This window comes from Camarhynchus parvulus, chromosome 3, assembly GCF_901933205.1.
Source record: "Camarhynchus parvulus chromosome 3, STF_HiC, whole genome shotgun sequence".
Classification (NCBI taxonomy): Eukaryota; Metazoa; Chordata; class Aves; order Passeriformes; family Thraupidae; genus Camarhynchus; species Camarhynchus parvulus.
This window is the reverse complement of record NC_044573.1, coordinates 92,690,818-92,751,765: the sequence shown is the minus strand read 5'-3', so window position 1 is coordinate 92,751,765 and position 60,948 is coordinate 92,690,818. Positions and strand designations below refer to the sequence as shown.

Genomic DNA, 60,948 nt, shown 5'->3' with positions numbered 1-60,948 from the left:
TATTACTTAATAAAATATTTAATTCTTTTCTATGTAGAAATTTTAAGTAGTTTAGCTATTATGAAAGTTTATTGGTCTACAATTGCCTGCAGGCACATTTCTTTTAAGGTGGATGTAAAATACTAATTGCAAACATCTGTGCTTGTGCTTTTATGACCAGTGAATTGAGTTCATTCTTGAGCTTTTCCAAACTTCTGCTCCCTGCTGCTTTGTCCATCTCCACCTTTGTCCATCTCTATCTTTGCATTCCAGTTCCCCCATTTTCAGCTCAGTCTATAACTGTATGTGAAGAGACCAGACCTGGGTATGGTGAAGATCAGTGACAATAAATCTTTTCTTTATGGTATCTTTGCTTGTTCCTCTATTTACATAACAACAAATATTAGGAGCCCAAGATTCATGTAGTTGATATCCTGTCTTCCAAAATGTCCAGCTAGTGCCAAGGGCACTCCTGTACTGATATTTCCCGCAATAACAAAGGGTACTAACAGCTATAGCAAAACCTTTTTATTCCTAATTGGGCTGTAATTCAGAAAATGGCAAAGTAAAAACCTTTTTTTTAACCTATCAAGAGGACATACTCAGATACATCAGAAACAGTCTGCCAGTTTTAGAGGAAGTTTTGACTCAGCTTTTCTCCTTTCTGTCTTTTTTCTCCCCACAAAGATACAAGGCATTTCAAGTTGCAAAACTTGAAAAAATACTTGAGATACGAGCTATATTCTGCTCAAATTAGAATTCCTACTTGTCAAACCCTGCGTAGCTTAACCAGACTGAGTGATCTGATATTTTTTTTAGTACTTCTATTTAAACCTCTCCTTTGGATTGCACTTTGTGTTACTTTGTCATTTCAGGTATTTCTTCTTCCTTCACATGTTCCAGTGACTGCCACATTACCATGTGGTTATACAAAATAGAACTTTGTTGCATAAAAACATTTAAGAAGAAAATGTAGTTGTCATATCAAGCATCAAAAAAACCTGAGCTTTTCTTTGTATGGAATTACTACAGAGGCTCCCTGATAACATTGACAATGGGACACAACAGATTTTTAAGGTTCTTGAAAATAGTCACAAACCTTGATTTTGTCTGGCTGATGCTGGAAACGGAGAATTCCAGAGACTAACTTGTCAGTCTTGGTTTTGTAAACTCATCTGGTGACCTACAAGAGTAAAAAAACCAAACCACTAATTATTTCTCTAAATGACTAAAAGCACTCAGCTGGGATAGACTGGCAGAGCCATGCAAGACAGCTGTAAGAAAAGCAGTTCTACAGTCCTGTTATGAAAACTACACTGCAGTAAATGTGGAAAGCAATGAATGCATTAGTATTTTCAGTTCTGGAATTGCCAAGCAAGAGAGTAGCTTCAAGTTTGATTTAGTTATGGAGTTAATACATGAAGGTGGACCTGTTATTTCAGGGGGGGCTGTTGGTTGAGGGATGAGAAAGGGATTTCCATGCAGTTTACCTCCAGGCTGAATTGTGTTTTCAAGTTCATGTAATGCTTCGTGATCAAGGATCTCTGAGGAACTGAGACAAGCACTTACACTGCAAGCCGTGTGACAAAAGCTAGATAGGGATTCATCGTGTTCAAAAGCAGGATTAATCCTTACAGCATTTTCTGGATTGCAGCTGCTGAGAGTAGGACTTCTACAATGCAGAACATTTTTGTTTAGGTAAGATTTTAAATTGCAAAAGAAACAAAAGGAATATTTTGAAATGTGAAGGAAAAGATTGTGAGCAGCTTACTGCAAATTAGAGTTTCTTTTGCATTTTCTTCTTATCTTAATAATTAAAATGATGAATATAAAACCAAGGCTTCCTAAGCCAAGAATGAGAGGTTTAAAAATGAAGGGTTGTGTGGGTTCTGGACCAAATTTTGCACAGCGCTGTCCTTGGTAAAGTTGGTGTCTACGTACAGGGCATCTAAAATAAGGAAAGGAAGAGAAAAAATGTACAGAACTTCAAGGCAAAAAATACTGAGTATCTTAAACAAAAAGAAAGAAAAATCTGCAATGTAATACGAACTCATTATTTCCACTACAAATAATTATGTTTCTGCATGAAAATTATGTAATTGATCATAGGGAAAGATGATATTTTTACATTCAAGAGTGAGTTTTAAATAAAAAGACACTGACACATTCCTTGCCGACCTACAAATTTTAAGGAAACAATGCATTTTAAATATCTCTGACAAATTTCTAACCCCACAGATAACATTTGTGGTTTAGAACTTCAGAAGTTCAGGTGTGTTTTAAGGTAATGTCTGAACACAACTTTGAAGCTTATATTCTGTTTAGTGGTGATTTCACTCTGGGGAGTAAGGTTTGGAATAGGAGTTCTACTACAAGTAGCAGAACTCTACTCCTCTTTTAAGACAAGGGGGAAGCGAATTTGCAAGGAGCACAAGGGCAAATAGTAGGCCATAATTTTCTCTCTGACAGTACAAGTTTGCACAAGATGTCAGTCTGACACTGGTGGGAATTTGTGACTTGCTATAATTCACAAAAAAATTCATTTATTATTTTAGTACTTTTATAATTCCTCATGATGGTTTGGTTATACTTGTACATTAAGGGTTTTTCTGGATGGGGAAAGGATTATTTTCATTAGTGCATCAGTCTTGGAGGAGCAGGTCAGACCCCTTGCTACCTCCGCAAAGTTTTGAAGAGGACCTTTCTAGGTCACAGGCTGATTTCCAGTATAAATGCTGCAGCTCCTCTACTGTGACTCTGAAAGTCAGGAATTTGGCAGTAACTGTGGTGAATTCAATATAATTCCTGTGATACCCACCATTGAAGAAAATTAATTTTGGTAATTGGGTTGTTACAGTGAATAATTTGACTAATTTGTCCAATGGTCTTGATTTTTGATATTAATCTTAAGTAAGGTAAAAGATGTATTGTTAATCTAGTCAAAGTATTGAGAGAAAATAAACAAATGCAAGAATTGTAACTTGATCCTTGCTTATGTACATGGCTGGTCAGCTATTTTGTGCCAGTCTAGTATACAGTTTCACATAATGCTGTGAATTGTCTAGTCTTACAATGAGAAGAAACTTTGGAAAAGAGAGTGAATATGTTCAAGTACTGTGTAGCTCTCAATATTGACTTAAGATAATTCCATTTAAAAATCCTTAAGAAATATATTTGCAGTAAGGAAGAGCTGCTAATCTTCAAGCCTTTTCCAGAAATCCCTGAAAGCAGCTTCAGCCTTCATGTGCTTTATTGGGTGGTCTGGAATCACAGTCTGTATGAATAAAGATTTTCTTTTTAATATATCTTACAAAATGTAACTTCTTAAAATGCTACAATGTAATTGGTAGCAAAACTGTGAATGTATTATTCCATTTTTCCAAAATGTGTTTGGAAATTTGAAATGAATTCATGCCTTTGTGTGTGTCATCACTGCCAATGATGCTGAATTTCTAATAAATTTCTGAAGCATCTTTAAAAATAACTAGATCACAATGTTCTGTGTATATTAACAGGCAGAAATGGATTTATCCATGGTGAGGCTATTTATACTTCAGAAGGGTATTTGCAGTGTGACTTACAACATCTGAATGTCGAGCTGTTGGCTTATCAGCATGGTTTATGGGCTGTTAACAGAACTCATCAATCTCTTTACCTGCAGACAGCTCCTCTTCCTGGCACCAGCTCACACTTGCCGCCGTTGACACAGAGGTGGGGCTGCAGCTCGCACAGGCTGCGGCAGGGCAGCCCGTCCTGGCTGGCATAGCCCGGCTTGCACAGGCAGTCGGCCTCTTTCGTCCACTCGTTCAGCACGCACTCGGAAAACTTGTCACAAGCCAGGAACTTGCAGGGGTCTGCCTGATCAGCTGTAAAGGAGGGGTAAATCATTAACAGAAGCATCACCCCAAAGGGCCTTGGCAGGGCTTGTGGCAGCCAGAGAAAACAGCTCCTGTTTGCTGGCCTGCCCCTTGGTGGGCTGATAGGAGGATGTCGTCCAGCTTGGAAGGACACACAGCCTCTTCCTGTACAGGACACAGCCAGGTCATGTTGACATCTGCGCTGATTTACCCCATCTCTGTTAAGCAGTGAGTTTATTTTCATCTCATTGACAAGGATTTTCACATTTGGATGATTTTACCCTGTTTTTGCTGTTAGTGCTATCATCATACTCATGGATCCTGTGCCACAGCCTTATGAAATAATTTCATCTCTGATTATGTGTTCTTAAACACATAATTTAGGGCATGACAGAGGAATGGAATTAGATTATTGAATAGTGCACAATCCTAAAACCTGCAATGTAGAAATACTGTCATATTCCAAAGAATATGCTTACAGGCTTCGTAGTGTGGGGTTTTTGTGTGTGGGTGGGGTTTTTTTTTGTTTGTTGGGGTTTTTTTGTGTTGTGGTATGCCAACATTGGGAAGGCCTGCTTGTTTTTTTGTTTTGTCTTTTAAGTATTAGTAAGGGATTCCTCTATGAGATTAAGGGAAAAGGACCCTGCTGATGTTCAAGGGAAGGCCCAAATCAGAGACAGCTGTTACATAATTTTGCTTCTCCTTTCCCATTCTCTGCCAACCCAAGTTGTACTGATGGGGTGATGAGGTGGAGGGCTGCATCCACCTGTCCTGTCTAATGGAGTCTGTTTCCTGGGTACCACAGGGCAAAAACCTTAGAAGGCAAACGGTGAGAAGCAGATCAGGGGACACAAATCCTGTTCTTGCCATCAAACAACCCAGTAAGATGTATAAAACCAGAAAGGAAAAAAAAAAAGGTGAACAAAACCAGGAAAAGAGAGAGAGAAGGAAATGAGAGCAGATTTTCAGGTATGAGCTGGGCTTTGTGGCCCTTTATAATGATGTAGTATAAAGGGAAGGTTTGTACTGGATATTGCAGCTTGTAACTGGGATGAGAGTTTGCTTCTGCAGCCATTCATGCTCTATACACCAGATACACAGTAATACTAATTTAAATAAAAAATGAGGATTGCATTTGTTATAGGAGTACTGGAAATCTCAGACACACACTGGAATATGCTTCAGTGGTAGAAATGAATCCATCAGAGCTGTCAACTTATAATCCCTCGATAATTTTATGGCTAATTCCTGTTTTTAATTTTTAACTAGTGGGTTTTAGTGTGCACCATTTCCCTTTGCTATATGCAGTGTGCATGTTGGCTTGGTATGTCCTTTGCTCCTGCACTGGGAGTGTGAGACCAGGTAAACAACAACAACAACAAGTAGAGCTTGGCTTGAGCATTTGGCTGGGCTGAGTTCTTGTGATAATATTTCATCTTCCTTAACACATATGTGCATACTTTGTTATATTTTCTGTTTCCACAGATATTATTAATGAAAAAATTAAAAATCAATTATAAAAATTAATTATTAATTATTAAGTACTAATGAAATATGTCGTGCAGGTATTTTGAAAAGCCCTTCTTTATGGTATTATTTATGACCAGTGCAGTCAGCCCTTTGCAGCTGCTGACTCTTGATGTAGATTTTGGACTGTCAGTTCCCATCCAAGTTTCACTTTGGTAGAACATCATTACCACTAGATGGCTCTCAGTTTCACAATAAAGAGGAATTTGCTTATATTACCTTAACTTGATAGATAGGTTGGGTTTAATTTTTTTGGTTTGTTTTCTGAAATTAAAACGCATCTGGCTTTGACACACCTGTACTGGAATATAATGGCTTTGTGAACACAATTTCTTCTGTTTTGACTCTATAAGCTACTTTATAAGCTATATATACTACTATAAATTACTTAATAAGCTTATAAGCCTCGAAAAAACAGCTCTCTACAAAAACTCTCTGTAATGAATTCTCTGTTTTCTTGAATTAATGTTGAAATACCGTATCAATAAAGCATATCAAATGAAGATGAAAGATTTAAATTTTTTTATGAATTTGCATTTTAGGATCTTTCTTATTTTAATTTTTATTTAATGAAAATTTATTACTAAAGCAGGAAAGATATAGCAGTCCAAAGTTCACTCTTTATAATTAACTAATTTGATACTTTATTCATCAAACATCAGTTTATTTTTATTATGGTTCATTTGGAGGGTAGAATACTGTGATTTTGTTAGCTTTCTTTACCACAAGCTACCTATGCTTTTAGTGGTCATAAAGACTTATGTAAAATGAAAACTGGTTAGAAACTGAATTTTAAATGGATTTTTGTTCCAGAATTGTCATAGATCTGTACATAAAAAGACAGCTTAACCAAAACTGCTTGAGGCATCTGCATAGCTTTGCTATTGTTCTTCTCCATGACAATGAAATTAAATTCAACCCTGAAATAACTACCAGAGCCTGAATATAGATTTAGGCTTCAATTTTATAAAATAGTGTAGTTTTTGAAAACACTAAGTTTTTGACATAAGAATAGTGTCCAGATGTGTAGTTACTGGCTTTCCACTGTTTAATAAAGACTACAAACTTATTTGAAAGATATAAATCCAGAGGGATTCTAGAATTACAAATCTATGGAGTACTACATAAAGTCATGCCCAATTAGTGAGTATCTGTAGAATCCAATTATTCCTACGCAGTCTTCTTTTGTTTTGAATGCTGTATCCCTTTAAAAAAAGATCAAATAATGCTCTAAACCATGGTTTGCTTACAACATTAATCAGCAGAAATTATGTTTCCATTCTCCAGTGCAAGACCTGCAAAGTGCACATGAGCATTTCTTATACCTGTCTCCACCCAGTACTTATTCCAGAGATCACTCTATTTGTCTCTGAAAAGCAGCTGGTGAACATGCACAGCCCAACAGCTCCACCCAGCTTTTCATTACAGTAAGAAAATACATCTGCAGAGAATTTGCAACATTTTTTTTCATCTTATTACCCCCTATCACTGGGAGGATATTTCTAATGCGGTTGTTTCCAGCACAGTCATACTTCTGAAGCTGTAACAGTCTGAAAAAAGATTGTCTGCTTAGTTTTGATTTAGCACATACACTTCTAATGCAGTCTTACCTGGCTCAATATCCAGGGAATAGCTGTCAATCTCCAAATTGAGGTGCTGGGCTGCAGCATCACAGAAATCTTCCAAAACACAGTGTACTGCTTCTGTGATATTGTATGGCACTGTCTTGGCAAATTTCATTTTGCTGTTCACAATCACACTTCCGTTCCTGAAGTTGAGAATTTCCAAGTGCTTAAAACCTGTAAGGTTGGACTGAAGGTATGGAAGTAACTGCAAAACAGAAATTTGCCTTTATTTTAACTTACTGTCAGTGTCTACCTGCTATTAATTTCTCTTACAGTCAATTTTCATTATCAAGTACACACATCACAGATTTATTTCCCTGAATTTAATACAATTGTTAAGCTCCATGAACAAATTAACTCTTCTGTTTAGCAGTATCTTCTTCTGGATTTCTGCTCTTTTCTCAATAATGTATTGAGATGGATGGGCAGCAATTTCCCCTGTAATGAAATGCATAGCAGCTGGGAAGTTTATTCATCTGGAAGAGAAAAAAATTACCTCACTCAAAAGCCAACTTTAATTATTTTCAAACATTCAATCCAGGCAGGTTACGGCACAGTATAATAGGCATGTTATAGCTGAGCTGACCTGTGCCCTATTGTACCAACAGAGAAAATCCATATCTAATCACAGTCTATGCTATGATATATTTTTAAAAGCCTATTTTTAAATGCAGCAAGCAGACACAAGTCTCAGATATAATCAGCACTGCTATACTGTTGACGTGGATCTAAGAAAAAGCCAAATAAATTACATGCTAGGCATATATCTGGGTTCTCTTGATCAAGTAAAATCTTTCATCACTGACTTCATAAACCCTGTCTTCAGATTCTAAGAGCATCCCAGGCTTATGGATCCTTTAAAATATAGCTTATCAGACTGAACTGTAGTAGGGTTTAGTATTGTTAAAATACTGTGCACTTCAGTGTATTCCTTTAAACTGCACCCAGCAACCACTCATGCTGTTCAGGTTGATTTTCACCCACCAATTGCATGAACTGTTGTTCCAGTGCTTTGTATTCTGTCGAGCTCCTGTTGAAGAGGTCATCAGAGAAGTGCATGTTGGTTACCCTCAGGCTGAAGAAAACCACGAGCTCTTTGCCTTTGGCTGCAGTGGTCATGGAGCTGGTGGTGACGTACTTGAGCACGGGTGCTGGGGTGGTTTCTGCAGGCTCCGTGGTCAGCACTGGGACGTAGCCACTGCCCTCGTCCAGCGCAGCCGTGCTCACGGCGCCCATCTGATCCAGCTCGGCAGCGATGTCCTGCACGCCCATCCCGGTGCCATCCACAGGAACGCCCTCAGGGGCTGGCACTGAGGGACCTGGTAACTCAAGGGACTGCTCAATGATCTCAGAGGGGCTGTAGGACGGGCTGGTGGCTGCAGGCAGCGGTGCTACTGGCGGCAGCACATCGGTGATGACAGCTCCAGGCTGCACGGTAGAGACATCACTTGGAGCAGTAAAGAAAGGCAACCCTTCTTCATAAGTGCTGGCTGTAACAAAAATGTCATCACCTGATGATTCTGGTTCTTCCATGATCTTAACTGCTGCAAGAAAACATGATAAAACCAAATTAGCTATGCTGAAAAGCAAGCATAAAAAGCATCAAGCATGGGAAAAAGACATGTATATGGTATTTCCACTGAAACATTTTTAACAATAAGTTTAACTTTATGTAAATATGAAAATGTTAATGCCATCACCAAGAAGGTATATTGGAACAAAATACCTCATACACATGTTTGAGTGATGGGATTTCTGCAGGTTCTATGTTTAATAGTTATGCTTGGCAAGTCTTTACTGAACCTCTAAAGCACATTCTTGTTCTGAAGGGACATAATCACACTGTCAGTTTATATTGTCTGCAAGGGGAGATTGGAGCTTTGAGCTCTCTGCTTGGAACACTTGTATGCCAGAGTCATTCTGCTTCCCTCTGTGAAAAGCTAAAGCTATTATTTGCCAGTAATCATAAAATGTGATTACAAAAACAATACAGCCCCTCCAGATGCAAACTGTGTCAATTTACCCAAAAGACAACAGCAGCAATGAAAAAATATTCAAACCTTAAGAAGCCATCTACTGCACCTGAAGCAGAATTTTTATGATATTCCCATTGGGGCTTGGCATGGATCTAGGATATGGGATAACTGTAGCTGAAATCCAAATCTAAAGTGTCAGGAATGTGACTCTCTGAATTCAGCTTGCAGCTATCTGGCCACAATGACTTCACAATAAATTATGTCCTCCACCAAGCCACCTGCCCAAACTGGTGCCTTTGTCCTTTTCCAGTGCTATACCATTCTTCACGTGGAACTTTCAGCAGCCCCCTTCAGGCGAAAGCACTTATTGGCAGTAAGGAAATTTTTCTCCCACTGATCAACTCTTCCTTTCCCTACATCCTAATTTCCTCCCAGTGGCCAGTGAAAACATGAAAGGAGAGCAAAGTTTTGCATTGGGAATATCCTTGCCTGAATGAGGTGGCAATTGTCCTGCCACCTCATTTCAATAAAAGCTTCAGACGCTCTTCTCTTGCCATGTCCTCCTGTTTCTTGTATGATTAAGGATACGGACAGATTAGAAAAGCAAAGCCTAGTGATGTTCTCTGTTTACAAAGCTCTTGCTATTACTTGTTATGCTGCTAAGGAGTGAGAGTCACTTATCAGTTAAGAGAACTCAGAACAGCTTTGCTAGCATTAGTGCCTGAGGCATTAATGCAGGATGATCTCCTGATGGGATGAGCCTGCAGCCCCACAGACATCTCTCTCAGCACGAGAGCACACACTCCAGCACACACCATTGTGATGGCATTTGTTAGGCAGATTATATTTTAGAAAGACAACTACAGGAGAAAGATGTACTGAAGTGGCTTTGAAACTGCAGCAAATTTGAAGCAGAAATACACAGCCATATATATATATATATATTGCATGCCTGGCATATAGCTGTGTGTATATATATATATATATATATACATATGGTCTATACATAGACTATAAAGGTCTTCTGGCATCCTCTTATTACAAGCAAAGTAACTTAAAAGGCCTTGAGGGCATACCAAGATGATCTCTGAGCATCTATCACCTGTTTTTATAAGCTGCCAGTTCTTAGCAATCACTGTGTCTCCAGCTGGAAGAGACAGACAGCCAGTGACCCAACCGTTTGCGTTGGTTCCTGTTAGTAAATGGGCTCACATCAAGGGCTGCTGGGCACCTACTCTGGCACAGCACCAGTCCCAAACCCAGGGATCACTGACCTGTTCTTTGTCTAACAGATGTCATGTTACTGCTGCAAGACTTGTCTACATAAGTGACATGTTGAAATCAGCACTGCAATGATTTACAGCTCATTTTACCAAGGTTTTCCTCTGTCTACACAAGGCTTCAGTAAAATTAAATCTTAAGAAGTTAAGAACTATGGATGAAACAGAGAAGACCTAGACATTTCATAGAATCAAAGAATGGTTTGGGTTGGAAAGGACCCTAAACATTATCTAGTCCAACACCCCTGCCATGGGGAGGTTCACTACACCAGCTTGCTCAAGGCTACATCCCATCTGGTGTTGAACTTCCAGGGACTGAGCATTCACAACTTTCCTGGGTAACCTGTTCCAGTGCCTCACCACCCTCACAGTAAAGAATTTCTTCCTAATATCTAACCTAAATTTACACTCTTTCTGTTTAACGCCATTCTCCCTTGTCCTGTCTCTACATGACTTTGTAAAAGATCCCTGTCCACTTTTCTTGTACATCTCCTTTAGGTCCTGGAATGCACAGTAAGGTTCTCCCCAGAGCTTTCTCTTCTCCAGGCTCAACAAGCCCAGCTCTCTCAGCCTGTCTCCATAGGAGAGGGGCTCCTGCCCTCTGACCATCTTCATGGCCCTCCTCTGGACTCCATGGTCTTTTTTGTGTTGGGGGGGCCAGAGCTAACCAGAGTACTCCAGGTGGGTTGTGACAAGAGTGGAGTTCAGAACTGAATTACCTTCCTTGACCTGCTGGTCAGTGAAATGAAAAACAAACCCTTCCCAACCCTTTGCATTTAAAATATTGGGTTTATATATCACATCAATATATATTGATTTTCAGAACTAGATGTAAAGAAAATTCTTTTTTTATTATAAGATTGGTGAAACACTGGAACATGGTGCCCAGAGAGGTGGTGGATGCTGCATCCCTGGAAATATTGAAGGTCAGATTGAATGGGACTCTGAGCAACCTAATCTAGTTGAAGATATTCCTGTTTATTGTAAAGGGGTTGAACTAGATGGCCTTTTAAGGTCCCTCCCAATCAAACTTATTCTATGAATCTGTGAATCCATATGCACATAAAAATATGTATAAAATTTTGCACCAGAACACAAAATACACTTACATCATTCATCACAAAGGAATTATTTGTAAAAACTTCACCAGTTTGCTTTCTAGATGAGATTTTCACATCAGAAGACAATTATGTTATCAAACCTCTACAAGTACAAACTTGGAAGATTTAGACACTCAGTCTCAGCATATTTCATTTCAGCAAAAAGTTTAGTTTCTAGAACTAACATTCAGGTGTAGGGATCCACACAGGGCACAAAATAAGTCAATGAAATTAAATATACTCCCAGAGTAACCACATTGAAGGTTAAACAATACAATGGAATTAAAAGCTGATGTCTGCAATAAAAACTGCAACTCAAATTTCAGCCACCTCTTATCCTCTCACAAAGTTGTTTGCTGAACTCCCCAGATGTTTTTTTTGTACTGCATAGCTAAGGCAGGACAGTATTGTACCAAGAGCGTTGTAACAAAAATTAGACACCCATTGGCAAAGACATGAAAACACTAAATTAAGAGGCATTTTCCTGTGCCCATGCTATATTACATCTTTGTAAAAGGAGTTGTCCGTGTAGGCATTTATTCCATGCTGAGGGAATGAAATACATAGATTTGACTTATCAAAAAATAAAACCCTGCCATTTCCACAACTTTTTTTAAGGTATCTTATTAGTTGGCCCTCATATTTTTTTAAATGAGAGAAAACCTTCTAATTGACCACGAATAAGGAGTAATTGTTAGGGAAAGGTCAAATTGTCATGAGACATTTTCCTAGTGGGTTTGCATTAATGAGCAAGCCCAGAATGTTATACTTTAAGAGGTCCTGGCATTTCCTTTCATTCATGAGCATAATAAGCACTGACATATTTCCCAAGTCCACTGGTGGGTATTCTGTACATGTTCTGTATATGAAAGTTACAGTGCTACAATGTCTATGCATATATTTGCATACTTGCTGGCTGAAAGAAATAACCAAAGAATGGAAAAGTGTGCAGTTAAGAGATTGGTTCATAATACAGAGTAAGAATCACCTTGTGTGCAGCTCTGCTGATGCCAATACCAGATGGATACAGAAGGTAGATGCATTCAAATTTACATATTTTGTTGGTGCCTGAAATGTCATTAAATCCCTGGACACAGGACAGCTGTGTACAGACAAAGTGCTGAATTTATGTTTGAGGCCTTTAATTTTTAACTAGGACACAAGTAATATGAGGATTAAGATAATTAAGAGAAGAGGATCGTTAACATAATGTGTCACAAGTGTCTCCCAACACATGATTACTACACTGATTACTGATTACATTCATCTTTCTCACTGCAAAGCCAAGACAAAAGAGCCACAGTGATCTAAGACTGTCATTCTGTCTGTCTGTATGGAACCTCCAGAAACAAGGTTCAGTGTCCATTAAATCCATAGAACTCTTTCTCCACTAACTCCAGGGAACCTGAGTTCACTGGGAATGCACACCATCTCTCCTCCATCCTCCAGTCCTAAAAACTCTTTTCTCTATCAACCTTTTTCCTTAGCATCCACACTGGAGCTCTTGACTAGTCTAACTTTTCATAGGACAGCCTGAGAGCACAGCTCTAGCTCTGCTGCTCACTCCACTACTGTGATGTTCTGTGTAACTTATAGAAGCCTTCATCTTATTTTAAAAATTTCCATACCTTGCAGCTGTGCTTCATTATCAATGTTCTCAACCTCAAACATAAATGTCGTTCTCACATGATGTCACAAGAAGAGTATTTTTTATCTTAATAAAATACTGCTTAGTAATGGTAATCTTCTCTCATTATTCTCAGGACTATTTACTTCTACCTGACATTGAAAACTTAAAGAGTGAGAAAAAATTTGTGAAATCAAGACCTGAAAATTTAAACCACTAGAGAATTCAGGGCATTGAGCAACCAAAGCTTACTAATCCTGTCTATATGTTATGAATGAAGGATGATTCTTTAGCTATCTCCACATGCGTATCAAAACCAACCTTCTGTTCAGCACCAGACAACCCTGTCTTACAGACTTTCCTGCTTAGCTAAGTAATTTGTGAAGGGCCACAGACTGTGTGTTTGATTTAGGATGTGTTATGACATTGACCTCATCTCACTGGGATCTTTACCATGAATTCTTTTTGGGAAGTCAGTAGTATTATTTACTTCTGCAATGACTGAAGAAATAAAATGCAAAGAACTCTTCACTTGTTCCATTGCATAAAGATTAAGAGCAGACCATTAAGAAAAAAGCCAAGCCATGACTGCTTTCATTGCTCTACAATTTTTCCCTCACAGTAGCCAAGTCTGCCTGAGAGCAGCAGAGTGATGCAGCTCACTAAAGTCTGACTGTCCATAAACATTTCATTGGTGCAAGTCAGCCAGTCTTACTCAACTCACATAGAATTTTCAGTATAGGTGAAGAATTCTCTTCACATAATGCCTGTCAGTATTTTGATTGATGCAACTGTCCTTGGGAAATGGAAGCTCCCCTAGACTTTATGGAAGTCAGTCTGTTGCAGAAAGGAGTCACATCCGCCTTGAACAATTTCATATTTGGTCACTGTACCAGTACAAGCCCTCTGAAATATCAGTTTCTTGTGGGATTAAAAATTAATTATTTCTTTGATTATAATTATCATATGCATTGGCCATAGCATGGCTGAAAATAGTAATTCAGCTTGCTGTTTTATAAATATGCTTATATAAATAATTTGCTGCTTTATAAAGGACTTCTGTTACTTCAATTAAAAATTTTCTGAAGAGGAGTCTTTCTGTCAAGTTTTGAAACAATGAAATCAATACATTTAATATTTAAAAAAAATTTGACTTCAAGTTAATAATTTAAGTACAACAGTTGGACATAGAGCAGATAACTATTAACTGAACAATTTTACTTTTAGACCTGCATCAAATTCATATGCTGAGAAACCTGATGTTGAACCTTCACTACTGTCTTTGGCATTTTCATTTTTCAGCAGTTTTAGAAGATGAAGCATTTCAGAAACACAGATATAATTTAAACAATACAGGAGTAGCTGATGTTTAAAGCATACCCAAAATTCTGAGTAGAAGATAAGAATATTATACAGAAAGGTGAGGTGTATAATCAGATACCTGGTATGGACAGTAGGTCAGTGGTAGGTTATTTCCATAACATGACAAGTCATTTTCACCATTTACAGAACCTTTTACCTCTTCTGCTTCTGAGATTGCCAGATAAAATTACATACTATTGCTCAAGCATTCTGAAAGTCAGTTTTCTGAGTAAAGTCCTTGCTAAAAATTATGCAATCAAGAATAAAATGCTCTTGTGAAGTAAGTGGACTTGTAAGTACATTTACATAAAAACATGTAAAAAATACCAAGGACACCATGGCTGTTTTGTATTGTAAGATATTTTGTATGGAAGTTCTGCATAATTTTCTACCATAGATATATCATATTAAAATACATATTAAACAAGAAAGATACCATGCTAATCTTGGAAGCAAACCCCAGCAGCAGTGAATTTGCAAAGAGAAATGCACTTCTACAAAGCAATAGAATCAAAACCAAATATGAAAACTCTTGGTTAAAACAATAGCTTCAGGAGGATTTAACATCTCTTATTCCCATTGTTGAATGCTCTCAATTAAATTAAAAAAAATTTCTTTCATGAATTTAAAATAATGAAATCTATGTGAAAACAGCCTGGGCCTTTACAAACACCTAGAAAAATGGAGACATCCATCTAAATGTTGCAAACACTGCTATATGACACTGTGACAGTTTTAGAGCGCCCCAAATGGAGAACCTGGAATACTCTTTTTGATGCATTTTATTTTGGAATGTTTGGAAACAAAATCTGACAAGGTACAAGAACTTAAAGTGCTTTCAAACTTTCTGCCCATTTTCTCTATTTTTCTCAACTATGCAACAGGAAAAAAATGAGAGCAAATTTTTGTAGAGAATGGGAACATCAGACAGTTTTGCGGTATCAAAGTTTATTAGTTTACAAAATGGTAAAAACAAAAAACAAAATAGAAGTTGCATGATACAATTCAAGTAATGTGTTGACCAAGGACCTAAAACAGAAAAGAAAAACATGAAATTAGAAAGTTAAAACCAGTGATTGTCTTACAATTTCATAATCAGACGAGCACTTTAAGGCTTGCCAAGAAAAATCAAAACACTGAACATACTTTTTTTCTACCCTTTTACTATGCAGTCACTTGTATGAGAATGTTCATGGAATGAAAGTTACAGAATGAGGAGTGTTTTGGTCTTCTAAATTGTGCCTTGGATGTATGTAGTCTGATTTTTCTCAATGTTTTGAATTGGATAATGTAACTCTGTGAGACAGTGATAGAAGGAGATATTTGAGAGGGAAGATCCTTCTGGCTTTATGTTTCATTGTAGGAATACATTTCAATCTTACTGATATTAAAAAGGACTTTGGGCCAGATGCCTTAGTGCAGACTTGGCTTGTTAAATGTGCCCATTGTGCTTGGATTGTGGACCTGAGCAGTCCAGAGCAGCCAGAGCACTCTTGTCCGGGGGCAGGCAGGATGCTCAATGATAAACCCACAGTGCATGAAAATTGTCCTTACAGCCACCGGCCCCAGGTTTGTGTGCCATCCCCCAAGAGACCTTCACGTAACACTGGGGTGCAGAAGTCTTATGCCATGAGCTGGTTTTTCAAAAAATGACAGTTAAATTAATATTTGGGATTGTTCTCACATAAAATGACTGGATTAAGGTACACAAGTTTCCTTTAACTTTTCCAATTGTTTTTGAGTAGCAGTGACAATACAAAGATGAAACATTGTTACTCTGACTGCTCATAGAACTTACAGGTACATTGGGAAGCTAAAAATAGGAAAAAAATAACTAGTGAGCTGTCCATAAAATACTCTCTTCACTCCCCCTGAAAGAACTACTAAGTATTACTAACAATAACCTTATTGCCATAGTTTTTAAGGGAATTGTTTATAAGAGGGCAAAACCTCCTTTTAATCAGCAGGGTAAAAAAAAAGCAGAAATCATTATTTTTTGTAACTGCAGCTGATGGTGACTCTATTCTCTTCTACCCTGCCACGTAATACCATTAAAATAATCTGTCTTTATGTTTTCAGGCATGCATTCTCCTCAAGCCACTCATTATTATTATTATTATTATTATTATTATTATTATTATTATTATTATTATTATTATTATTATTCAAGGTTTGCAGTATCATGTAGGCATATTGTGAAGTTCTTCAAGATTTATTCAGCATAATTTTTATTTTTATTGTTTCACTTTGAAGTGTCAGCGTCTGATTCTGAAATGGTGAAGAAGATACAGGGATAGCTAGGTGTAGATATAGAGGGTATAGAATAGGGATGAGAATGGAACTTTGAGCTTATTTTATTTAAGACAAGTTTAACCAGGGCTTCAGCAACTGCTCTAGGCTACATATACATTTAGGAGAAAGGACTGAAATGTGTTAAAATAGTTTCCGAACTTAATTTCTTTCCATCTCTAGAATGATAAATTAAAATTATGGCAATTGTTATGGGAAGATGGACCTTAGGAACTGAACTCCTCAGCTATGAAGATGCCATTCATGAATAATACTTTTTGTTTTTTCAGTCAGCCCCAGCAGGCTTTTCTGTGCCAGCAATTCCCTGCTCCAGCTCTGCTTGAAAGCCCATTATTCCAAACTGCATGGCAATAAAGATGATTGTTAAGGAATGTTTGACTCTGTATAAAATTTTGACTATAAAACTCTGTTATTGGCACCACTATTCTACAAATATTGTATACTACAATAATTTAATTTTTTAAAGTCTACCAGCTGGGGAAGAATGAAAGACAAGGCCAAATATGTAAATTCAGTAAAATGAAGAAGAAATAAAATATTTTGCATCCAGGCTTGGTTTAATCATGTTCTTACTGATGCATGTAATGATCTTACTGTTCTACAGAATGAAAGTGAAATTTCTGTGTCCTTCTAATTTACACCTGGATGTCATTGCTTGAAATTGAGTTTAGTTTTTTCCTCTACAGAACTTCATAGAAAGTTTGAGAAAGAAATGTTAAGGACTTATGGGAGAAAAATTGCATGTTATCTTCAACTTAAAGTCAGAAGTTACTTGCATTTGCAATTAAAACCAAAAAGTCTATAACACCCCTGACAGCAGTTTAAGTTGTAAATATTCATAAACGTGAATCACATTAAATTTAATGCCATTATTGCAAATATGCCTCCATTTAAGATTTTTATGTATTTTTGTTTGTTAGTTTAAAACACTGTAGCGTTTTTAAAACACTAGCTGCTTAAATTGATATTAGTATCAGTGCAATCTATGTAAGGCATCTTAAGATGGCTGGGAAGATCACAGCTGGAAGGCCAAGCCCTGTCTATAGACAGAGATACAAAATTCCATTGAGTTATGGAGCAGGTGATGGAGCAGAGGATATTCAGAGCACCCAAGTTACAACTTGTTTATAACAGTCCAATGCAGGTGGCATGAGTTATTCTCTAACAAGGAACAGACTAAAAAAAGTTCCAGTCTGAGGTCAAGTAGACTCTCCTATGCTGGAGAATATTGAATTCTCCAAAGAGAGGAGATTAATAACTTAGAAAGTCAAAGTTTTAGTACCATTTGATCATAATAAAATTTTTTTAAACCCAGCATTTCTAGCAAGACCATGGATTTTTAATAAGTGAGGGAAATGCATTATTTAGGGCATTTTAGTCTCAGCAGAGCCACTTTGCCTAATATTTGTTCCAGCTGGACTACATGACATGTAAAGTTCATTAGTTTCATTCATTTATGACATGACAAATGTTAACCTTACACTCCCAGCACAGAAGTCTGTATTATTTGTTTTAAAATATTTCTCTGATTATATTGCTGCAAAGACCAGGGGTTTTAAATTAATTTTATTCAGGACAATAATATATTTAAAGTACACATTTCAAATTATTTTTGATACTGGCCCTTCAATTTCTGAACTTATTTCTGCCTTTTATATTTGCCTTTATTAGACAATTATAATTATTGCAGTCGTGTAAAATCTGTAAACTGCCTCAAGTTTTTAGCCCTTTAGTTCCAAACAAGATTAATTTTCTGGAACAAAGTGGAATTAAACCACATGCAGCAACACATATATATCCCTCCTGGAGGGAGAGCTCCTTCATGCACTGTAACAAAGAGGAAGAATTACGGGTGGTTTGTAGGCTTGACTACAAAGTGTGACTGAAAAAGTGGTGGAGCACTGAGGTTTCTCTTCCTGCTATTTTCATAGGTGCACAACGGGGTCTTACCTTTTTTCATTATTATACATTATTATACATTTTTTCATTATATGAGAAGATTTGCATCTGGATAAGCAAATTTTCTTAGCAGCAATATAAATTGTTTTCAGTACTTCACACAGTCATTTTAATGAGTCATTGGAATTACCAATTGAGTTTAAAGAAAGTTATCACTTGTTTTGGCTCATTTATGTTGTGTATTTGGGGGGTCATGAATAAGAAATAATATTTGAAGGAAGACAAGCTTAGCCTTAAAGTAAAACAGAAGTGGTTGGATAGCTTAATAATTTAAACAAGTCATGTGTTAAATTGGAAAAATAGATAGTGCTCACTTTCTCTCAAACTTTTTCGCTTGGATTAGTAATTTCATTTCAGCATTTCTAAGTATGTTTTGAAAATGTGATGTAGATTTTGTTCTATTCCAATTGCTCCTGCTGTTCCTGGCTCAGAGACAGCTGGGCAGAATGTTGTCGTTAAAATCCGACCAGATGCTAATAACTTATTTTAATGTGTTTACAATTCCTCAGGGATACTCTGAGTGGGCAGTTCTAACTGATCAAAATATTTCCTTCAATCTAACATATCCTAATATGGGCCAGCTGGAACTCTTCTATTCACCCTCATCTTCAATTTATAGACAACTTTCAGACTAGTGAATATTGTATGAGGTGCTTGAGAAAATGACATTGCTAGACCTACCTGTTCACTTCTCCAAACGTCAGGCAACCTTCATAAAAAACACTCTTTGCACATCTGAAGCAGCAAGAGACAAGTAGAATGGCACAGAGAGAAGCTGATGGGGAAAAATGTCAAGAAAATCCTGTCAGTTTATGATCCGAGAACACATAAGGAAAACATAAAAATATTCAAGGGAACAGAAGAGCTCTTACCCTCTATATCCATTGATGTGAAAAAAATGGTGAGCATTCCTGGCACAACGAATGAGTGAATTCCAATCCTGGGAACTTCCAGAGAGGTTCTTGCAAGAAACAACGGGGTTTTCTTTTCTGTGACAATGCTGGTTATGCCAAACAGAAAACTGTGCCAAGCAAAGACACTCCTAAGGCAGCTGAGGTTGAACCAGAGGCAGAGAAAATCCACGAATGTGCAAAACCCTGAGATTTTTTCCTAAAGATTACTTGGAAATAAGACTGAGTGATGAGTGTGCCACCTAATTAACTGTTGGGTAGCAGGATAATATTAATGGGGACAATGTGTGAACATGAGATTAATTATGGCAATAATTAATGAGGCTTTTATCAGTTACACATACAGAGATGTGACCATCATGTACTCCTTATCAATGGTTCCCTCCCACAGAAAAAAAATCCTTGCAATAAACCCTGCAGAGTATTTGTCTCTCAGAGTCCTTCTTGAAAGCCTGAGGATGACCCAGCCTCCTCAAACTGAGAGGCAGTAAATCTGAGCAGCTGAAGGATTTTACTGCAGCTTTGTTTTGTTTTGCAATAACCTCTCCAGAAATAATGCTGCCTCCATGATGGCCAGGATTTTGGGATAAACATTTACCTGGACTGTACAATTTGTTAGTGGCTACAATTAAAACAAATTCAAATTACATTTCTTACTGTTTAGGAAGCCAAATATTATTGTTTGTTTTACTGCTGAAATTTCTTGGTTTTTGAAATAACATCTGTCTAATACATTGCATAAATTGCTTCCCTTTTGAATTGTCATACTGTTTTACACAGTCACAGGAGGACTGCAAAGAGAAGAAATTTAACTGTACAGAAGAAATTTTAACTGCAGAAGGAGGAAAATATGAAGAAGAAAGAAGAATGCTGGAGAAATGTGATCAGGTATCATCTCAGACAGTAGGGGGAAAAAGGCCCTTTATTTTTTGCACTAGTTGTAAATGGAAAATAGAAATAGACAATATTTTAAAGGTGCTACAGCAAAGAAAAACCTTTCTGAGGTGTCAGATATTGAAATAGTGACATCTGATACAGGCATTTCAGAACTTTTCAATTAGAGATATGGAAAATTGTGCCACAGGCTTTCTTCTAATTCTGTAGTGAAATCTCAGAACACTAGGCTTACTTTAAGGACAGCTTGGCATCTTCCTGCTGTTTCTGGACTAGTGCAGGGGGTGGAGCAGCTGCCACCACCATGTGGCCAGCACGGAGCTCCAGTCTCCCCTGGCCTGCAGTTGGACACCCTCACTGTGCAGAGCTGCCCCTGCACAGCCCTGTCTGAAAGGGGCCCCACGCCTGCTCCGGGCTCATCCCTCCCCCTGGCTGCCCACGCCTGGCAATTCCCATTCTTCCACGGCTTCAAAGGACACCTCTCATGGACTCTTCATCCCTCACCTGTTTTTGCCCACCTTTCTCTAAGTGTCTTATGCAGAACTTTGCCTGTATTTATGTGTGTGAGGCTGAGGCTGTTTATCTTTTTAAAAACTGTGAAATAAATTTTTTAAATTACTTGCTCGGTGATCTTGGGCAGGCCCAGTTAAAGTAGTTGGTGTAGGATGTAGACATTCAATATTCAGGAGTCTGTAGTGATGTCCAGCTCCCAGCACACACATGTGACAGCCAGTGCAATAAAGCCCATCTCTGAAACAGAGCTAACACCTAAAAGAACCCCAGACTATGTTATTTTTGGTAGTCGGTTTTTCCTTTCATGGTAATAAAGAGTGAATTTAGATTTCTAAACACATGATGAAGAAAATGTGCTCCATCTTCTGGAGAGTAGGGTGGGGAAATAGTTGAAAACTAATACAGTAGTGTTTCAGACAACTGTTTAGACCCTAATCCTCTGCCCAACCTTATACAGCACTGTCTGAGTAGTTCCTGCCCTTTCACACCAAAAACAGTTTTAAGACCTTTTTTCCCTTCAATATTCCTAAGAAAAGCAGCTATGAAATGCAGCCAGGAACAAAGTGTGAAATATTCTGTACCAGGTAGGTTCTGCTGCCATATTAAAATTAATAGCACTAACACTGGCGACTTTAATAAAACCTGAATTTCCAGATTGAATTCCATCAGTTCCCATGGAATGCACAATATATCAGGAAATAAAAGGCTACAGGAAATACTGTACACACAGGACTGCCAGAATTGAAAAAGGCTTTAAAAAGGGAAAAAAGTTTTAAAGAGTAAAGAGTATACATTTTAAAAACTCAATAAATAGGTTTTCAACAGCTTTCCTGACTTTTAGGCATGCAGTATGCTTTGTGTCGTAAAAGCTTTTAAGAAAATATAATGGCTGTGGCTTTGAGTCATTGCTAACACAGCATCCCTACTTTTTAGACAGGGAACAATTATTTTTTTTCCCTGCTACTCAGCTGCAGAAATAATGATGGAATTCTTATACTCTGGTGCTTGTTTCAGACATAACTTTTATTCAACAAGGTGAAACAAGACAGAATGCCTTATTTTGGGGTAGACTTTTTTTTTACAGCTCTAGATTTTGTTCTATTTTGCAGTTTGACAGGTTCTAACCTAAATATTCAGCAAATAATTTCTTAAGGGGTCAGTGCAAGTGAGTTAAAGATCTTCAGCTTCTTCCCTTCAGTCATTTGGAGCTCATAGGCAAGAGATGTTTAAGAAATTGGGAAATACATATGTGACTTTATGCAGTTTTTATGACATCAAGTCCCTAATGCAATGAGTGAATAGAATGAAAAATGCATGACTTTCCTTTCCTTGCAAATGTAGCACTTCTCCACAGTTATAATGAATGTTATTTGAAGGTATGCTGTGCTTTTATTAGCAGCACTACAAGACTTCTCAGCATGCATTTGAAAATAGTTGCATGTAAGACTTTTCATCATAAACATTATTTTCAGGAACATTTGACAGCTGATTCTTGTAAGAAGTGATTTTTCTAAAGTTTAAGTCACTCTGCTAATCATAAAGTATTTGTTTTTCTCTCATTTCCAAAATCTGTTTATAAAGGCAAGATTATAGAATGGGATATTTATATTCAGTGCATTAACTACCATGCAACAACATGACCATGAAATGTGCTGTGCTCTTCTCAGTCAGGAGATGATGGTTGTGTGCTCCCAAGTGGGGTTGTGCGCTCCCAAGTGGCACCTTTTACATCCTCTACTCTCTAAAACACTGATGTAGTGGTTTGCTTGATCCAGAAAAACATGAATGGATGTTAATCTAGAACTTCCTTTTCTTTTTTCCCTGACAAGTTTTTTTGCTCCGCCTTTTTGAAATTTTACCATAATACTCTGTACTAAGTGTTCCTTATCCTTTGGCATCTGTTGGGTTTTACAGGCTATATGATGAATGGACATTCCCCACTCCCACATTTCTGCCAGGCAGGCCCATTGTGAAGGATTGTGAAGGATGTTAGCACCATGTAATCCCTGTCCAGGTCTCCAATCAGCTCTGCCTGGCCTGTTTGCCTTACAGGATGTGGGCAGGCAGCAGGGATGAAGCTCCCTTCCTGCTGGATTTGGACATGCTGGATAAGGAAGAATATCTTGAAAGTAGGAGAAGGGTTCCCGCTTCTCACTTCAAGAGACTTCTGGAGTACAGGAGGGACATGAAAGGCCAAGGCCTGGGCAAGGAGGGAGCTGGTTGAGCTGGGACAGAGTAGAACCTCCTATGGGAACAGGGAACTTTCCTGCAGCAGGGAGCACTTACAGGCTTTGAGTGTGACGTTCTTAGACATCCAGAAACACCAAGAGTGTCGAGTGTCGTTGTGCGAGCTAATGCATGTTGTTGGAATTTTGCCCTAAATTTGCCTTTTGTTTGTTTTCCTCTGCAGATTTTTTATTATTGCTTAGAGACTATGTGGGGACATCAAAGAATCCTGCTGATTCCCATGATGTGCTTACCTGCCCTCTGCTTTCCTTTTGAGAGAGTCAGTCAAAAATCCGAGACAAAGCATATTAATATTCATCCAAGAACTAATTCCTCCCTTGTGCCTATAGTGACCTCTTGCATATTACAGAGGAAGCACAGGCTTTGAAGTGTAAATAAAATCTAAGTTTACTGACCCAACACAGAGACGGTAAGGCCAGGCCAGGGAGCAGGATTGGAGGAGCAGCAGACAAGAGCTGGGACAGATGGAGGGCAACTCCTCCTAATCACGGCTATTCCTGCTTTGCCAGTGGAGGCTCCTGCCCTGCACAATTCAGCTACCTGCACACAGTGGCTCGTATGGCTTTGTAGCTGCTGGTAGAGGCAAAGGAAGCAGTAACCTTACAGATATTTTGCTGTTCTGGGGGAAAGCCTAAATTGCCTGTGCCCTAAAGCTGACCCTGATCTTTGTCTGAACTTTCTTTAGTTTGCAGGGTCAGCTGTGGGAAATGTGTCTATCATGAATTTTTCATTTGAAAGGCTGCATTATCCAGACTTCTTTTTATGTATATATATCCTTTTTTCTTTTATTTCATATTTTTCCTCATGTAGATGGGTGCTTCCATGACTACTGCATAGATAAAATGGAATAAACAAATAGAGAAAACAGAAATTTTAAAAAAATTTTCACATTAATCAGACCTGTAGATATGAAAGCTTTTCTGAGCCATGGTACTCTTTGCTTGGAAGAAATTATGTCATGTTACTCTCGCAGCTATCACCCACAACTGACAGTAGAGCCCAAAGTAATTTACTTTCCATCTTCTAAGTACCAATTTTTTAAATGTTAATCTAGAACTTCCTTTTTATTTTTTTCCAGTGACATGTTTTTTTGCTCTGCCTTTTTGAAATTTTACCATAATACTTTGTACTAAGTGTTCCTTATCCTTTGGCATCTGTTGGGTTTTACAACCTTGAACTAAGGTGCATTAGGATTTTGCTGAAGAGACCACCAGAAATGTACATTTTTCACCTTTGGTTGTGAAGGAGAATTTTCTGTCTCAATGGAAAGGAATGCTTACTGCTCTGGCACGTGACTGCACGTGTCACAACAGCTGCACCTCTCCTACTCCCTCTTACATAAAAATCTCTTGTGTCTTACCTTGTCCAGACAGGCTGTCTTGGTCGACTTCCTGGAAAGGAGGTTCTGCTGTGTCAGTCAGTTCTTGCTTCTCTTCAGCTTCCCTGTCCAGCTCTCTGGCAGGCAGGAGATGGGGTGTGGTGAAGCTCCCCGTGGTGGCCAGCTCCACTGGAGACTCAGAGCCACCCGTGAGCGCGTCTTGGCCAGCAGAGTCATCTGCTGGGGGAGGCAAATAGGAATCCTCGGGTTTTGGAGGACTGCTGGTGCTACCCAGAGCACTGAAAGGCACTGTGAAACTTGGGTGGTCGGTAGCAATACCTTGGGTGTATGGATATCTGTCCTGAAATGGTTCTCTGGAGGGTTTGGTAGGAAAATCAGGTTCAGATGTAATAAAATTATTGAATTCTTCAGGGATACTGATTTCTTCACTTAGAGCAGGGCTTTCAGTTGTAAATTCATCGACAAATACATCTCCTCTTTGATCCACTGTTGCTGGACTGGGATAACCTAGTGGGAGCTCCTCCTAAAAAAAGTTTTAAAAAACAGCTTTCATTATTATGTTTGAGCTTCATTGCTAAAAAGGCAATAATCTTTCTTTAGCCACATGAGCTAGCAAATAGCTAAGTCAACATGGAATCATATTATGGGTTGGGTTGGAAGGGGTCTTACAGCTCATCTAGTCACAACCCCCCTGCCATGGTGACATCTTCCACTAGACCACATTGCTCAATGCCACATCCAACCTGTCCTGGAACACTGCCAGGGATGGGGCATCCTCAACCTCCCCAGGCACCTGTACCAGTGTCTCACCACCCTCACAGTAAAGAACATCTACTGCATATCTAACTTAAATTTCCCATCTTTCAGTTCATTTTCCTTGTCCTGTTACTACAGATCCTGACAGGATCTGTCTGACAGAGTCCCTCTCCAGCTTCCCTGCAGGTCCCCTTCAGATACAGGAAGGCTGCTAAGAAGTCATAGGATGTGTAAAATGTTTGGCATGTGATCCTGATCACAGTTCCTGTAATTTTAAAAGTGGTGGAAGAAAGATGACCTTAACTAGCCCTGTAAACTGCTCTCTTTTTGTCATTAAGATGTACTACTGAACTGATGAGACACTGCTTGCTTTGTAAGTAAATCTGGAAAATGTAATCAAGCAGTAATATTTACCTGTAAATGCTCTAAACAGTATCCCAGTTGCAGTAAAACAGCACAACATTCATCCTTACAGAATGTACAAAAGGCACATATGTTATTCCAGCACAAGAAATTTTTGTGTGTTTATCTGCCTCTTAAACACTGTTTAATTTCTTTTCCTTTGGAGAAATAAATAAACATGAAAAATGGTATTAACCTACCAAATCAGGGCCTGCCAGAGGAATAGTGACCACACCTTGGATATCATTGTCTAAATCACTAGGTGGTATAATAGTTTCTGCAAAGAAAATCAAAAGTATTAGAAAGAGAGAAAGAGACAGCACAGAATACTTCAGCACCAGCACATTGAAAACTGATCAAAACACATAAACTCAATTAAAAAAAAACAGTACTAAAATGCTCTCCATCAAAAAATTGCTTTTAAAAATCCATCTAAAGACAAAAAAACCATCAATTCCCATTCAAAAAGACAATTATGAAGAAAACCAAACTATATATGCACTATTCTTCATATGCTTTATTTAGCATAAATGGGATAGGTCTGTAGACAGCTGAACCATGGAGAATGCTTAAAATCATCTGAAGTGTGAACCCCTCAGTTAAATCTGCATGGACTACAATGACTCATTATATTGTGCTCATTAAGCCTCAAGTCATTCCAGTTTTAGCCTGAGCCCACACCATTGCAATGTCGGTGTTTTGGCTTTTTTGCTCAAGTTGTTCCTTTCACCTCTCAGAGAAGATCTCAAAAGTACTTGCATGGAAACTGTTTGTCTAAAATTGGGTATTAGAATTAACTACTGGGAGAAAGTGGATTAAAAATTTAGTATTGAAGTGTTCTATATAAATTTTTTTCTTGGGACTTTTCCTCTACATTAAAATATGACACTTTATTCTTACAGAAAGTATTAGTTCAACTGAATAACTTTTTTTTTAGTAGGAAAATGCTGCTGTTTGCAAATGAAACACTGTAGTTAAAATTCAGTATGAGTTTTGAGGTTGTTGCAGTAAACATGCATATGAAAAATTATTTCAAATTATTTTTACCGCTTTCTAACACATCTCTCAAAAAGTAGTTCGCTAGCTTTGAAAAAATGGTTGATGAATTAGAAAGGGATATTTATTAGCTGGATTACTGAACAGCAGATCTTCAGCTTCTGCTGGAGTTTTTCACACCCAGCTTGTCTTCTACACTCCCTCTGTGTTTCAGTGTGTGAGTGAAACACATCTTTACTGATTTTATCTTGGGATCAAATGCTGTTTAAGGTGCCAATGTCTCTGATGCTGCTGAGAGGTTAGATGGCTTGCTTACAATAAAGACAGAGTTTCAGAAAGCTAATCTGATGTTAAAGGCAGATCTAATTTTTTTCTTGTTAAAAAAAGAAGAGTGTCCGTACTGGAAGCTAAAATACTCATAGTATTTATTTTATATTTCTCCTCTTAATGATCTTAATGTGCAAAAAAAAAAACCCAAAAAACCAAGAAAAAAAATTCTAATACAGTTGCAAGTTAAGCTGTATAAAGACACATTTTACTGTAAAACTTAACTTATTTCAACACCAAGGAGAATGGACTATGTCAGATGAAAATCATCTGTTAGAGAAGCAAAGGACACCTTACTGAAATTGCATCAGTTTGGGAAGGCAAGATTCAGGTTTATGCCTGGCACCTGCCACCTGCTTTACTGACCATCAGTAAACTGAAGTGTTCCAAGGTCCACTGGCAGGGACTGGTCTTCATGGAGTGCAGTGGCAACCAGCTGCTGAAGGTCTGTTACTGTCAGCTTGGTTGCTGATATTTCCCTCTCTTCAACTGGAGAAATTGGTATTTTTTCACTTTCAACCTTATTAGATCCAATAGTTGAGATGTCATCTGCTGTGCCTTTGGTTTCTGAGCCATCTCTCTCAAAGTTCACCACGTATCTTGCTACTGTGCTGCTGGATCTGCAAGGGGGAAAGGTGAGAATGCCCAGAGCAGCAAAATCAGTCACTGCCTGAGAAATGATTTTCCACACCAACAAATCTGCAGCCATAACATATTCTGTTAGAGTAATGCAAATTTACTTCTTTCTAATGAAACTGTCACCTTCAAATTACTTTTCCTTCACCTAACTCCTTTTTTTCCCATGCATAACTTTTAATAAAAATTCCCACATTGAAGATAATTGCAAAAATCTTCTAACATAATCTGATTTAATCTGACTACTCAGAAATCTGTAGAACTGGTAACATAGTCTGAAGTCCTTGACTACTGATTCAAACAGCTATGAAGGCACGCTGGGGTTATTAGAACCCATAATCACACATTAATTATTCAGGAACTTATGAAAAGGGATTAGATAGTTCATAAAACTGCAGATAAGCAAAAATCTTATCACAAGAGACATTTCTTTGCTCTTTTTCAAAGAACAGCCAGCTAATGTGGCAAGCAAATCACTTTTTCACAGTGGGAGTTAGCTTTTCCCGGTGCAAATGGGTGTGTATGGCTTCTCCCTAGACATTCATGTTTAACAGAAGTCTCAAATATTCACCATTTTTAATACATCATTTTTTACACATGTTAAATTCACCTAATTAAATGAAAAATAGTGAGTACATTGTAAACATTTCTATTCCACTATGTTACTTTTTTTTACGATGTCAAATAACAATAAAGAGAAGAATTTCACTTTTATCTCATGTGTGCAATACATTTGCATTTATATGACATTGCAAGAATTCAGGAAACACATTAGAAAATTCTTCCTTTTAAAGCATGAGCAAAAGAGAAATTCTGGGAAACTGCTAGACAAATTATTCCCCAGTAGCACTTTTAAGGAGCAACAACAATAGGCTCTGTAGCTGTTTGTATTACCAGTGAAAAACTTCCTGCATTTTATCAAGCTAGTAACTGGTCTCTTTGCTATTCTATCTGCCTTGATAATGGAGATAACAAATCAAATTCTACATACTTATTGGAAATATTGTGTACATGGGAATACAGCTAGGAAACAGCAGATCAAAAATGAAAATTTGAATATAAAGTTTCCCTACTTATTTTTCCCTTTCAGTATACAGCTGGTATAAATCTTTAGTTATATAAATGTGAATTTTCTTAGGTCAAAGATTTTCTTTTCTTCAGAGACATCCTGACAAAATTTGATTACATGAAACATTCAGATTAAAGTAAAAGGTGTCCCTGGCACTTTATAGCACAGGTTTTGTACTTAGGCAGATTTTGTACTTAGAACACAACCAATTCACTTTGTCACTTCAAGATAAAGACATTTAATGATTTATCTATGTACATAATAAAGTTATTAATAACTATAATTATTATAATTAGTCTATGAAACAATTATGAATGACAGAAAGATTACCCATCTTTCTCCTTCTTCTGTCTTCATTTCATCGCAGAATAAAGAATGTGAGAAAGGATTGCAAAAGAAAGAAAAAAAAAGATTCATGTTTACTGGTAAATCGTTGTCACATACATCACAACCATCTTTTGACAATTCATCTTATCTTCTACATATCATCTACAATTTTTAGCTCTGTGTGAAATTGACAGTCTACTCTCCATCAGTTCACTTTTTCTCTTCCAAACAATGGGAGTCACTGTGGTTTGTGTCGGGAAACAGGATTTTTATTTTACCATGGCAGTCTGAAATATCAGCTTTCCTATTTCCATTGTGAAATGGTGCAGTTTGAGCCCTGTCACTGCTAATCTCTGTGGTGGCAATGGGCACTTGTGGCAGTACTTTCCATGATCACAGTTAACACCCATGATGTCTACTCAGACTGTAGTCACAGGGGTAACTTGAACCATTAATTACCTCTGGAAGACATGTCTGTGTTGACCTTCTACACATAATGCTCAGTTATTTTCCCTGGTGAATTCTACAGAATACCTATGATGTTGTCTTTTTTCATTGCTTTGTGGGAAATGCTGGTGGAATGTGTAGTACTATGGCAATAGTACTACACGGAGAGAATGGACAGCAACACCCATCTTTGCTGATCTGTAACTCCTAAAGCTAACTAAATTACTGGATATTAGGAATCAATCCAATTTTTCCACCCTGATGAATGTTCTTTCATACCAGTTAAGTCCAAGATATGACAGTAAAATGGATCCCAGACCTCCTGGAGTCACAACTAAATGAGATTAGATATTGCAAGTTGTAACTATGAGATGCTACTATAGATTTTCTCTGCTTGTGCTGCAGTAGGCAGCTTTTTGTTTTATTAATTTCAATATAAAAATACAAGGAACTAATTTTCAGACTATTTTGCTCTTCTCTCTCCTTTTTCCAGGCAATTTTTGCAGAGAGAAATGCTAGGAAGAAGGATGTTCTTGTCTAAAATTGCATTGCAATATGAGTGTTCTTCAACATGTATTAAATATTGCTAGAAGTACTGAGTGTTCCTGATCTGTGCCATAAGACTGCATAAATTTGTCTTTTTTCCCTGCTCTTTCTTTCCTTTTTGCAGTTTCTTACTATTATTATTTGTTTTTCATTTGATTCTTTATGCAATGTCCTCCCCCTCCCCTATAGATTCTCTATTCTCTGAAAGAGTAAATGAGGTTGTGTTAGTAGTAAACACACAAGGAAGCTAAAACTAAAAGAAATGGCAAGACAGAACACAAATTTACTGAAAAAGTGAAACTTTTTTAATTGTCTGGAAGGCCTGAGAAAGAGCTACTGAAAAAGTTTTATATGTGTGAACAGGTATCCTGCAATCCTCTCTTGCCAAGGCACCTTCACTGCAAGGTATGAAGGGCAACTAAAAAATTGTCACCTAACTAATCATGCTACTAACTCTCTTTATCTTGCCATTTTAAAAAGTCCTTAATACAGGGTTGTTAACAAACAATTCAAAGAATTTATTGTGTCCTTCAAGCTTCAGGGGAATCAAAGCTACTTTTGCTACTTCAAAACCTCATAGTCTCACTTGGGATATGTCTGTACTTCCTGTCATATTGTCCCTATGATATTCCCATAAAATTGCTTTCTGTTCACAGAAATACACAGCCCACTATTCTACAGGTCTCTTCCTTTTTGAGGACAAGAAGGAAGAGGAGAACCCTCAGAGCCAACAAAAAGGAGAGCCCCATTTTCTTACTTACTTGAATCCTAACACGCGGATTTCTTTGAATCCTGGAAGTTTCTCAAATATTTTTTTCATCTATAGAAAACCATTTAAAAAAATCAGCATAAGATCTATGACTAAAAGACAATCACAAGATGACTACATAGACAATATTTTTCATATTTCAGAAAGAGGTTTAGGAAACAGTCTCAATTGTGCTCTTTTGGGTATCACAATTGCTCAGTTTAAACACAATATTTGCTTTGCATATACTTGTTGTATTACCTGCTAATATTGCTTTTCTCAGTAATGTAACTATGCAAACAAGGGATAATCTTTTTGATAACACAGCAAGTAAAACAACATGAATCAAATGGTTTTCTCATTTTCAGTAGTTTTGGTTCATGAATAATTTTGTGATTCAAGTCACCTGTAAATTGTTAATTATTTAGAAATATTAAGAGAGTTTAGATTATCTGACAAATCATTTAGAAATCAAACAGTTTTCACTGTCTTGTACAAACAGAATAACCATACAATTTTAATTCTAATGTTAACAGTAGTACAATTGTATGGTTTTGAATAGAAGAGGCATTACATGTGTACTACACAATGTCTGCAGGCACTTCTGTCTGAGGGTAATACTGAAAATCTTCAGATAAACCATTTTTTGCCAGCTCTGCCAATGCATCCTTTACCATTTTTCTACACATATCTGGAACTGAACCAGGAAAGTGAAATAGCTTCCACTAAGGAATGCTCATGAAACTGATGAGAGGCTTTAGTTAATTTTACTAAGAAAACCTTTTGGGAACCTCAAGTCATTAACTGCTATCAGTTAAACTGACAGCTGAACATTCAGTTAATATTATTAACTGTATGAAAATACGACAGATGTTCCAATTCTTACATAAACCCTGGTAATGCACAATGAGTGTATGTCCTTTGAAGAATAGTTCAGACAACAGTAGCTAATTACTTTTAACGTTTATATTACATTTCTCATTAGGTTTATTGTAGAAATTAAATTATGACAAAGTGCTGCCCATGAATTCCTGATTAAGTCTGAACAAAATTCCTAAAGTTATTCTGTTCATCCATTATCTGAGGATTCTACAGATGTCAAAGATGTTGGCGTGTTAGCTTGCTGGTTGAATAGATGGCTTAAATCTGGGGATAAGCTGATACTACACATGAAGGAAATGTGAAGGTCTTGAGAAAACAGGAACGACCTGTTTAAAGTGAGGGCAGTACATACTAATCCTATTTTATGGTGAAGATAATTTCATTGTATGAACCTTAGCCAAGGTACAAAGTCAACAATTTTTTGCATTCACTAAGCATCCCTACCTGTAGTTGAAATTTGGCAGCTAGTTGTTGGTACTCTGGGGAGTTGGGGTCACTAAGTTCAGCTGTGTACTCCTGATCAGTGAGAGTCACACTGAATTCCACCATTTGCTCCACAGGCAGTTCAGGGACTGCATTTGTTCCCAGCTCCTGGAAAAGGCAAGGACAAAAAGGGAAGAAATAAAATGAAGAGATTATTTTCCCCTCCACAATTCAGTATTTAATAGGTAAAAATGGTCCCGTTAAAGATCATCCTCAAAATGTAACATTCTGAACTACATTCCACAAAAGGTGAAAGTTTCTAGGTATATCTGTTGGCTTAATTCTTCTGTCTTTGCAAACAAGTTTCTATTACTTGAGAGGTAACTTGAGAGTTGCCTTTGATATGTATAAACGAAGACGAAGAGAATCAAGCCTTTCTTGCACAGAGACTGTTACCAAGGCTTAGTTCCATCATTATAAAGTCACACAGCTGTTTCATGTTCAGAGGTTTGTATTTGTTTTTTGCTGATAATAAAATGGAATTATCCCTACCCATGATTCACCTTTCTTATGCAGTTGACTTTGCTGCTATTAAAAGTTGTTGTATTTTGTATGCTGCTTCCCAACAGTATTTGCAGCTTTTCCCTCCACTGTGAGGCCACACATCTGTGCTGAGACCACAGCAGCCAGGACAGGGAAAACAACAGCCCTTCCCAGCATCCCTCCCCTCTCTCAGAGGTGTCTCTTCCAGCAGCTGCTGTTGGTGTGCAGAGGGGCAGTCCCCAGTGCCCAGCTGCATGGCTGCTCTGAGGACACAGCAGTGGAGAAGCCTCTGACAGCTGGCTGGGCAGGAAAAGGCAAGGAAGCCCCAGTCCTGTCTCCTGTGTCATGGCAAGCCCAGCAGCTATTCTTTTTTGGCATTATTTAATATAGAGTAATGTTACAAAATGGTGCAAAATAGGCAACAGACCCCTCCTTGAAAGAATGAAAACTGCCCAAAAGCTGGTTGCCATGCTTTTGTACTTTCTACTATGTACCCAAAAAACATCATGCCCTACTCCAGTATATAACAGATGCTAATAAACCCCTTCAGTCCTGGTAGCTGAAATAGAGGGGAGCACTTCTTTTTAAGCACTGTTTATAAGGTTTCCCCCACTTTCCTGTTAGCTGAGCTCAAAAGGAAAAGGTGAGTGAAAAAGTGGGCGGGAACACAGGCGGCCCTCACCTTCACAGGAGTCTTTGTGTCATTGAAAATTTCATTGAGCAATGTGCCATTAGGTGCATACGGAGAGAGGGGGGTGCCAGGAGAGCCTGCAGGGGGACAGAAAGAAAAGTCAGGAAAGAACAGTTTGCACATCAAAAGCCTTCCCCCTGGTGTGTTGGTCAGGGGTCAGCTCACTGGAGCAGCTTTCCCTCCGGAGGGTGTGCTTGAGCACAAGCCTGTGCCATGACTTGGGTGTGGGTAAAGCTGCTGCATTTTGTACAATAGACAACCTTCCTTCCAGGTCAAACATTAGTGGTGTGGCATGTGTGTGACTGAAGGCAAAAATGGCACTGACTATGATCAATGAAATTGTATGAGTTAATAATATTTGGTCATTTCCTGTCATGCCACATCATATATCACATATATCCATGCTTAATTTTGCCAGTTGAGATCTTTGTCCCTATGACAGCCACTTTTCTTTAGGGCTCAATTTAAGGTAACAAGAGATGTTGACAGAGTTTTCCACCTAGAGGCCAAATTACCATGCTGGAAGTCCTTCCCAATAAGATTTTGATATATTTTATAAGAATATATGTTCAGGATGGTTTCTCCGTGAGCCAAAACTATCATATTTACAGATTTTTATCACTGCGTGAATTAACATTATTTTATTAACATGCTAACATTAAAGAACTGAAGTACACAACAGGCCTAATTGCAATGAACTGATCGATTTATGGTCTTGGCACCACTCTGACTTTCTTGCTTGTCAGTCTTTATTTGCCTTGCTTGCTTGTTTTGGTTAACAAAATGCAGCAGTTGACATTCTAAATGGTATTTTTTAACTGAAGAACAATTAACCCAATATTATCTAGGTTTGAAACTAGGTAAACGCATACATTTGAAGACAAAATTTGAATGCAACATTTGAGTAGTAAATATGTTGTAAAGAGTTAAAAAAATTATTCTCAAAGATTATTTTGCTTAAACATTTTCACTCCACTGACTGTTGTAGAAGCATTCTACAACATTCATTAAGTTATAGCCTTCTAAGAATCATTGGCCTTAGCAATTTTATTTAACAGGCAGAAACAGAACAAACAGATTTGATTTTACCTGTAGAAATGGAGGGAATGTCTTCCACCTTTTTGCCTCCTGTTTTCTCTGCTGATATTTCATCTTTCCTATCAATCAAATAGAAATGAGTGATTTAATTATCTGCATATTGTACTGGCAATGACAAAAGGGTAAAAAACCAAAACCATAGAGAAATGGTTCCTGTATTAAGCGTAGTTTAAATGAGACAAGTTATCTCTAATAGAACATTTTGTGACCTGATTAAACAGGCAGTGGAACAGCATAAGGACTACCAATCCTGTCATGAATCTGCTCATGAGGTTTTGTGACAGATTTTATTAATGCCACCAGAGGGATGGGATCACAGAGATTAAATCAGTGCACTGGGTCTGGTTTTTTCACTCTTGGAACTCATTGAAGGGTTGACCACTATCTAAAATGGAAGAAAGGCTTCTTGTACATCACCTAAATCAGCCTTTGTCTTCTTTGCTATTTCTCATCCTATCAAGATAGTTTAGTGAGGGCTTTGGGATTCTTCTCATTTTAGAGCCAATGGACATTCCATGTTCCATGTGTGTTTCATATGGTGTGGTGTGACAAAATAGTGGGTGGGCTTATTTTTCAGTTGTCAGCCTGCATTATAATACCATAAGGATTCTTCCAAATAATTATAGCATAAAATCAGATTCCTGAATCCAGATTATTTTGAGGTGCAGGAATGTTAGTGTTTGCTTCTGGATGTAATATTCATAGGTTAATGCCTACCATGGTCCTCAAGGAGGACAGCTTAAAAACTCAAGTAAGAATATGGTAGGCATCATGTATCACAGGATTTGGTTTGGTTTTGTTGATAATTATTTTCTGGTTTAAGTTTTACAGCCACATGTTGAATACATTTTTAATAGCTGCTGTTAGCTTGCTTGAAAAACAGCTATAGCATCTATCTCTAAGTACATTTTAAAATAAATAGATGTATTAAAGATTCTTTTACTTAGAATAGAAATTATTCTATAGCCTTAAAACCAAATTGTTATTATATTTTAGCTTTTGGGAAAATTAAGGTTCTTAGATAAGAATCTTCTAAGGGATATTTTGAGATTTTTCTCTCCTGAAATTAGGGAGTAAAGTATAATTCCTCAAATTTTCTACAGTGCATACAGATGGAGTACTTCTGAAATCTGAAAGAAATATGAAATGAGAAATATGAATGAACGAAATAGGGGTACTGCAAATGTGTAGTGTGGTGTTAACTGAGACAGCATAAAGCTTGTAGCAGAGACAAAAAGGTGTCCTGAGCTACAGGAGCAACATAGATGTTTAATAACATAAATAAAGAACATGAACGAATGACAACTGGCTTTCCACGTCTGGATATATTGTGTGGTGAGAACTAAAGTATAATTTGAAATGTTTTCACAATGTTAACTAGTTGTATGTTGTATCTATACATGGAGGCTGATTTCTCTACAAGACATCTACAGAAGATACAAAATATTTTCTAGGCTACAAAGTAGTAAAGATGAAGTCCAACCATGCACAATCATTGCTGTCTGTATTTCCAACTAAAATACAAGAAATTTCCTGGAATTAAATTCACCTTCAGTATTGTGTCTAGGGAAAACAGTAAAAACAGAACTGTTCACAGAGAACCTAAGAACTCTGAGATCAGTCACTTCTCTTAATGCTTTGCTGCTGCTGCTGCTTGCACTAGGATGAATGAAAAGGCCTCCCTTTGGATTCCAGGAGAGTTCAATTAGGCCCTACATTATTAAAAATATGTCAGATCTCCCATGTCAGAATGAATTAAGATACATAAGACCTCTGTGATCAGGAGACAGTGTAACCTATGAATGGAAAATATTATTTGCTTGAAAATGTCTTGAAAATCAGAGAAAACTTGAAGGAAAAAAACATTAATCAGAAGTTGTGGACAATGATTTGTCTGGCTGCACTGTAGTATTTATATACAGAGAACCAGAGTTCAGTAGGGTAACTTTAATCCTGCTACTCTCCAACTTCTGAGCATTGCCAGGAGCATACTTTTTCCAAAGAATTTACAGAATGAAGTATCACATCAATTAGCACTATCATGATGTATAAAAATACAGGAGAAATCTAAAGTGAAGGGACAGAGTTTTCATGTTATTGTTTAAAGTAGCCTCTCAGCTAAACTTTTATTAAGCTGACTTTCGTTTTGAGAATTACAGAGCAAGTTTTGTCACACTGTCAATCAACACTAGCCTAATGCCAAGCTCTGTCTCTGTCAGGGTTTCATGCTCACATTAGTCTGAGAAAACATTCAGGGGTGTTTTGAAATGAACAGGTAACTCAGCCATTTGGCCATATCCATTATTGTGATCCAATTACTCTGTCCTATGATATATCCAGTATACACATCTCTCACAGCACACACCAAATACACCACAGTGCTATCTGAATATCTGCTCACATCCACACACAGCTACACATATTTTTACAAGGGAGGCAGTAACACCAAGTGGCAAGGTTCTACTTGTGCTACTTACCTTTCTTGGAAGGTTCTGTGTTTTACTCGCTGCAAAAAGATTAAGAAAAACAGCATTTTACTAGTGGGTGTGTCCAACCATTGAGCCTGTTAGCTCTTTTGTTTACTACACTTGTATGTTTTCCTTCTAAGACACGCCCCCTCCTTTTCCTGAGCAATACTTTGCCCTTAAATAAGCAGGTGGGGAGGGACTTGGAAGTCTCTCCCAGTTTCTAAACAGATGCCAGTAATCCTTACCCGCTGAATTATTTCCAGGTGCTCTTGGGAATTGCTGAAGTTTTTCCCAATGTCGAATATGCAAAAGGTTTCTCTCTGGCAGGCAGTAACCCAATTCTGATATTCAGAAGTATCAGGAATCCGATCCAGAAAAATACGAAAGGCTTCCCAAACAGCTTCCTGGCAGACTGAGTAAGAAGAAAGGGGCTGGGGATAGATGCTTTGTACCAAATAGTAAACTTGAAAGCCTTTTAACAGGGATTTGGCATTTACACGCTATCACTCAAGATGAAGGAACACACTGCTTCAAAATGTTGTTTAAAAATTCTTTTAGAGAAGGGGATTTTCAAACTTATCAGAAAAAAACATTTTATCCAAAACTTGCTGGTAATTTAAAAGCTGTTGCCTTTAGCACTTTACTTTGCAAAGCTCATTACTGTGTGATGGGACATTTCTTTTCAGTACTTGATACCTACTTTGGCTTAGAGTGAGTCCATTATCTGCATTATCTAAAATATGGGTGTCTCTGAAATTAGTGCAGTAAGTTTACTCTAAACTTGCTGTAGGGATGTACTCACCTAGCTGTGTTAGGGCCCCTCAATAAAACCTCAGGAACGACCTGCCCTCCCAGTAGAGCAGCTGCATGTGGAGCAGATGTGGTCAGGTTATTAAAAAGGAACAGGCTATCTTTTGAAGAGATTTATTTATTATGAGCTAGCAATTAAAGCTACTTTCTATCTCCTTTTTCTTGCAACTCTTTGGCATTTGTTTTTCTGAGCAGTTACTGCTGAATAAAGATATACCATCTGATGATAAGTAATCCAGTTACCAGATAAATGTGACACATGACCAGTTGAGGAGGCATTGTAGTGTGTTCTCCCAGTTTGTCCCACATAAGAGACTGTCCTTATGGTGACCTAAGCTATGATGTGTATCTTCAGAGTTGGTATAAGGTCACAGGAGGCTGAAGAACCCCACAGCAACTGTCTGAGCTCCTACATCTGAGCTGTTTTGTGTTGTGTGCTCATCCCTGGAAGCACAGAATGCATATATATGGAAAAAAAGAATAAAACTGTCTAAATTTTCTTGCAGAAAAATTCTCTAGATGACTGATATGATCCACAGTGCTTTTTCAGTTATGAATGTGTCACGGAACTTGAAGGGGGGGAGGTCATCTCCTAGACTTTAGACACAGAAAAGAACCTGAAAGTATATATCCAAAACAACATGAAGGTCAGATCATCCCACAGATGGGTACAGGCTCCAGCATGGCTACCAGATTGCCTTTGCATGAAGGATTGTACTGTGGTTACAGATTCAAGGATGATTCTTGTATCACCACATTTTCAAGTGTAGCTCTTTTTTTTTACATTTATCATTTTCATCAGATCAATTTTCACGCTCAACTGGGAGGGCAGAAATCTTTACCAGAAGTTCTGGTCTTTCCTTGAAGGAAAAATTTTTTGAGGTTTTGATGAAAGACATTGTAATGGAAAATATGCAATTGTTCAAGGGAGTAGAAACACCTTTTTATGAATGTGTGTGCAAATTATTCAGCTGCAGAGTGTGGTTTGTTTCTTGCTTTTTTGGAAGTCCTCCAGTTTCAGTTGAAGAACTGGATGACACCTGCTTAAAAAATTTTGTGAGTGTAGGACACTGTTGAGGAAAAGGAGCATTTAAGTTAAAACCTTCTTGCTCTACAAGGCTTATAGAGTCCAATATCCCAGCTGATATCCCAGCTCTCCAAAAAGCTGGTAGTTCTGTCATATTCAGATTTTTAAATGAAAGGGTCATAGTTATAGTTTTTTTAGTTCAGATTGATGATACCTGTCTGTTTCAGGATAGCTTGTTTTCAGCCCAATCTGAGATATAACCAGGAAGTTTCAGGGACTTTGAGTATTTATTTCTATTTAAGAAATGCTTTCTATATCAGCCTCTATGACACATTCCAGATTTCTGTCTAATGCTCATTGGATGCTACAATGGATATCAAATATTTTTATATGTATAGGAATAGCTACAGACTTTAGTGTAGTTCTCCCATGCTGCCTGTAGCAAGTGGTTGCTGGCTATAGGCAGTATGGGAGTAGAATTTTTGAAGCTTAACCTCCAGGTGTCATTTCAGAGGGAACAAGTTGGTTCCCCAAAAGAGAGCTGATGAGCAGCCAGGTTACACAGATCAGTGTGAATGGATGGTGTCTGATAAAAAGGAAAAAATGGATAAGGAAAGGTGATTTAGAGAGTAGATGTTGCCTTAGATACTTCTATCCCAGAAATGCTGACTAGGTTTTAGAATTATCTTTGGACTGTCCAGCTGCACTGCAAATACACACATTTCTTGAATACAAAATAGAACAGCAACAGGATAAAAGACTGGGAGGGATAGATGAAGAAAGAGAGAAAATTTGACCAAAAATTGGAATGGTAACTTGATAGGCTTTCTGTAGGCAAGGGAAGTAAAATAAAAGAGCTGGGAAGTGACTGACTTGGTTGAAGAATTCTTATTAATAAAATGTCTGAAATGTTTCTTCTTCCCTAAGCTTTTTTCATTACTTGCTAGCAATTATCTCAGTGTTTGTTGTATACCAACACTGCTGTAGACTTAATATAACTATAAGATACACCAACACGATTGTGCAATGACCATTTAATGATTCCAATACTTGTCTTAAACTGGTGCTATTGATTTTGCATAGCAATGATGGTACCTGCTCTTTTGAGAAAGAGGGTGCTTCTTTCAACACTAATGCAAGCACAATTTGTTCTTCATGTTCAGCCATGCTAGAACTAGCCACAGTGTAATTACTCTGAGTTCATTAGTCCTTTGAGTGCATTGTTTTATTTTCTTCTGGTAACTGTCTATCTTGAACCCTGCTGATGCACATGCAACATTTGATTATCTATGTAAAAATAAAGCATAAGGTCAATAGCACTTACACTGCCTAAAGGTGAAGAACAAGATTCTGGAAAATTACTGTGTTTCCTCAGTTAAAGGAAAGACTTTGAAGGAGGAAGTACATACTACAATAATCATCTTACCTCTTAATCTGTAGTAAGCTTGGTGACTGGCTAAAATCTGCTTCACTGATTCTTGTGGGCAAACTTTCACACCAGTTGAGAAAAAGGATGACCTCTTTGTTCGGTGTTTTGCCATGTCAAATATCCGCCTTATGGTTGATATCCTGGACCTCTTTGTTGTTCTTTCTGTTTTGTCTGACCCTGAGGTGATTGCAAGTTGTTTGGCTTCAGCACGGTTTATTTTATCAGGAATTTCTGTAAAAAAATAAAAAACAAGAAAGTACATAAACATACTTTGCCTAGGCAGTAAGTATTCAATGCAAGTTCAGATCTCGAAAATGGACATGAACTTGAGAATTCTTTTTGCTACATTATAGTGGAGTCAATGCACTGATTGAATAATTGTGCTGAGGAGAAGCAGCCTCTGACCACTCGGGGGAACTGCAGCTCAAGTGACTTGGTAACTTATTTCCTTGTATTTCAACACGTGACCCCAGGACACACAGGGTAAAAGTTTCAGAAGCTCTAAATCCTGTTTTCAAAAGTGACTTTGGATTAGATCCACAAAAGACACTTAAGTGCTTGAACTTTGTGCTACAGCATCTCATTTGTGAGCATATCGCCCTGTAGGGAAATTTACAGTACAGTGATAAGTAATGTCTACACTGCAGATAAGTAAAATGAGAAATAGTGTACCTTAAGTCTTTAAAATCTTATCTTTCCTTTGGGCTTCAAGGAACATCTCCCTTCAAATCAGTTTCATAACCTTGAAGCTATCCCAAGAACTAGACCCTGAAACTTTCAGAAGTTGAACAGAAGTTTTATTACCTTTGGGAAAACAAAGACCTGTTTCCAGTCTCTTTTACTCCACAGTGCACTCCTCTATCCTTCCCTCACATAAACTGAAGTATTAACCAGAAGAGACTTTGATTGTTTCTTTGCAGTTGGATGATAGGTGTTGTGAATTCTCTGGCATCATATTTTAATAAAACTTTAAACGTTCCTGGCAAAGTGGAACAGTTGCAGTAGAAAAAAAGTGAAATCAGTAACTAGGAATTGAAGACCTAGGATTAAATTTTACTTATGAAGCTATTCAGTTATGAAAAATGGAAAAGCTTTCAGGCTTTTCAGGCTATCAAGATAACCTCAAGCATAGGAATTTCCATCACAAAAATTCAGGACTCATCTGGTACCGCTTCCTAAGTATTTGTGTTGCAGTATTACATGAACGGCAGCTAAATTTAATATGAAAAAGTCAATGCTAAAAATAGTGTATAAACTACAGATTTAAATGAGGTGAAATACAACCTTTTGCAGGATCATGTGACAGGAGCAATGAGTATCTTTTAGGTTATCTTCCAAAATTTTGTATCCATGTTAATAAAGATGTTAATACATTTTGTATACATGTTAATAAAGATGTTAAATTTTTGCTGTAATTTGATACAGCTATTACAGATGAAAAATAAAGAAAAATATAAGCAGAATAGAAGACAATTTGAAAGAATTAGAAAGCTTTAAGCAAGGTATGTGTGTTCCTGAATTCTGATGAATCAAGTGAAAAAATTACTTTGAAAAACGGTTTTAAAGCTTCTAATGGAGGAATAATAGAAAATAATAGGGTTAAAAATGAGTAAGTTCAGTAGGAGTATCACTAGCAAGAAAAATAGGAGTAAAAAATTATCAGTTTGCTGGAGAAAGAAGTGTCATGCTGCATATAACAAATACTAATTGCCCTATTCTTAGGCAAATCAAGAGAAAATAAGGAAGGTTAAAAACACATTATCTTGACACTTTGGAGTAGTGTTAATTAAATGTTTAAAGAAAAGTGGGCAGATAAATGATGAGAGAAAAATAATTGAAAAACATACTTTTACAAAAAGAACAGTATATGAAATGAAGAATAGGGAATGTTCTACTATGTGTGTCAGTAGACATATATATGTATATCAATATATGTCTCAGTTCTGATTAACTTCCAAAGGAACATCCATTGTTTACTGTGTAGAAATCATAGTAGTAACATCTATATTTTGAGATAGGTGCTACTCTGATATGGAAAACAGTCAACTGCTTAGTTGTGATGAACATTGTTTAAAAGAAAGGAAATTAAAAAACAAAGGTAATAGGTCATTGTTATTACTTTTTAATGCATGCCAGGGACAGTGATCTGCAGACCTAGAACTGCCTAATTGTTGCAAGGTAATTTAAAATGATGATGCAGTCACATAATATTTTATATGAAATGAAATGGAAGTAAGTTTTTCACATTAATGTCAGGTCACAAACCATAAACTGCATAAAAGGAACTTCCCCTGTGGAAACACGTTGGGTTCAACAAAATCCCCAAATGGCCAAACACTGAGTCATGAGACACAGAGCTATTTGAATGTTATATTCAAATAAATGAAATCCTCTAGAAGAGAAAAATCAAAAATCCACATGGAAAGTAGCCAGCTGTAAGTCTATTACCTTTCACAAGGTGCATTAACTGAGCTAGACCAGCTGCCCAGGCAGTCCGACCAACTGGGGCAGAGGATTTTGTCACTAAGCTCTTTGATAGCTTTTGTATGGAGCAGAGGCCTTTCTTGAAGGATTTGCTTCTTCTTCAGGATTTACCTCTAAGTCTTTAACTTGAATTAAGAATTATACTATTCATAAAACTGACAAAGGAGATTCTTCTCAAATGATTGTTGTAATGATTTAATGATGTAATGTAAAGTCTCCGTGTTAGGGTCCCTATTTGGGCTTTTCATTCTGACAAGTGACCAGTTGTTTTCTGCTCTCAGTTTGCACTGTTCTGCTACCCTATTTAGGGTGGTTATACATTTTTAAAATTATTTTTCCTTTCATTCTTTCTCTTCAGTTTTTTTCTTTTTTTTTTTCAGGACCTGTTTCTAAAGTATATGTATTGTAATAGGTTTAATTTACTTTATATCTTGTGATGAGTAATTTTCTCTTACTAGAATAACTTTTATTATCATAATTCTTGAAATCACTTTTTTACTTAAACAAAATTTTAATTGGAAAAAGCATCAGCCTTTCTCTCCACATGATTGTCCAGTATGAATTTCCTAATATTTGCTGATTGGGAATGGATAAAAACTTGCCTTCTGGCATAAACATTTCCTCATAATTCTTCATATCTTTGTTTTCCCTTGTGTCTGTGGAAATTCTGAACCTAATATTTTCAGGTTCAGAGAAATTTTTAGGTTAGAGAAATTTTTACCTAAACCTCACAGATGTTTCATCAATATACTTTACTAAAATGTGCCTCCATCTATACCTTTATAGATGTCTTGATTTCAGTGTCCTGGGTTGAAAAAAAAATAAAAAACCACACCCTATTATTAAATTGAATCTTTTTACTATGCAACATAGTAATTGAACACACTGGAGTGATGCAAATTTTACAGGTACATCATTTGATCGTCTAAGTAATCCAAATACCACTAGGTTGTTTAAGTCTTCTTAAAATAAATAATATCTGTAATTTTTTCTTATTCATTTTTTTAAATCAAGCACATGCAATTAAAATATTCAGTGTTTGCAGCAAATATACCCTGCCCAATTTGACTTTTTAATATTTAACTCTGTTGTTTCACAGAGGTGACTGTCTCAGTTTTACTTTTGAAAGGCATGTTTAAGTTTTTTAGATTTCTTTGATAGTTCTAGGGCAGAAAGACAGATAACTGTAGATGCTTTAGTCTACTTTAGCTAATCTCCAAGATTCCTTAAACAAAAATCTAACTCTCCTTTATTCTCACATGCAAGAATCTACACCATGTCCAGATTTTCCAGGTGAGATACTTGCAGAAAAATACTGAGGTAGTTTTACCAAGGTTATCTACAGAATCAGTGTCAGCTGTTATTAAATTCTGGAGTTCCTGACAGCTAGTTCTGAACTTTGACAAATATAACAAAATTTTTTCAAAACACCATAAAGCAATTTTCCAAATATGACACAGCAATCTAGTTCATATGGGATCTAATCAAAGTGCTTTGATATCCATACCAATCTCTCAAGTGCATAGTACTGCTCTTCAGGTTTTGGTTTCAGGCAGATGAATGTTATTCATTTCACATATTAAAAATTTGAAATTCTTGAAATTATGCCAGGCCTCTTCTCTGTGTCTCTTGAGACCTGCATTATCAATTTTATACTCTAACTAAAACAACAAGGCAGGAGGAGCAGATTTCAAATGATCCTATATGTTCTTAATAATCTGCATGTCAAAAAAGGAAAAGTACATTGCTATTGAAATGGATTCTAGAGAAAAAGAGTTAAAAGTTATTCAGATAATTGGTCAGCTTTGGTTGTTCTTTTAAGTTTGCTTTTATAAACATAGGAGCAAGAGAGCCTTATTCATACCTTTTGGTGTAAATGGAGTGGATGCTTCTCTATACAGCTTTATTAATTTCTCTCTGTTAATATTAATATGGTAATATTAGTATTGTTTGGAAGGCCTCAAATTTTGGACTTGGTAGTTGGAGTTGGAGTTGAAAAATTGCATTTTTCAGGAATGTAGATGATCTTTGGGTAGGAACATTTATATTCAGCATTATTTTGCAGGTAACTGTTTATTTTTATTTGACCTGAGAAAATTTAGATGCCATTGAATACAAAGAGAATAATTAAAAATATGGCATCTAAAGATTTGATAGCAAAATTCAAGGTGACAAAATTGTTGAAGTCTGAAAAATTCATCATTAAAATCATCAAAAGGTTTAAAATGTGAAAAAGCAGATTAATCTGAAAAATCAGTGGATCTTCTTAGGATAGAGAGGAATGCTTGATTGGTAAATGAGACATATGGCCTGCACAATAAAATAATAATTAAAAGACCAGGCTTATGTAAAGGGAAATGTTGAAATAAAATGAGGAAACCTTATCAGGAAGATTAATTAGGCAAAGATCTATAAAAACATGTTGAGGTTAAATTTATAGTGGGGCCAACATTTTGTTGATAATTGAGCCAGTAACAAAAGCACAGCTAGTGCTTTCCACAACTAGTCCTGAAAAGTTGATTGTGAGATTTCTGAGTTGGCTGATCCATATAAACACCAGATGGAGCATAGAAAGTACACAGAGGTAATACCTGGACTCTTCACCTAGAGGCATTCTCCTCATGGCACCAGTGAGGATCCCACATTCTAATGGCACTTGCCAGTGACAGACTTGGTGCCCATGACATGTCCTCTCCTCACATTCCTTTTAAAATTTTTTATTCCATGGCTTTTTTCCCTCAGGTCTGTTGCATGGGAAGAGTCTACATGGATTTGAAGGGGCTTAGATGAGCAGGGACAGATTAAAATATGGCAGGGCTTTACCAACAAATGCTGCCTTCATCCTTTGTGCAGCAATCTCTATCTTCCCATGCAGGTGTGAAAGTGGAGGTTTTACTCTTGCTGATGTTCAGGGCTGCTTTGCCAGTGCTTTGTCAGATACTGCTACTTTGACTGTGTTTGCTTTGCATTTCCAAGTGTGTTTTCAAAACCAAAAACACAGTTTGGAAAAGTTTAGGGTATGGAATTCCATACTAGAAAATTAATGCTAATATTTAATCTGCTCAGGTCTTGTCTGAGAGCTCAATGCCCTTAAACCCAACCTTGTAAGGCTTGCATGAACTTCTCTTCATGTCCGATATGTTATTGGACTGTTTTTAATGCACACAGGGAGAGAACTTTGAAAGGAATTCCTGAGGCACTCAGCCATGGTGATTGTTGCAACCTGGTGGGGCTTACCGGGTCTGTAACTGCGGTAGCTGAGACACAGGGGGGAACTCACTTTGGATCTCACTTCTTCAGGTTTAGTGCACTTTGTCAGTGAACTGCTGAGTAAGAGGGCAGTGTCCACTACTCGGGGGAAGTTTTGCTGCAAGATAAGCAGCTGACACTGATGCTTAGCTTCAGTAGAAGAGGAAATGTGGCTGAGAATGCCTTCATTTCCAAAAAAGGAAAAGGGGCTAAGACATATATATATAAGAAAGTAACTTTAATTTCTCAGAATGAATATGGACAATGATGAGCTTTGTAATTACTGTTTGGTATGTTGGCTTTGTAAATTCCATTCCTAAGTGTGACAGTAGCATTGCCTGTGGAATGAGGCCTGGATCTCTAATTTTGACAATTCTGTATCTATGGGGGACAGTTCAGGCCTCCAGTTTGGAAGATCCTGTGTCTAGCTGGCTAAAATTCACTTGTGAACTTCCTGTACAAGAGCCACAAAGATGATGGCTACACACTCAGCACTGTAGAACCCTTCCTGTACATACTAATATCTCGTATTATGCAAGATTCAGCATCACCTTTACATGTCAGGGAGGTGCCAGGCTCTGCTTGTGCAGTGGAGATTTTATACAAAAGACAAAATGTGCCTGATCCCTGTATCTCTTGCTGGGGTTCAGCATGACAAAGCACCACCTTCACATATTCAGAAGTTGCACTCAGGCTGTCTGTGACACAGGAGAGGAGTTCCAGGCTTCTGCTTAAGAGTTAAGTAAGTTCTATAAGTTTCAACCTTTTAAAGGCTATGTTAAATTTTAAAATTAGATCTATACCAAGGGGCTTTCTTCTCAAGAATCCAGGAAAAGGGTGGGTTTTCATACATCCTGCTTCTTGTCAGAAACACATGATAATTCTTCTTTAAATGTCTATGAAAGCTGAAGAATCTGGTGCTGTTAACATAGTGCTCTAATAAGGTAAGTCTCCAATGAATCTTTGTGATACATTCCTATTGTAATCCTTATGTTAAAAATATTAAGTTTTTGATTATAGTGAAACAACCTACACCTCAGAACATGTATGGAAATAAATCTGAAGAAGAATGTGATAAATTATTCAGAACTATATGATATAAACAATGCCATTAGTAAATGTTCAAATTTTAATAAAAACTCCAAAATTTTTTGTTTTAATGGTTTTATGTTCAAAGTTAGGAGATGACATTAGGTAATGGTTCTTTTTCAGAACCCTTCAAATTAACCTGGATTTACATTTTGGTACCAAAGATCATAGTTGCCATCAGCTAATGTGCTCTTGGATTTCAGTAAGTGTGGAGAATTTAATTTCTACAAGTCAGTAGCACTGGGAAGGTAAAATAGATATCAGAATTCCTCAGCTGTTGCCCTCCTTCTCTGCTCATGCATATGTGTGTGGTTTTCTATGCCAAGTGGAGAAATACAATTGAAAACCAATTTCAGGAAGAAACAAAGAATTTGGAACAATTTTGATGAAATTTTCTGCATGGGCCTTAGACAAACAGTTTTGTCTCTCTCTCTCTAGAGTAGATAATTTAGTAACTTCTTTGAATTATACTAATTATACAATTCATGGGGAAATAATCGTAGCATATTATCTACCTATTATAGATGAGAATAGAAAGCATAACATGCAACTGGTAAGATTTTTCTACTTTTGTGAATATAGTTGTCATATACTAATGATGAAGCCACATTCACAATAAATGCTGTCTGTACATACCACAAATATTGAACATGCTGAAATCTTTGAGTCAACATATGATTTTGACACATTTTCTGGCAGCCTGACAAAAACATAGTAAGAAACTCATGTATTCATAGATGTAATATGTGTCATTAAAGGTAGAAATGTTTACATTCTCTTTCAGACAGAAAGGTGAAAATTTTTATTCATCAGCTGAGCTTACTTCTGCTGCTGGAATTCATAAAAAATATCAAAGGCCATCTATGCTTTCATTGCCAGATTGTGAATCTTGCAACAGTCTGCTTGAAGTCCAGAACCTGGACTAGAAACAGCATTGAAGATTGACTGGTTTTAATGCTCATGTATGAAACATGTATCTATTTAGATTTCTTTGGTCAGCTTAGATGCATTTGACCTGAAAGGCTGTTCTATTAACTGATATGGATATGATATCAAAGGATGCAAGAAAATGCCTTAAATGTTTGAGTTCTTGGAGGGATGCATCCAATTGGCAGTGATAAAACACTCAACTGAGTACCTCTGCTCTTAATTTTCTGATTAGTCATTCTCAAGAGGTACAGCCTTCTCTGAGAAAGTCAATGAGACAGCATAAATTCAAGTTCCAGTGATGCTTTGTCATTTCAACATTTATCAACATTGTCAAAATTTCAACAATTTTGATGGTGTGAGTCAAAGAGTTGCAGTGCAGAATGGGTTTATTGAGGTAACTGTATTCAGAAATTATAACAATTAGGATATCTGGTGCATGAAAAGGTGCCAGAAGCCCCACTGTCATCTCTTCACTTCAGCTTGTGTAATTGGAACTGTTTGATCTTCCTCACAGTTTGGGGTCACTCGTTCTGCAGTACAATCTACAGTCTCTGGCTGATTGACTACACCTCATTTTGACAGAGCATGACTTGCACTTAACCTTACTTAGTTATGTATCAAGCTGCATAGACCAATGGTTTGGAGGACACCTAATCCAATTCTTGATCTAAGCATGACAATTTACTCATCTAGTTTTGAGGGAGAAGAGGAAAGGGGAAAGAACTTGAATAGAAATGTATTCATTTTGTGCCATTACCATGAAATCACAAAATTAAAGATGAGAGCATTGCTGTTTCCTGCCTGAAAGTGCTGGGGTTTCTATGACCTGTGCTGAATCATACACTTGAAAGGTATACCTGCAACACAGCCACGAAAGCCAGTATTTCAGGTAACAGGGGTACCAAGATTGTCAGTATAAAGTTGGGTAAAGTCTGAGGGAGTTATTGAAACATTTGAGTGGCCAGGAAGAAGGTAATTTTGGCTCTGCACTGAAGCAGCACTTTAGAAGCCAGTAGAACCTCACCAATGGAATGACAAGCATGGTGGCTGAAGTGCAATTAATTATGTAGCTGTGAGCCTGGGTCTTACTGACTTGTGGATGTCTGTGTAACCAGAATCAGCCCAGCAACCTCTGCTGCTGTCCTGCTCTATGACTGCAATGCCTCTTATGAGCCAGGGCTTCAGTTTGTGTGTCACACCTCAGGCCCTCATGCTTTTGTGAAATGAGAATGACAGTGCACTCTGTCAGAGCAGGTGAGGGTGAAACTGCTGCTGTGCTTGCCTACAATGATAAGGCATGCTACAATTATGTAAAGGTATCTAAACACACCTACGCTGTGGCAGGTGTCAGGGTACTCCCAGATGATTGTTAATCTTGTGTTTTTCAGACAGGTTACTGTTCTGAAGTCTCTGTCTAGTAAACAGCAGCTGATGGTGACTAAATGCCAACAGACACGTATAGGAAGGCAGATAGATATTTCTTTCTTTTTAAGAAGTGTGTTGTTCAATATCACACATTCTGAAGGGGAAGAAATTGAAACACAGTTGGGCTTACAAAGTACAAACCTCATGGAGTGTACAAGATACTGCACCCAATTTCTGATTAATATGGAAGAATTATGTGACAGAGAATGATCAGAAGACTAATTTTAATCCCAAAGGGACTAGGTTGGACAGAGGTAAAAAAAATGAAAACATATTTGAAATATTTCAAAGCACCAAAATGCAGTAGAATACATTTTCCTTTGGGGAATTTTCTTTTGGGGAAGAAAAGCTGTCTTCTGGAAAGGAAACCATGTTTGCTATGTGATGGGTGTTGGCCATGTCCCTTAGTGCACTGCTTAAACCACAAAGACTCCAAAATTAGCTGAGAAATGAACATGAACATTCTGGATTTCTATTAGGTTAAGACTCCCAGTTATTTTATTATAGCCTATAACTTAATGTTCTGTAGAAGGAGAAAACCTTTGATCATTAATATTGACCATCTTGTCTACGGGTGTTTTCTGAGAAAAATCTCACATATCTTGCTATTCATTCACATGCAGTTCACTAATCCCTATGGCACAGGTGTGACTATTCCTGGAATTAATCTTTAGGATTCAGTGTCAATGGTCTAGTATTTGTATTACAGTTTGGCTTTTAACCAGAAAACAGAAAAGAACAAATCCCATATATAGTGCAGTGTTGCATTTGTTTGAGAAAGGAGAGAAAAAAGGAAAAGTCTTACTTTTCATAAGTTTATAAGCCCATCCAGGAAAGCCAACTTTAACAATGGTAATTCTTATTTTATGGATAAGAGTAGAAGATAATCCTAGTGCAAAAAGCAGATATATTTCATTTTCTTTCTTTGTTTGAAGCTTTATATTCCTTGATTTTCCTTTTCCTTTGGTGCAAATTTGCTTAAACCTTTTTTTTTTTGAGGGCAATTATAGTAATGAAGATCTGAAACATTTATTGTGGAATTAGAACAGCCTAGCGGGAAGGGGTGAGTCAGAATGAATTAAAATGATTTTACAGAGCACACACAAAGCCTTTGTGTCCTAAGGAATGGCTGAGTAAATAGCAGATATTTGTTTGATGAATAAAAAAAGTCACAAAACAGCCTTGAACATGCTCTGGCCCTCTACATTCTCAGTATCAAGTGCGAGGATGTACCCAGCATCAGGGCATAGTTCTGAGAGTTCAGAGCTCCTCTGATTTTGCAATTTAGTCTGGCTGTTCAGGAGTTTACTATTCAGATTGTGTGCACAGACTTTTCGCTATCAAAAAGTTTTAATCCCTCTCACTTTCTCTTTTCATTGCTAGAGACAATTTTTGTCAGGACAGTGGCAAAATTATGGCCAAAGTTAAGTACTGTAACTCTTGTTTTGCTCTCTACAGTTTCCTGTTTGTTTACTGTGGAATTGGAGGTGCTCCTGGAGAGCCTCCAAATGGATGGGGGAAGGACTCTATGGGTCCTTAAATAGGGACAGACCAAATAGGGAAGGACCAAAAAACTTTACTAAGCAAGCTCCATATTTGTTAACCCACCTTTTGTTAAATATAAATGTGAGAAAATAATTTGAATTTTAGTTTTTAATGAGGAAAAAACCAACTGACTAACCCTTTAAATATTTAGAAATTATCTCCATTTTTTTTTGTTTAAGATGGGGCTGTTTTATATCTTAGTCTCTTACTTCCTAGTCTGTCACAGTTTACATGTACTGCAAATCTGAGCAACTGTAAATGTCTCAAAATACCCATGTTAGGAGCCCTAATGAGCGATTCATGCGAATATTCAGACTACTGGGAGAGACTATACACTTTTAAAAAATATCTTCTGTAAGTATGTGACCCTAATGCTAAGTCATAAAATAACAGCTCTGGAAGTATCTTTGCTCTGAAAAAGAAGTTTCTTAACACAAGCATTAAGTATTTTGAGATCTGTGTGCATATATTTGAAATCAAATAGTTTAAAAATATAATGTATGGCGTGACTAAATGTCAAAACCAAGTTGTTATTATTATGTATTTATGCATACCACCTGCATTTTATAGAACCGGTGGCAAGGAACATTTCTCGTTATTTAGTATTCCTCTCTGTCAAGATAGTCCTCCATTATTTTGCTGGTCTTTTATGGAAAGTGTATTGTAGTATACAATCACAATTTGCAATTGATGAAACTATGTGATGCCACTTTTACCACTATTGCTTTCTAAGTTGTAATTATAAATAGGGACTGCAATGATGCCATCAAGCATGCATGAATTGCCTGGAATTCATTCTGTCTCTTTCCATCACAGAATATTCAACTTAAATGCAAAACCATTGCATCTTGATAAAACTTGTTTTCTTGTCAGACATAAAATATCATCATTCTCTCATTTTTTGACACATTTCCAAAATATCATTAGTGATTAAATGAAGCCATTTGCATAGAATCTAAAAGTAAAATTAAAGTGCCACAAAACATAATTCTAGTGCTAACTATATATTTTTCCAAGGATTTTTTCAGTTCTTTAATTGTCCACTAGAGAAGATTTACATAATTTAACTGAGATACAAGAACTGTGGTCTGTATTTCTGTATTTCTTTAAGAAAAGCAGGAGTTTCTTTAAAAAAACCAAATGTGTAAATAAAATTTTCCAATTAGTATTGACAGCTGGCTATATTTCATATTGTCTCCCTAACAAATATTTAGATAACGTTGAGGAGACTTATCTTTTATAATTTTACATTCTTTGCATTTAATTAACAGGCCTGACATAAAAATAGAAGGTCATTGACTTGAGCACACATAGCAGTTGTAATGTTAGCTTTTAATTCAATTATGCAAATATCAAAGCATAGATGGAAAATTTAATGAGAAATCTTCTCCAAAATTAAATGCATTCCCCAAAGCTCTAAATCTTTTGAATATGGGACTAACCAGGGAAAATCACATCACTGTCTTTTCTTTTTTGTTGTTGAAGTAGCTTTATAAATGTTGTGGACTTTTAAATGTTTTTAAATAGAGCAAGAGTTAGCTGATGTACTAAGTACAGATTAGTTCCCTGTATTTCTGTTTTCTTGAAAATAATTTTATAGTTATTATTACATTAATCTATAGTGGTATTGCCATTTTTGTATATTTGACAGTATGGTGTATTCTTCCAGAATTTGTCCATCTAGAAGTTTTTGAAGTTTTTTTTAATAATCAGAATAAATGTCTTTACTAGTAAATGCAGATATATTTTGCTACTTTCTCTTCATTTCAGTGATGAAAGACCATCTTCAATTACGCCAACACTGAGATGATATTTCAGCCTTTTTAAAATTTCCATATATTTGTCTCACAGATAATATTTTTTTTCATAACAGAACCTGTTCAGGTAAAATGAAGCTAAATTGCATCTCTTATAGATATTGTAAAACCTGCAAAACATACGTAAGAAATAACGTCAATATTTCCTTTTTCAGCTTTATAGCAGTATCAGTAATCGTAGTGTCTCTAGTAGCATTGTCAAAACACCACATTCTAAACTAAAAATTCTGTAATAGGAAAGCCTTTGATATTGCAACTATTTTGTTTCTCAACATATGCAATGTAAAATTAATCTAAACCTTATATATTAATATATGAACTTACCTCTGCTTCCCTGAACTTGGAGAGCAAGGCAAATGATCAAAAATATTAATCCAGTTTTCAAATGCATGCTGTCTATTGATCATTCACAGTTTTCAAGACCAGTCATGCAGGAAACAAGAAAATTTTGGTCAAGTAGAAGAATTCTGTTTTCTTAGAGAACTAAAATCCCCAAATGTCTTTATTTTTCAGGTGTCTCCAGCCTTTGACTGCATGGAATTGCAACTGGGCAGAGTGCAAGAGGTGCCAGAGTGCAAGAGCTGGGCGAATCCTCCAACGCCCACACTTCTAGCCTGGGGAACTGGAGTGGTAAGACAAGAGTGACGAAGTTTTAAAAAAAAGCAGTGTCTGTTTCTGGAATAATCTGTTTATCTGCTGCTCAGACATAATCCCTCTTATGGTCCAGCTGGAAGAGCTTTCTTCATCTTATTAACCTTCTGGAGCGGCATCTGTCAACCCCAGGAGACTTCAACAGCACCATGATAAACAACGGAAGTCTCTTCTAGTTCCCATTGCCTTGGAGCATTGATCCTTTGGGCATTCTGGAGGTATGGCATGTGAGCATGGAGAGAGATAATGGTGCTGTTTCCAAACCAGTGACCACAAACCCCAGGGAGCTTCCTTAAGATAGGTTTTTACTGAAAGAACACTCAATGCTCAGCTCTTCGACCGCCCATGTCTTGCAATCCTCTCTCCCTTCTTGTACCACAGGGTTGCTGTTGCAATATTCCTGTTGGAGCAGTGATGATGATGTTCTGTGACAGGGGTGAAGTGATGACTCAGCAGTGAATGGCAGCAGTGTTCAGGGCTGGCACAATCTGATGCCAAACTGTGACTGGGGCAGGGAAAGTGCTGCATGGTGGGAGGAAAAGAGAAAGTGGTGGGAAATGCTGTTTCAAGCACACAGCTCTAACTAGGGCAAGAATTGGCAGCAGCTGAATACACTGTTCAAACAGCTCTGCTCCAGTTTCACAGATAACTATTTCAGTTACATATTGGCAAGTGTAGGTGTTTCATACTTACCCTTTTATTTTCCAATACCTTTTTTACTTTTGCATTACACCTGAAAATGCTACCAGGTAGGCATTTCTAGAGGTCTCTCCCCCTTAAAAATTTTTGTCCTAGTGCTTTAACATAAGAAGTATCTCGACTGGCAGCAAGAATCTGTAAGCACAAGTTACTTTAAGAACAACCTTCATTTGAACCCAATCAGTATTCTATTTTTACTTAGGATTTAAACAATGGTAACCTCCCTCCCTTTCCAAGATTGCCTGATTTTAACTACTCAGACCAGCTATGGTGCAGACTGTGCCGGGTTCACATAAGATTTGCTTTTTTTTAGTGTATAAACTTTCATGCACATTGTTTTATTGGTCCAACAAAACAAATTAGAATACCTTGTATAATACCAAAACAAAATTTAGCATACCTTGCCAGCAGAACAATGCAAAGCAACAGTGGAGATGATTAGGATTTCTACTAAAGAAAGATGTATTATTATATAAGGATCATTCTTTAGCAGTACCAATATTTGTCTTTACATGTTTTGCCTCTAATAATCATATTGTATATAGTGAAATCATAGAAATATTACCTGTGTGAACCAGGTAATTTTTAGCAAACATTTCTATCGGTGTTATATTTGGAAGATGAAGTTCCCCCCATATGTTACTTTATTTTTAGTTACTTCAGCTTTCAATCTGCAACAATTGGAAACAAAGAGAATTTTTCTCAGGGTGGTGGAATGTGCCATTTCTGGTGTCATCTGAGAATGTGGAATTGGTGAAAGGAAGATTATTTCTTCAGAGCACTCTGGGTACCAAACTCCATATGGAATTTGTTAGGAATGTGATCCTTTAATTCCATTAGGAATCTAATTTGTCAGACTACATTTTGAAAATGTGCAATAAAGAGATTTACTTAATTACTCTAGAAACTGGTTAGTGAAGCTTGAGCCAGGAATCAGAAATCCTATATCAAAGCTTTCATATAAAAGTGTATTTTTGAGCCATTCACATGTTGGAGAAGGCAGACATTTAATAACACATTCTTATCTTTCAGAGATAAAGGAACAAGAAAAATCCTAAAATATGGCACTGCTTTTAGCATCAAGATATGACTTAAGGAAAGGATTGAGCTCTATAGGCAAACTATGATTAAAAATTTGTAGGGTAGGAGTTTGCACACTCTGAGATTATGTTTAAATCATTAATATTTCAAGCTGTTTTCTGCTAAGACAGTACCTTCCATGTCGTTGCATTTAATTAAGAAATTTTGTAACTAACCTTGATAACTGCCACAGGGGGAGCAAACAAGAATGATAAGCACTCATTAAAACTAAAGCAATATTATCTAGGGACCACTCCATCTCTAAGTACTGCAGGGTTTAATTATAGGTCACTGTTAATTAATCTAGAAGTGTTTCTTCTAGTTGGTTTGCTGTCAACAATAATTATATATTGTTTAAAAGGTGATTAAAAATTTCTACTGAAACTCAATAGTACATTACAAATATACTACCAAGACATGGGAAGGACAAAACTGGAAACCAAAATACCCATTCACTCAGAACAAGTGCTTACACATGGGTTAAATTCAGCTTGTTACTGGTCATCTGAGTGCACTGCTGCACATACCTAGAATAATCACTGATATGCTGTTTAAATACAACTAAAGCTGTTTCCTTTGGTTGCAAAAATGAGGAAACCTGGATTCTTCTGGTCCCTTCTCTGCTGTTGAATTTGGCCAAATAAAGCCTTGTCTCTCAGCCTCCTGATCTGCAGGGATAAAATGGAAAGAAACACTTTAAAAAAAATGAAATGGTGTGTCACACTCTTTTTCTGCAACAGCAATATTGCCAAGTAAGACTAGAAATTTGAATGAGATGATGGTGAAAGTTATCAGAAGAATGGAAGGTTTTCTCTATAAGGAAATATTACCAAGCCTTGAAATCTTTGGCCTGAAAGACAAATGACATAAATGTTGAGAGAATGATTAAATGTCTCAGTTTTTCTTGTAAAATGGAAGAAAAAAGAGGAATATACACAATTTCATTTTCAGGCATCTATTGCCTACTTTTTTTCCTGAGCTTTTATATTTTTGGTCTTGGCGGCTTGCTGAGACAAAATAATTTCCAACTTAATTGTGACATTATAAAATATTTCTTCCTTTAAGAATGAGAAGGAATTTGAGACATTTTTGAACAGTAAAACCATCCGGGAATGGGATACACAAGCTCTTCCAGTTGCAACAAAAATAGATTCTACAAAGTCAGTCAAATGCACTGAAGGCAAGCTGGGAACTGGGTCACTTTTGCTTTCCTGTTCTTTATGTTATTTCTTTATCCATTTATTTGCCATAAACACAGATGAGATAGTAGATTACCTGAGTCTTTGATCTCATCCAAGACTACCTTTAGGCGCTGAGCTGTAGTCCCTAACTCAGACTAACTTTCCTTTAAAGTCAAGCTTACTGCTCAGGCTGAAAGCAAACTTATCTATTTTCTGTGACACCTCTCTCCTCCAAAACAAGGAGCCTGATGATCTGCTGTTCTGCAGTTGCAGAGACCATGGTGGAATTCTAGTCTGAGCACAAAATTGAAGCACGTGATGCATGAATGTAGCTCTTCATCCCCCTTTGTGGACATAACCCTAGATTACTTCTGCAATTGAAAAATATCTCCAGGTTTCTCTGGGGCCTTCAAGAACCTTTGCTGTTATGCTGTTGCTATCACATTTGGGAAGTCCTAGAACCCCTTATCAGTTAGAACAGGAAAAAGTATCATGTGCCTACATTTACACAACAAGTTACCAGTCAATATATCTCTCAGGACTGCTTGACTCCATTTCCTCTGCTTTTTTCTGAAACTTTTTTAGACTCTACACTCTTAAAAGGATTAATGCACTTAGATACTGTTTAGTGTGACAAGGGAGATAAAGGTATGAAAAAAGCATGGTAGTAATTGAGCAATTCAGCATAATTATTAGGAAAATACCTCAGCCTGCTTTAAGATGATTGCTGATAAAAAAAATGATGCTCATGTTGATAGTGATATGACTTTGGTATTTTCTAACATCTAAACAGAACTAAAATGATTTTTTTTTTCCTGCAAGCTGACCACCAGTTTCCAGTCAATGGAGATAAAGACTACGGTACATCTGCCCAAAGAGATTATCATTCATCTGCTTGCTTACCAATACACAGCCTTCTGTTACTTGTGGGGCTGCCTTAAGCTTCTATCATGGGGAGTCATAAGGAGCTAAAACAGGTTTCTTCCTAGACTTGGCACGTTGCTTTTCTCTTGATGCTGGGAAAGGGTCTTTCTAGATTTAGCTGATAGAGTAACTGGTAGATTTACTGGTTGCAAATCTGTCCTCAGCAGGGTAGCAAATTAAGTTGAACAATGTAGTTATCAACTTTAAAAAAATGAAGCTATCCAAGATGTCTCTATGTGAAGAAAGCCTGTGGAGATGGGATCTTTTGCCATATATTTTCTCTAAACAGAAGGAGAAAGCTGGTAGCTCAGTTTCTTTTAATGGTAATAAGAGATGTTTAGCAGTGAAGGAGAAGGCAAGGAGGGAGATGCTCAAAGTACCACATGTGCTTGTATATTTATGCTAGCTTAGTTTTTTGCTCTTTGAGTGTAAGATAATAGTTCCTCTTTCTTGCTTAGCCAAGCAGTGTTCACTTTTTTCTTTCACAGTTTGTAGCTATTGCTTGTCATCCACAGTGTCTGCATTTGCTCATCAGGGTTTTACTTTCTACATTTACCATGTGAGAGTGAAGTATGAAATGACTGTATTTCCTCTGCACAAGACTGATCTAGTAGGCAGGAGTTTCTGTAAGGGTCTTGCAAAAAACCCCTAATGTGTGCTCCAGGGCTGTGCCATTAAGGCTGTGGTTAGAGGGAGAGAAATTAAACACCCACCCAGAGAGATAAAAATCTATGCAAATGTGTGGAAATTTATCTTTATTGTGGAAACAGTAAATATTTTTTACTTAAGAGTTTCTTACTCTTCTTTTTCAAGAGGGGATGGGTGTTGCTATTGCTTCCTGAAAGGGATGGGTGACAGTCAGCAGGACCCCTAAGGACCTGACCTGACACTTCCTGATCTATATCTGTTGACTGTCATCAACAAAGTTAGTGGCTGTCATGATTCATAGTCCAGCAGAAGTAAATATGAAAATTTAATTCCAATATTTTTAACAAAATATAGGAAAGTAGGAAATAGTGTGGAAATTGCCTTTAATTAGATCTGGCAAGGCTTGGGAATTTTTAAATAATTTAAACACTACTATTATGTATATTGTTGGAGCTTTTGCTTCAGTTGCTTTTAGTAATCTACTGTGTTTGAGCTCAGAGAAATGCTGTGAAAAACCTTTTCTGACAGAGTTGCTTAGGGAAGCAGGTTGTCTGTCAACTGTACAAGAAGTACTGACCTCTTGTCTGACAAGATTGTTTTATGCTTTTGATGGAATCCTATCTCTAGGTGTCCGACAGCATCATGCTTATCATTTACATAATGGATCCTGTGTATGTGCAGAAGCTGGTTTTCCCAGTACTGTTGCTGCTGATTCCCTCCATGGAATCTCACACAATTAATTTTGATGTTGTTCTTACCACCAATAAACTCCCTTATGGTTTATCTATTATACCATTATAACATTATAACAGTGTGACACTGCCATTACTCATATCATGCTTTGTTCCTTGTAACCCATGTTACCTTACCTTGCTCTGTTAAGTGGATTTTATTATTATGATGATTATGATTATTATTATAATTTTCCATTATTTATGCATTTTTGGAAATGTAGGTGATGCAAAATAAGTGTATGGAAACATTTTCTCTCTTTAAAACCATGCTATAATTCTTGGTTTTATTGCTCAGTTGCTCTTTCTCATTTTGATATTGAAAAGCTTTAAGGGAAGTATTAATTAGATGAGTTCTTAGTCAGTGTCCCTTTCAAACAGAAAAAATTTCAATATTTTTTGGCCATTTTATGTGAGGATGGGTGTATTTTTATTGTTTCCAAAAGTAGTTATTGTAAAGTTGTTCTCATACTTAAAAATTGCCTCTTCACTTTCATTAAGCAGCTTGAGAAGTTGTTATGTATAATTTAATAAGGTTGTGACCTTGTTTTTCTATGAAGATGTCAGTTACCTCTCACTTCCAGGTTTTTTTCCCCCTTCTTGCAGATTTGTATGTCTGGAAGTGTTTGCAGTTTCAGTGTACTATTCCACAAGGCCAAATGCATTATGCATGTATTACTCTGCATGCTGGATACAGCTGGGATTGTTTAGCTTTCAGAAGAGATGACTCAGGGGGGAATCTTAACAACATTTAAAAATACCTGACGAGAGGGAGTAAAGAGGCAGAACCAGGATCCTCAGTGTTGCCAAGCTAAAGGACATGAGGCAAGGGGTACAAACTGAAATATTAAAAAAAAAATTTGAACAGACTTTTTTAATATAAGAATGATTGAACACTGGGACAGTGGTCTCTAGAGAGGCAGTAAAGTCAACATTCTCGGAAAAACAGCTGAGCAGCCTGTTCTAGCTGACCCTAGTCTTCCTAGGGGCTGGACAATGTGATCAGCACAGGCCCCTTGCTCACTCAGCCATTCATGACACTCATAGTGAGCAGCACTTCAGGGCCTCTCTAAGCAACATTCAGCTCCAAACAGTATTTTCAAAGGGATTCTTTGATGTGGCAAATATATTCATACACAAAGATTTCAGAGTATAATACACACAGAGTAGGAAGAATTATTACATGTAAAATTAGAAGTCTAGGAAGCTGAAATACATTTCAAAGAAGGAAAAGTTTAGTCTGAATAAGAAGAAAAAAATTACAGAATTTCTTCATTTCTGGAACTGAATTCTGTGATGAGGCAAATTTTTGTGTATTGTTAGAAATGGTGTTAATAACCTGTTTAGATTTTTATTATCATCATTCTTTCTGTGATTCCTAGAATAGGCTTCAAAATTTCAAAAAACATTGTACATACAAATTCTCAATTAAAGATGACACTTCCCCAGGAATAAATGCAAGAATTGATCAAAGTAATAGGATGGGAGTTTAAAAATATTTCCGCAATAAAGGATCAGTTGTGGTTAAGTTACTTCCAGTGTAAAGCCTGCATCCTGAGATGCACTGACGGGGCATATGGTTGGCAGGAAGGGAGGAGCTGAGAAGAAAACCTGTTGTACACAAATCCCATTTTCTTTCCCTTCCAGTCCAGAATAAACCCTAAATTCTCAGTCTTTGATTGATATTTTGTATCAATTTTTAAAAATCACATTTTCCAACCAATTATTTGTCCAAGTACCATTTTTTGATTATTTCCCCTGGTCACCATCTGGCCTCTCAGCTGGTCCCTTTCCCTGGGTTGCCATCTGCTTTCTCTGCTTTCTGACTTTCCTATTTCATTCCATCTCCTAATTTCATTGTTTCTTTCTGCAGTTTTCTCATCTCCTCTGTGTCTCAGCCCACTGTGGTACATTATTTTGAAAGCTAAGGGTGGAGTGAAGGATTGAAGTGTCTATTGGCTATCTCTGGTAGATAATGGCAAGGTAAGAAGTGAGAAACTGCTCCTTTTATCTTATACAATACCACCATCCACTGGCAGTTCCTCCATCTTTCCCTCTGCATGTCACTGATGGCTACAGCAATACACAAGTAGCTCCTGTCTTCAAAATTTACCAGAGAATTACAATTTAGAAGGCCAAATAGCTTTCCTTTTATTAGGAAAACTTTAGCAACTGCAGTGTACCTTCTTTCTACCTCCCAGCAGATTGTGTTAACATGAGGGTTTATTTAGCTCCTTTTCAGACATCTTTTAAATTTCAATTTCTCATTCACCATTGCTACCTTCAGGTTCCCACAGTGGCTCCAGCTTCTTCATGCCTCAATGCAATGGGTGCCATCCCTGGAGGATGCACGTTTCAGAAACC

The 60,948-nt window shown here is 37.1% G+C and overlaps 1 protein-coding gene across 1 annotated transcript; it reads right to left on the bottom strand.

Moving 5' to 3' along the window:
• Positions 1 to 1,130: 1,130 nt before the first annotated feature.
• On the bottom strand, positions 1,131 to 53,061 carry IMPG1 (interphotoreceptor matrix proteoglycan 1). Its single transcript, XM_030944774.1, has 18 exons — positions 52,995 to 53,061; positions 40,129 to 40,362; positions 37,111 to 37,277; positions 36,875 to 36,903; positions 34,389 to 34,456; positions 33,291 to 33,376; positions 32,087 to 32,233; positions 30,774 to 30,832; positions 29,023 to 29,043; positions 27,354 to 27,607; positions 25,865 to 25,941; positions 24,528 to 25,029; positions 7,973 to 8,532; positions 6,974 to 7,193; positions 3,635 to 3,845; positions 1,751 to 1,927; positions 1,470 to 1,651; positions 1,131 to 1,162 (listed from the first exon to the last, which is right to left on the bottom strand). The coding sequence occupies exons 1-18, from the start codon at positions 53,059 to 53,061 to the stop codon at positions 1,131 to 1,133; spliced, it is 3,093 nt and encodes a 1,030-aa protein (XP_030800634.1).
• Between the last annotated feature and the right edge of the window lie 7,887 nt (positions 53,062 to 60,948).

Coding starts and splice junctions, on each gene's coding strand:
- IMPG1 (XM_030944774.1), bottom strand. CDS start 53,061: ATGCATTTGAAAACTGGATTAATATTTTTGATCATTTGCCTTGCTCTC. Junction 25,030..25,864: donor CTCTGGCAGGCCCTGATTTG/GTAGGTTAATAC, acceptor AACTTTTTTTAG/GAGGAGCTCCCACTAGGTTA. Junction 3,846..6,973: donor TTCCCTGGATATTGAGCCAG/GTAAGACTGCAT, acceptor CCTCCTTTACAG/CTGATCAGGCAGACCCCTGC.